The sequence below is a fragment of the Papio anubis genome, chromosome 2 (assembly GCF_008728515.1).
Source record: "Papio anubis isolate 15944 chromosome 2, Panubis1.0, whole genome shotgun sequence".
NCBI classification, from domain to species: Eukaryota; Metazoa; Chordata; class Mammalia; order Primates; family Cercopithecidae; genus Papio; species Papio anubis.
In genome coordinates, this window is record NC_044977.1 from 26409039 (window position 1) to 26481127 (window position 72089).

At 35.9% G+C, this 72089-nt stretch overlaps 1 long non-coding RNA gene across 1 annotated transcript; it reads right to left on the reverse strand.

Moving 5' to 3' along the window:
* Positions 1–20257: 20257 nt before the first annotated feature.
* Positions 20258–42944, reverse strand: LOC103881549. The gene is made up of 3 exons (XR_002520253.1): positions 41193–42944; positions 21454–21511; positions 20258–20519 (listed from the first exon to the last, which is right to left on the reverse strand). It is a non-coding gene; the product is annotated as an uncharacterized LOC103881549 (long non-coding RNA).
* Positions 42945–72089: the final 29145 nt, after the last annotated feature.

A 72089-nucleotide genomic window follows, 5' to 3' on the forward strand; every position in this document is an offset into this window, starting at 1 on the left:
GGCATACCTGAGGGTAGAAGATGGGAGGAGGGAGAGGAGCAGAAAAACTAACTCTCAGGTACTAAGCTTTGTACATGAACAACAAAATGATTTCTAGAACAAACCCACTGAGTTGACCTGTATAACCAACCTGCACATGTACTCTGAACCTAAAATAAAGTCAAAATAAAGAAAAAGAAAATGATAATTTCAAAAAAAAAAATTTCTTGACCATAGATTTCAAGAGAACACCTAGCACTACCTAGCCATTATTCTACATCTCACCATTAAATTTACTTCCTTACTATTCAAAATAATAATGTAACATTAAACCTCCAAAAAAACTTTTTCTTTCTCAGCCTGTGACCTAAATTTCTGTTTACTGAGAAAAACCAATCAGACCAATTTCACCTCATTTTTCAGGACCATATACATACATACATATATGTATGTATTTTGTATTTATATACGCTTTTTACTTCTGGTTTAAGAAATGACCGTGTTTAAAATTAACTCCCTATTTGGACACTAGATTTTACATCCTCTAATTTTCTTAAGAACTTCATTCCCTCTATTTTTGGATCATCAATGCAGTTTTTCTTAAGCGTATATCCTCCTCTATCACTCCACATGTTTATCTCTCTCTAAGAAGCCCTTTTTGAAAATATTTTCTACATAGTACTAGTATATCTCCCATTTACTCTTCAAATTACTACAACTTTGCTTTTCCCCTCACTTATCCACTGATGTTACCCCAATGATCAGTAAATACTTCTTTATTGCCAATCCAATGGAAACTTCTCTGTTCTCATTTTACCTTCTGTTAAAAGCAGCAGAGATGATGAAGTTCCCCCTGCTTAGGCTTTTAAAGCTTCTAACATTCCTTGTGGTAATTTGGTCTTTTACTGGATAACCTTCCTCCCCCTTACCCCAAATAATGGAATGCTTTAGGGTTTGATTTTGAACCTTGTTGTCTTATCTAGCAATATTTTCTTCCTGAGTGGTTATATTTTCATGAATTTAAACAGCACTATATACTGTAATTCTAAAATGTGTGTCTCTGTTTTTTTTTTTAATCCTCAACACCAGATTCATAATACTATCTGCCTACTTGACCTTTCCACTATGATATATAATAGGCATGGTTGGCTCTTGCTTATCTTTAAGATTCATTGTAAATGTTAACTTTTTAGAGAAGTCATTCTATGTAAAATTCTTTTTTCTTATCACTCTACTTTATTTATGAAAATGTGCTTATCTCAATTTGAAATAAGTTTATTTATGTGTTCTTTTCTTTATTTGCTTACTGTCCTATCCTCTTGAAAGAATATATTCTTCGTGAAAGCAAATGTTTTTGTCAACCATGTTTGCCACTGAACCTTCAGAATCTATGAGTATTTAACATATGGAAGGAACTCAGAAATACTTGTTGAAGGAACATTTTGGATAGCACATTCATGAGTTAAATTCTAGAATACATCAATTCATCAATTCTACTGAAAATTCTAGTGATTCAATCAGCTAAAACATCTCTAGTAGATTTTAAATATTAAAAAGGTACAACTTGCCCATTTATCAGTATATACCACTGGTTTCAAAGTCCTATCTTTCCACATCTGATGTAGTATCATGAACAATTTGTAGGCACAAGGATAGATGGTTATCACACTGCTTTCCGATATTTGTTTATTTGTTTAGGAATCATTGCTTTGATTTATTTGCCAAGATAAGTATATTCTGTAAATTTTAACCTCTATTTTTATAGTGAAAGTAAATTTTCTGGAAAATTTACTTCTATCTGAATATATGTTTTTGTATATATTAAGTTAATAAATGTTGCCAAATGTATTCCCCAAAATATACATTTGCAATATATAGAAATAGGCTTTTTCATTTAAAGTGCCTGGCTTTACAAATTAAAAAGACAATACAAGGTCATCAAAGGTCCTAAACCATAATATTCTCTCAAAATTTTAGGTATTATATTGCTCTATTTAATTCTACAAAGTGTATATTCCAGTTAAAATAGTTGACTTTGATATTATTGATGAGTCTAAATAAAATTAAGCAGATTCTAAGCAAATGTGCTAATTACTTAGAAAACAATAAATCTTCTGTGTTAATCCTAGAGCAGATTTTGTGGTGTTTTAGGTATCATTTTCTTTTGTTTTATTTCACTTACTGACAACTTATTTGGCATCTACAAACTAAACTACCTGGTGAGTAATCACAATCTAAAAGTCAAGCGGTCATTGCTTATTAGAGGAAAATAACAATATATTTAAAAGTATGAGATTCACAATATTGTGAAAATGATCATACTGCCCAAAGAAAATTGCAGATTCAAAGCAATTCCCATAAAAATACCATCATAATTCTTCACAGAACTAGAAAAAACAATCCTAAAATTCATATGGAACCAAAAAAGAGTCCACATAGCCAAAGCAAGACTAAGCCAAAAGAACAATCTGGAGGCACCACATTACCCTACTTCAAATTATACTACAAGGCTATAGTTACCAAAACAGCATGGTACTGATATAAAAATAGGCACATAGACTGATGGAGCAGAATAGAGAACCCAGAAGTAAAGCTAAATACTTACAGCCAACCAATCTTTGACAAAGCAAACAAAAACATAAATTGGGGAAAGGGCACTCTGTTCAATAAATGGTGCTGGGAAAAGTGGCAAGCCACAGAAGAATGAAACTGGATCTTCATCCCTCACCTTATACAAAAATTAACTCAAGATGGATCCAAGATTTAAATCTAAAACCTGAGATCATAAAAATTCTATAAGATAACATTGGAAAAACTCTTCTAGACATTGGCTTAAGCAAAGTCTTCACAACAAAGACTCCAAAAGCAAATCTAACAAAAACAAAAATAAGTAAATCGGACCTAATTAAACTAAAAAGCTTCTGCACAGCAAAAGAAATAATCAGCAGAGTAAACAAACAACCCATAGAGTGGGAGAAAATATTCAAAACTATGCTTCTGACAAAGGACCAATATCCAGAATCTACGAGGATCTCAAATAAATCAGAAAAAGTAATAATAATCCCATCAAAAAGCAGGCAGAGGACATAAATAGACAATTCTCAAAAGATGACATACAAACAGCCAACAAACTTATGAAAAAATGCTCAACATCACTAATATTCAGAGAAATACAAATTAAAACCACAATGTGATACCACTTTAATCCTGCAAGAATGGCAATAATTAAAAAGTAAAAAAAAAAAAAAAAAAAAAAGATTTTGGCATGGATATGGTGAAAAGAGAACACTTTTACTGCTGGAAGAAATGTAAAGTAGTTCAACCACTATAGAAAACAGTGTAGTAGTCTGTTCTCACACTGCTATAAAGATACTAACTGAGACTGGGTAATTTATAAACAAAAAAGGTTTAATTCACTCACAGTTCTGCATAGCTGCAGAGGCCTCAGGAAGCTTACAATTGTGCCGAAGGTGAAGGGGAAGCAGGCATCGTCTTCATAAGGCAGCAGGAGAGAGAGACTGAGCAAAGAGGAAGTGCTACACTTATAAACCATCAGATCTCATGAGAACTTTCTTACTATCATGAGAACAGCATGGAGGAAACTGCCCCCGTAATCTAATCATCTCCTACCAGGTCCCTCCCTGGACACATGGGGATTACAATTCAAGATGAGATTTGGGTAGGGACGTAGAATCAACCATATCAAGCAGTATGGAGATTCCTCAAAGAACTAAAAGCAGAACTACCATTTGATCCAGCAATCCCACTGCTAGGTATCTATCCAAAAGAAAATGAGTCATTATATGAAAAGACACATGCATACACCTTTTCATAGAAGCACAATTCACAACTGCAAAAATATTGAACCAATCTACGTGCCCATCAACCAATAAGTGGATAAACAAAATGTGATACACACACACACACGCACCATGGAATACTACTCAGCAATAAAAGGAATGAAATAGTGTCTTTTGCAGCAAATTGGATGGAGCTGGAGGCCATTATTCTAAGTGAAGTAACTCAGGAATGGAAAACCAAATATCATATGTTTTCAGTTATAAGTGGGAGCTAAGTTATGAGGATGCAAAGGCATAAGAATGATATTATGAACTTTGCAGACTCCAGGGGAAAGGTGGGAGGGGAGTGAGGGATAAAAGAGTACATATTGAGTACAGTGTACACTGCTCAGATGACAAGTGCACCAAAATCTCCAAAATCACTACTAAAGAACTTATCAACATAACCAAAACCACCTGCATCCCCAAAACTATTGAAATTAAAAAAGAATGAATAAAAGTATGAGATTCAGAAATTATCCATTCATTTTCTATTTAATTTTTTAATTTCCAAACATTATTATTTCACAGTCTTTAATAGCCTATATAACTAACTCCATATTTTCAAATTTCTATTAGCCATAAAAATCTGTGATACAATTAAATCATGTAAAAAGTCAAACTTGAAACATTAAAAAAATCACTGAACATATTAGGGAAGTGAGCATTGAGATTTGAAGGAAGTTTGGAGCATAAATAGAATGCAAGACAGCTTCAAAGTTTTTGCTCATGAGTATACTATAAACAATGAAATATTTATTTAATTAATGTCTTCATTCATATGGGTCAAAATGAGCAGAAATTGTAACACTTTGTAGCAAATTCCATTCTATGGAAAGAAGGGATGAGTGTGGCTTCTGTGTAACATAGTTACACAGTGTTTCTGAAATAGACATATAAAGTAAAATATTGAAGAAATAAAGATTTACCACAGAGCTAGCCTTAAATCTGACCTCTGCTCATCTTTCTAGATTTATTTTTACTGTTATATTCTTTCACTCTCAATGCCTTGGTCTTATTGACATAATTTTTGTACTTGAGCCACTTTATTCTTCTGTCAGTTTTCTAGCTATTACTTGTACAAACCTTCCTCCTAACCCAACTTTTCCTGGGTTAGTAAGAAGTAAGGGTTAGTTACCCTTACTTGTCAGCTCAAGTGTGATTTCCTTCTCTGTCCCATCCACTGTCCAGTCTGGATCAGGTGTCCCTCGAGATACTTTTATTTCAATCAGGACTTACCTTTCTCATGGCACTAAGAACGTTCTTTTAACCATCTAGTTACTGTTTCTCCGGATCAGAAGGCAGAGAATATTTCAGACATTGTCTTTATTCTGAGCTTCAAACTCTTATGTAGCTGCCTAATACATGATGATAGGTACACAACAAATGATTACTTTATGAATGTATTATGCATAGGTGCCAGCACTAGTGGCAAGAAGACAAAAAACAGGATAGCCAATTCATCCAAGAGGAAATAAAATTAGTTAAATATATATTGTTTACTACACAAACTGAAAAAGTGAAAATTAAGACAAATTTGTCCTTATTAGTTTATTCAAAGAGAAAATATATTAATAACCTTATTTGATAACAATTATGAGATGAAAATGTTATCATCATGTATTACTAGTAGGAATGTAAATGAAAATACATTTTTGTAAAAATTATTGTAAAGAATACCAAGAACCCCCAAAACCATAAAAATATTAATGACCATTTGACCCTTTTAGAGAATTTACTGTCCAGAAACAAACCAAAAGATGGAAAACCTTTTATTTCCAGCTTGGGCTCATTCCTGAGCTCCAGACACACCTACCTTGCTGACAATTAGACAGCTCTACTAATACATTTGGCAGGCATTCAAATTCAACATGTTTGAAATTAAACCTATTCCTCTCTGGAAACATGACTCCTGGTTATGTGCCAGAGTATATTCTTTCTTAGTTAACACAACCCCCATTCACTCAATTGTCTATATGAGAAACCTGGGAGCAATCTTCAAATCCCTCTTCTCTACTTCATTGGACTCATCATTTAAATACAAAGTTCCTTTCATTTTACCAATTCCAATTGTTTCTTTCCATCTCCTCTTACATTATCTTTGCCCAAGGGTCTAGCATCCCTCACTAGAATTGCTTCAATTGCCTCCACTTTGAGCCCATCAGTTGTATGTTGTACAAACCAAAAGATACTTCTACAAAACAAATTTATCATGTCATTCTCCTGAATAAGTCTTTCCTGCATTTTCTTATCACTGTTTCTTATTGTTTCTTAACTTGGCTTAAAAGACAAAGTGTTGTCCACTCTAGGACTCTTCCGTACTGTTTATTCTATGTGCTAGGCAGGTTCTCTAATTCTTCTGGGCCTTATCACTTGATTTACCCACTATTTAGAAGGGTATACTCATCCCATCTCTCCTTCTTCTGGCTGATTCCTACCCATCTATTAGGTTTCTGTTTAAGTATTACTTCCTCTGGAAAACCTTAGTAGACAATATTCCTTTGCACAATATATCTTTCCTCTTACATTATTTGTAATACTAAATGTTTTAATTAATAATAAACTAACTTTCTGACCTACTAGACTCTCGGAAAGCTAGCATTATTTCTATCATGCCTGTTAACGTATGCTTAATGCCTAGTACACTAAGAACATGGGAAATAATTGTAGGATGAAAAAACAATGCAGTCACTAAAATATAATATATACGTATATAATATATACATCAAGTATAAGATATGTATAAGATTAAGTATAAGATAGGTGCAGCACACCAACATGGCACGTGTATACATAAGTAACAAACCTGCACATTGTGCACATTCCCCTAAAAAAAAAAAAAAAAAAAAAAAAAAAAAAAAACAACCCAGGACCTGGTTACTTCAATGCTGAATTTATATTAAACATTAAAAAAACTAATACCAATTCTTCTCAAGCTACTCTGAAAAAAGTGAAGAGGATGGAATTATTCCAAACTTATTCTTTGAGGCTAGCACTATCCTGATACCAAAACCATACAAGAACACAACAAATAAAGAAAACTACAGACTAATATCCCTGATGAACACAGATGAAATAGTCTCAGAAAAATACTAGCAAACTGAATTCAACAACGCATTAAAATGATCATCCACCATGACCAAATGAGATTAATCCCAGGCTTGCAAGAATGGTTCAACATATGCAAATCAATAAACTTTACATCACATTAACAGAATCAAGGATAAAAACCATATAATCAATTCAATAGACATAGGAAAGCATTTGATAAGTTTAACACCCCTTTATGATTAAAATCCTCAACAAATTAGGTATACAAGAAATGCACCTCAACATAGTAAAGACCATATATGACAAATCCACAGCTAACATCATACTGAATGGGGAAAAGTTAAAAGCTTTTTCTCTAAGATCTGGAACTAGACAAGGATGCCCACTTTCACCACTTTTTTTCTCAGCATTGTACTGGTTGAATTATTTTTTGCACAAATTACATTATCATTATGCAGCTATCACAAACAAAAAGATGGATCAACATTTTAGACTTAAATGATGTTTTGAGAAATGAAGTGAATAAAGCAAGTTCATATGGAAAAGAAAGCATCAACAATATAAATAACCACATAGATAAACATACATATATAGGCATAAATAAATGATAGAATAATATTCAAATAGTCAGCATTAGTTATCATAAAGTGTTAGGATTAAGAGGCATAAGGAATGATTATTACATTTCCCATTATACATCTCTGTGTTATTTGACTTATTACAAAAATCTAATAAGGAGGTAAATATGCATGTGAAAATGAAGTGTATTAATAACATGAAAATCATGATTATTATTTTCTAAGTATCTTGAAATATGTTTTTACAATATGTATTTTAAAAGCAGAAAACATAAATACTGGTAGGTAATCAGTGAGTTTATTCTACTTTGAATATTTATTCTCCCTTTTTCTCAATTCTTATTACTATTTACATCATTTCTACATCTGAGAGCACTTAAAACTGACATTCTTTTTTTTAATCTTTTAGCTTCACTTTTTTTTGCTTAGATTTGCAATTAAATATATTCAATGCTTACTACTAGTTTTGTGTGTGTCTGTTTTTGTTTGTTTTGTTTTGTTTTTGCTAAAATATCCTTGATTCACTAGGGCACTCTAGAACTTTTCTCACAGAGAGCTTATGAAAACAATATTCTCAGAGTTTTGCATTAAAATTCTGTATTTGTAGACTTTACATTTGAAGAACAACTTGCTTGGACATAAAATCCCTGGCTCACATATCCTGTGAACACTGCTGTAGTGTTTATATTTATCATTCTGTTATAATTATAAATTATAATATATTTATAATTAAAGGAATTACTGAATCAAATATTAAAAATAAATTTGACAAGCATTTTTTAGTACCTATTATATGTCAAGTACTGAGTTAGGTGCTAAGATTATTTAAGATAAAAAACAAAACCAAAAAACACAAACAAACCTGGAGGAGACTGTTGCAGGCCAAAAGAGTGAGGGTCGTGATCAACTCAGTGTATCACTGGAGGCTGTATGAGTAAGCAGCAAACTGTTCTCATAAATTCAGAATGCTGACAAACTGCGTCTGCTGCCCAGAGGGGATGCTGAGGGCAGTCACGACCCAGGCACAAGTCTTTCTTGTGATTAGGCACATCTGAAGCCTGTTAGCAATAATACGAACCTGTGATCAATTAAGCAGCTGACCCATCGTTACTTCCTGCTCCCTGCTCTTTCTACCCAATAAAATAGGAAGAGATGTAGAAACTCAGGGCTGCTGCTTTTGCTCACTAGAAGCAGGGAGTCCGCTTCTCCTTCCCCAGACCCTTTCTTTACAACAATTTCTTTTGTCTTAAGGTTTCATTTCGGCGCTCGTCCCCCTTCGTTCAGTCTCCTAATGACGGTCTCAAGTAGTAACAGTAGTAACTGTCATAGCGACAGTGTCAAGTAGTAACCGTGGCAGTCTGCCACAGGAGACATGTCAACAAGTAATTACAGTAATATCCAAGAAATACTACTAATAAAGGAAAATACAAAACATTCAGGAAGTACAAATAAAGGAACAAATAGTACAAATAAAGTCAATATTTATTCTATTTAAGAGTAAAGGCAGGGCTGGACACTGGTTCATGCCTGTAATCCCAGCACTTTGGGATGCCGAGGTGGGTAGATCACGAGGTCAAGAGATCCAGACCATCCTGACGAACATGATGAAACCTGATTTCTACTAAAAATACAAAAATTAGCCGGGCGTGGTGGTGGGCGCCTGTAGTCCCAGCTACTCGGGAGGCTGAGGCAGGAGAATCGCTTGAACCCATGGGGCAGAGGTTGCAGTGAGCTGAGATCGCACCACTGCACTACAGTCTGATGACAGAGCGACACTCTAAAAAAAAAAAAAAAGAGTAAAGGCAAATACATGCATCTTAACTATCAAACTAATTGCAATGTGCAATATTCTGATTTTTAAATAACTATTTAATATATAGGTATCCATTAAGTTGAAAGAGCTAGAGTACAAAGAATATTGCAGAACAGAACTTCATTTTTTCCCACTTCTACTTAGTGCGCTTTCAAACCAGCTTTGTGGAGCCTGTTCTTCCTTTCCTCTTGGATGATCTCTCTGACAGATCCCATGATGTTCGAACTACTCTCATTAGTTCATTTATTTTAATATCTCTTGAGCACCTTTTATTTGCCAGGTATAGGTGATACATCAAGAAACAAAGCATGAAGTATAAACAAATAATAACAAACATGCTTTATAATATGTAAGGTGGTAACAGGTGCTCTACAGTAGTGAAGACAAAAAATGAGTTGTATATAGATCTATTTTTTTTTTTTTTTTTTTGAGACGGAGTCTTGCTTTGTTCCCCAGACTGGAGTGCAGTGGTGCCATCTCGGCTCACTGCAACTTTCACCTCCTGGGTTCATGCCATTCTCCTGCCTCAGCCTCCTGAGTAGCTGGGACTACAGGCGCCTGCCACCACACCTGGCTAACTTTTTGTATTTTCAGTGGAGACAGGGTTTCACCGTGTCAGCCAGGATGATCTTGATCTCCTGACCTCGTGATCCGCCTGCCTCGGCCTCCCAAAGTGCTGGGATTACAGGCGTGAGCCACCGCACCCGGCCATATATGGATCTATTTTAAATGGACTGGTCTAGGAAGATGTCCTTGAAAAGTGATGTCTGAGACTGGAAAGAGTGAGTTAGTGAGGAACCCTGAGAATATGTGAGTGGATGAAAAACGTTCAGGACAGAGGGATCTGCAAGAGCAAGTCTCCTGGAACAGGTGTGGTGTGTTACAGAGGAGGTCAGGGAAGCAGGAGCTGCTTGAGTAGAGAAAAGTGATGTCGAAACGGCATCGGGATCATGGAGGGCTTTACAGGTTATGTTAAAAATGTTGGACATTTACTATGAAAGAAGAGGGAAGCATTTGTAGGACTTTGAGTAAAGGGCTGACATGATCTGATGTATTTTGAAAGGATCATCCTGGCTACTGTGTTGAAAAGTAGACAGTAGGAGATAAGAATTTAAGGAGGCCGGGAGCCGTGGCTCAAGCCTGTAATCCCAGCACTTTGGGAGGCCGAGACGGGCGGATCACGAGGTCAGGAGATCGAGACCATCCTGGCTAACACGGTGAAACCCCGTCTCTATTAAGAAATACAAAAAACTAGCCGGGCGAGGTGGCGGGCGCCTGTAGTCCCAGCTACTTGGGAGGCTGAGGCAGGAGAATGGCGTGAACCCGGGAGGCGGAGCTTGCAGTGAGCTGAGATCCGGCCACTGCACTCCAGCCTGGGCGACAGAGCGAGACTCCGTCTCAAAAAAAAAAAAAAAAAAAAAAAAAAAAAAGAATTTAAGGAGAGGACAATTAGGGGTCTTTTAAATTAATGTAGGGGAGAAACAATGGTGACTTAGATGAGCACATCAGTGGTGTCTCTTCTGAGATATAGATTCGTGCTATTACTTGCAGGTAAAGCCTGCATGATTTCCTAATAAACTGGATGTCAGATGTCAGAGAAAAACATCAAGAAGGACCTTAGGCTATCCTGACCTGAACTCCTGAAGAATTGCAGTTACTATATACTGAGATGGAAGAAGACCAAGAAAGAAACAGGTTTAGTGAGTAGATCACAATTAGGAGTTCAGTTCTGGCTGTGTGAGTTTAAGAAGCAATGAACATCCAAGTGAATAAGCTGAATATAGAGTATAAATATCCACGTGGAGTCCAGAGGAGTGGTCTAGGAGAGTCTAGGTGTCAATAGTAGTTATAAATTAGATTTAAAGTCACGGGACTGGATAAACTCTTAAGAAGTGAGTACAGTTAGAGAAGATAAGTGTAACACTCAAACCCTGAAGCACTTCAGAATTTAGAGATAAGGAATTTGGGAAAGCTACAGAGATTAGGAAGAAATAGCTAATGCTGTAGGAGAAAACCAAAAGGGATTGTGTTCCGAAAGTCCAATGAAGAAAGAATTCAGGGAGGAATGTGGTGTATCATATGCCAGCTTTGGATAAAATAAGATACCAAGATGAGACTACTGGATCTATGAATGTTCGGAGTTACTTGTGACCTTGGTAAGAGCAGTTTTGTAGTATGATGTGGATAAAAGTTTAGCTGCTGGCCAGGCACAGTGGTGCATGCCTGTAATCCCAGCACTTTGGGAGGCCAAGGTGGGCAGATCACAAGGTCTAGAAATCAAGACCATCCTGGCCAACATGGTGAAAACCCGTCTCTACTAAAAATACAAAAATTAGCCAGGCATGGTGGTGCGCACCTGTAGTCCTAGCTACTCGGGAGGCTGAGGCAGGAGAATTGCTTGAACCCAGGAGGTGGAGGTTGCAGTGAGCTGAGATTGCACCACTGCACTCCAGCCTGACAACAGAGCAAGATGCCATCTTAAAAAAAAAAAAAAATGCTTGGCTGATCTAGAACACTAAAAAGAGTAAGTGAACAGATACTGAAAATTCTTGGTTTTGCTGTAAAAGGAAGTGAAGTGCTCCAATCGCTTTAGTTGTAAAAAAAAAAAAAAAAAAAAAAAAAAAAAAGTGCCATTTCAATCAGTAAAATGGCATTCTACATATGATGAAAAACTTCCAGTTCTGACCTCCTTTAGCCTTGAAAATGCTTCCATGGCACAACAGGGATGTGTGTGGCTTCTCTGTTTCCTTGACTCTCTCTTCTACTACGCCACTCCACTAATTAAGCTGCTGCTTGGTGCTTGGGGGTGGGGGTAAGAAAAGAAGAGAGGAGAGGGAAGGAGCTGTAAAGGTCAGGAGAGGTGACACTTGACCATCATTAATGTACTCTGACTCTTGTCTTTCAGCTTGGCAGGTATTTATGGCTAGCTTTAGAAAATATTCAAAATTGATTATTTTTTAAACTGCCTTGAAATGAGGTCCATTTTTCTTTATTCAGGCAATGCACCCTCCAGCTAGTCTTGTAAATATTCTCTCAGCACTCTGTTTTTGAGCAGTCTACTCCAGACAAACTGTTGAACCCCCTTCCCACTAAGTCACTGTCTTTGGGTTAGGTTCCTTTAAGACCACATGACGGGCATGTTCATGTGGCCACTGCCATTAAAAATCTTTGGGAAAGCAGACTTTTATTAATGCAAGCACTTCTTCTCTTCAATACATCAGCAGAGCAGACAGGCAGCCAGGCAGACTTATGTATCTAGACTTTACCAGGCGTGGGTCTGGGTGCCAAAGTTGTCTCTGTGACCCTGGCCATTTTCTTTGCTATATTCATTTGCCAAGGAGTAAATTATAAAGTTCTATGTTTTAGGATAAACTGAATACTGATAACTTTTTTAAATGTATACTATATCAAGCACTGTTGTGTTAATATGAGAATTTTTACTCATATTAAATACTATATTTCTCATGACATCTCTATGAGGGAGGAATTCATTTTATACACAGAGAAAGAGAAGAACAAAAAAGTTACGTTTCCAAAGTCACGGAACTACCAAGTGACAAGCCCAGGTTTTAAACTTAGTCTGCTAATGAAGTCTATGCTCTTAGCCAAAATTTGTCCCTGTAACAAAGAAACTGAGACTAAAATCTACAACTCCTAACTGACATTAAGGATAGGAAAACTAACGTTCTGAATTTAGATTCTGTATTTGTTACGTTATGCGATGGCATTAAACAAGGCTTTGATCCTTAGTATTACAGTGGTGCAAAAGTAGTCATGGTTTTCACCATTATTTTTAATGGCAAAAATTGTAATTGCTTTTGCACCAACCTAATAATACCGATGTTACCATTTGATAGATATCTTCAGTGCTATCTGTTGTTCTTTCATAGCAATAGAACATGGGAGTAACATCAGGAAGCGGAAATTATTCTTGAAATTTTCCATAGTGGGCCATATGATGGGAACATCATGAAGGTAATGACCTTTCCTCACATCTACATATTTTGAAGATTCGGAATCTCCCTATGGAAGAACTAGCTACAAAGTCAATATTCTGGAAGGCAGTGAGTTTCATGATACAAAGTACAGGGGGAAAAAAATGAGTGGTATCAGGGAGAGCTTTCAAGGGAAGCATTTTCTTTATTTTCTTCTCACAACAAAGGAGAAAGGAAATGCTAGAGGGAAAAAAAGCACGTAAGAATATGGATTCTATATACCTATATTCTCTTAAAATCAGAAGAAGTTCTCAAGGTTTGTTTGGTTGATTTCCTAGATTTTTAACTTTTTCATATTTTAGGTAAACTCCTATTAATATTGAGAGTGCAAGTATAATAAGCAAGATGTTTATCCCTTAGCTCCATTTTTATCTTGTAATTCTGTGATATACCGTATATTTTATAAAATTAAGAAAAATATACATTAAAATAGAGAAATATTGAAATATAGCACTTTTATATGGAATCTAAATTCAAAAACTCAAAATGTCCCATGAGTCATCTCAAAGGCCAGCATTATACTGAAATCTTACATGCTTTAGCAAAAACACAGCTTGGCATTAAGCCATTTACTGGAGGGGTGTGAGACAGTCCTTCTGTAGGAAATGCTGCCAATGTTACTAATGACCTATCCCAAAAAGTAAGCAAGCAGAGAGAAACAAAGTCAATTCAGTTATCTTCATTCCAACCTTAGAAGCTTATGTTAAAAATCCATAACCTGAAATGATTTTCAAAGAGGAAAAATGTGGAAATGTCTTTTCTTGTAGAAAATCTCTCTGGATCAACATCACTGTCAGAGTCACCCGGACAGCTAATTCAAAATGCAAAAGGTCATTACCCATTCCTAGAGAATCTGATTCTTGAGGTCTGTGGTGGAATCAAGCTGCTTCCTGGTTGATTCTAATTCTGATTCCTACTGAAGCCATCTAGTAACTAGAACAGATACTCCCTAACCTCAGTCTTTGCACTGTACACGTCGATACCATGCAAGGATTTGATAACATCATTTACTGTATAGTTAAATAATTTTAGATATATGGAACAGACAGAGAGGAGACACAATCTTACATACCCAGCTTATGACAGATGGAAATATTTAGTTAGCGATTTCATAGTTTTACATGTATGTATTCACAATTTTGGATTGCAAACTAAAACACCATTAAAATTCAGCATATGCATTTCCCAAAAATTATTGCTGTATAAATGATTTATGTTTAACAATTCAAAAAATAATGTTTCAGACCATAAATATTTACAATGAGATATTATCAAAGAACACGCTGTTAATTACAAGAATACAGCATAGTAGGCCAGGCGCGGTGGCTCACGCCTGTAATCCCAGCACTTTGGCAGGCCGAGGCGGGCAGATCACTAGCTCCCATCCTGGCTAACACGGTGAAACCCTGTCTCTCCTAAACATACAAAAAATTAGACGAGCGTGCTAAGGGATTAGAATCCCAGCTACTCGGGAGGCTGAGGCAGGAGAATGGCGTGAACCCGGGAGGTGGAGCTTGCAGTGAGCCGAGATCGCGCCACTGCACTCCAGCCTGGACGACAGAGTGAGACTCTGTCTCAAAAAAAAAAATAAATAAATAAATAAAATAACTTAATAAAGAATCTCAATATTAATATGCATAGTAAATAACATTTTTTTTCTGTAAAGCCATAAGCAGACATGGAGAACCTGGAGACTAAGAAATCGACCCGGTATTTGAAATTTACAATGAGTCTTGAGTAATGAACACTGATTTCAAAATTTGGAGATCTGGTCAGGATGCTGTAGAGAGAGGGGAATATTTTAGCAGATGACAAGTATAAATTGAAATGTAATCTCAGCACCTGAACATTTGTGGAATCACGTATTAGCTAAAACTCAACTATAAAATCTAATTACATTTCTTTTGAAACCTTCTTTTAAAATGACAGTTATTAGTAATTTAATATGTGTAACTACTAGGAATAGTAGGTAAAGACGCAATGCAGTAAAACTAACTACGAAGTGTGTGGGGCTCATCTGTTCAGCCATCGCGCTCAAGAAAATGTGCTCAAGTTCATTTGTGACTAACTGGCAAAGTTCTCGTTACAAAACAAAAGCTCCAAACTGAAAAATGTTGGTAACTGTCTCTTAACTGGACTCAATTGCTTCTCTGCCATGAAATCTTTTTTTGTTTTTTTTAAGTAAAACGTTGCTTGATCATTTTCTTTTACTGTTATGCTTAAGAATAAAAACACACAAAACTGATCAATACGGCAATCAAGTTAATTCAATAAAACACTTTTTTATTATAACTGCCACAGAGACTACCACTACAGGAAAAGACAATAGAGGAGGAAGCTCTAAGGTAAGGTTTGAGTTAATTTGATATTTTTAAAATTTCTCTAGAAAAACATCCTTTGGTTTGTAGACACAGTTCATAGTACCATCAGTTGAAGCTGTGCAAAGTTATACAAGGAGAAAAGGTCTCTTTTAAGGTTAACGTAGTTTTAAACTTACAATGTGACTTCTTTATTTGAAATGTGGCTAGTTTCATCCAGTGTAAATTGGAGATACGTATCATTGTCTCTTTTTGCCTCAGGACAGTACTGGAAATGAGATGTTTCATTTCAATGCATTTTTCCCGGTTGAAACTGTGTAAATAAATAGATTGGGAAAGATTTAATGAAATCATCAACAGCCTGGAGCCAGCTAGTGGCCCTGTGCTAAACATTTGGCATAATCAACTGTCTAAGAGATTGAAAGTCCTAGGTACTGGGATTTAAGGTTATCCTGAGCTCAGACAGGTGGGCATCTACAAAGGGGTTGGCACAGGATCTTCATCTACACAAGCTAGGTCAAATGAAGTAATAAGTGATCTAGGGCATTTCAATAATACAAATAAGCCATTTGGATAATTCAGATATATAAATTTATATTTTAACACTGGAAAAAACAGATCAGAATTCAAGACAGCCTAGTTTTCCTTCTGATTCTGTTATAACTCACTGGCTGCCCTTACATAAACCAAATAATTTCTCTATGCCTCAGTTTCCTTGCAGGGAAAATATGTCCTTGGAAAAGAATAGCAGTTCCCATGCCCTTTTACTCATAATGTTAAGATTTCTCAGAACACAAAAGAGAAGTCACAAAACATGAATTTGGGAAGTTTAACCCTGCATCAACTGGTGTGGTAGTGCATTTTCTAAATCGTATCTTACATTTCTGTTTGAAGGAGTTGTGCTGCTATAAAATATTTAAAACGATAGTAGTCTGGATGAGGATTTCTAAAATAACTTCCAAATCTGATGATAGCTTGGGTGTCATGTAAATATATATGATGTAAAATATAAAATTCACATTAAATACATATTTATGTAAATTCATTTAATATGAATTATATATTGTATATCAATACATACTTACATATATTTGTATATATGAATTCACTTAATATGAATTATATATTTTATATGAATTATATTTTTAAAAATAAATATATATTGATACAAAAGATGTAATCCTCAACTCTACCATGAATAACCTTTATAGACACCACTTCTGTAACACAAGGATTTTCATCAACACCAAATAACACTGAAGAATAAGCATCACTAAAAGAGGAACAAAAGGAGGCAATACAGTGGAGATAAACTATGAAGGACCTCCATTTTGTTTGGAGAAAATCAATATGAATATTTGTATGCATTCAAGAACAAGTAGGAAACAATGTTACTATCTGTACCTTTTGCATTGGATGGGATACAAATGGAAATGTATATATGAAAGTGAGAAAACATTATTTTTGTAGGGTCTATTAATGCCCCAAATTATTTCTAAAGCAGTATTTCAGATTTAGGTGACCATGACTGTTTACAATGATCTTAAGAAATGCTAGACCTAAATGTTTTGATCTGATGGAATATTGTTTTATTGAATGGTGTTTGAAATGAATGAGCTTTTGTCAGAAATATTTTGTTGTACAAAGACTTTCATTGCATAAAATTTTTATATATTCAAAGAGAATCTAAAATCCATAAGTATAATTCATTTTCTAAATGTGAATAAGAAATTGAAATGACATTCTATTGAAAGACATTTTATGACAATTCAACTAGGTTCAGAAAACTGGAATGACACTGTACTTGCATGTAGTCAAATTCCAACTGCTGTGTAGTAGGAAATTATTTTTTAAAACCCCACAATCTAATCCTTAGCTGGAATCTTGAAAATAGGATTCTCCCAAAGAATTTTGTTTTTATTGGAGGATATTTTATAAAATAAACAAAGTACATTTTAGGCATTAAGAAATTATGCCCCAGCCTGTAATCCCAGCACTTTGAGAGGCTGAGGCAGGTGAATCACGAGGTCAGGAGTTCAAGGCCAGCCTGGCCAAGATGGTGAAATCCGTCTCTACTAAAAGTACAAAAATTAGCTGGGTGTGGTGGCAGGTACCTGTAATCCCAGCTACTTGGGAGGCTGAGGCAGAGAATTGCTTGAACCCGGGAAGTGGAGGCTGCAGTGAGCTGAGATGGCGCCACTGCACTTCAGCCTGGGCAACAGAGTGAGACTATGTCTCCAAAAAAACAAAAATAACAACAAAAAGAAGAAAGACATTATGCCCAAATGTGTATTCATTCTCACATATTTTCAGTACCTAAAATGACGCAGAGAGGAGTCCTTCCCACTTGGCTAGTTTATTGTTACCAGTGATGACATCAGTTCACGTGGTTTTAACAAGGCAACCATATAGGCACAAATAATTCTGTTTTGCTAAAAAATAATTAAGTAGGGCAAAAATATTGATATAACTGACTCAACTGAACTTCAGGGTATTTCACAAAACCAACTGGATGGGAAATTGTGTTTCTGAGTGCCTGCCCTTTGAAAGGTTCCACTCCACTCTGTGAGAAAAAATAATTTTCATTTTGCCAATTCTTTAAGATAAATGTGGGCGGACAGAGACGCTTTTGAAAAAGCTCTAATAAGAACACATTACAGGATTCTGTGAATCATACAGGTGACTTTTACTACAGGTGAGAATATATTGCTTAGAATATGAAAACATGTTAAGTCAACTGGAACTCTTAAATATTTAAGGTTCATTAAAAGTTTGGCTTCATAAACTAAACAACATATAAAATGTAGATTCAGTTAGGTATGGGAGAGAAAAATGAAGTGTTGGCCTAAAGACAAACAAATATATTCAGACTAAATTAACCTAACATCATTTTACACCTGGTCATCCAAGCCAGATTGCATCTCCTAGTTAACAAGAGCTTCATTTTAGCCTCTTGGAGTCAGGAGATTGCAACAATCCAGAAAAAAAAAAAATGGCTTTTGCTCATTTAGGAATGTTTTGACTAACCACAGTTGAGCAATCAGAAAGTCACTTGGTTAAGTAGTAGCTTTGGGCTGGTCCTCGTGCAGTGGTGTTTACAACTAATTGATCACAACCAGTTACAGATTTATTTGTTCCTTTTCCACTCCCACTGCTTCATTTGACTAGCCTTTAATATGAAAAAAGGAGGATTGATTTTCAGTATTGTGACACATTAAGAGATTAATGTCATAATTCTTCAGAAAAATTTTAAAATTAGATTTAAATCCGGAAAGAAAAGCTAGAAAACCTGAACCTAAACCAAGACTGCATCAAATGCGCTGGTGTAAACCTGCCTGTGGGGTTTCCATGCTCTCTTTTAGGTATCTTCCCATTTTTTTTTACTTTGAAATGTTTGTCTAATTTAAAAGATAGATTATTGATAAAAATTAATAAACCAGAGTCTTAATCAGAACTCTATAATATTCTTCTGATTAACCACTGAATGAAATTGCTTCTCCTTTTGCTCACCTCACTCTACCCACCACAGGACAGACAAATTCCAAGTCAGAATCACATCTCACTAGAATCTAGTATTGATGAGCTCCCAAAGTGACAGAAAGGAAAGGGATTTTCCTTCCCTCTTAGTTTAGTCGATCTCTAAGGCAGATGGTTAATTCATTGCACCTGTAACCAATTAGCCATTCAAAACAACTGATTCTTCACAGTAAATTGTTGCTTTGCCAATCTGAGAAGCAGGTGCATATTCAATGGCTAAATTGCCAAGTGGTTGGATACACAAGATGAAATCATCCAAATACAAAATTCTGTTAGATAAATGTGTGGAAAAATATGATCAGTTATAATAATTCCATTCTAAATTAAGAATTTAATTATTTCAAGTTTTGAATCACAGCTCTGAGAATTTTATTTTTTTTGATTCTGATATTTGGCTACTGAATGAAGCAGATGTTTTTTCAATGAAAATTAACTTTTTTAAAAAACGAGACTTAGAATTTTATTTTTCTTCTTTCTAGAAACAATGGGTTTTGATTATAATACACATATTAACACATATTTCATTATATGGTAATCCATTTAATGCATCTGCTTTAAAACGGATACCTTTATGTGGAAGATTTAACTTCCAGCCAAGGTACCTAATTAATTTTATTGAACTCAGTACAGTACAGCAACTCTCATTTTGTAGAATGAAAATATATTTGGTTTATTTTATTACTATAGTGCTAATATTATAACTTCATAGACCTGAACCATTTTATCCTAGAAAATTATTCAATAAAAAATTTCCACCTTTCTCACGTATGTTTTTTGGAATACATGGAAAGGGTCCATTGACACTTTTTCTGGGCAGCCACTTGTCTACACAATCCAATCTAAATTTCCCAAATTCTGTCTTCATTTTCCATCAGAATTGCTTGATGGTAAGTGTATTAGTCCATTTTCACACTACCTGAAGCTGGGTAATTTATAAACAAAGAGGTTTAATTGACTCACAGTTCGTCATGGCTGGGAAGGCCTCCGGAAACGTACAATCATGGTGGAAGGCAAAGGGGAAGCAGGTACCTTCTTCAGAAGACAGCAGGAGAGGAAGAGAGCACAGGGAAACTGCCACTTATAAAACCATCAGATCTTGTGAGAACTCACTCACTATCATGATAACAGCATGGGAAAAACAACCCTTATGATCCAGTCACCTCCCACCAGGACCCTCCCTCAACATGTGGGGATTACAATTCAATATGAGATTTGGGTAGGAACACAGAGCCAAAACGTATCAGTAAGGAATCACTTTCAAGAAGAGTTATCAGACCCTGTTTAGCTGGCACCAGGATCTTATTCATACCTTCCCATCTCAGGAATTGGCCTGGAGGGTATTTATATGGGTAGACCATGGTCACATTCCTGTAACGAATAAGGAATCTTCAAACAGTTCAACCAAAACCCTGTTTGTAGAGGGAGGAGATACCGTATGAAAGGTACCAAACTCTAACTGGATAATTCAGGTAGTATCACTATCCTACTATCCTATCTCAAAACCCAGGATAGACACATGGGAGGCATCTTTAAATTAATCCCTCCCTTTCCACATCTCATATATCTCCAATCATTTGCATACTATTTTCCACGTTTCTGATGTTTTCATTCTTATAGCCATTTCTCTTATGCCTTTTTTTCCCAACTGATTTATTCAAAATATTCACACATCGGCCGGGCGCGGTGGCTCAAGCCTGTAATCCCAGCACTTTGGGAGGCCGAGACGGGCGGATCACGAGGTCAGGAGATCGAGACCATCCTGGCTAACACAGTGAAACCCCGTCTCTTCTAAAAAAAAAAAAAAAAAAAAAAAGTACAAAAAAACTAGCCGGGCGAGGTGGCGGGCGCCTGTAGTCCCAGCTACTCGGGAGGCTGAGACAGGAGAACGGCGTGGACCCGGGAGGCGGAGCTTGCAGTGAGCCGAGATCCAGCCACTGCACTCCAGCCTGGGCAACAGAGCGAGACCATGTCTCAAAAAAAAAAAAAAAAAAAAAAATTCACACATCTCTTTACTTATTTACCCAATACATATGCACCAAGTATCCAGCAGGGCCCAGGAATAAGAAAGAAAATAGTGAATAAGGCAGACATGTTAAAGGTTTTAATGCAGTGGATAGTCTAAGGCAGATATGGACAAACACCTCGATAATAATAATTTTGTCCTAATCCACACCTGAGAATTAGGAAGGTTTCCCGGGATAAGTGAAGGTCAAAACCAAGACTTGGTGCTGAGCCCCTTCTCTAATTAAGCACAGAGATGGGAAATAATTTTCCAGGCAGTGGGAATTCTGTTTCTTGTCTCTTCACTCTCAATACCAACCTCCACAGTGCTTACAAACTTACGTCTTTAAGAATACTTCAGGTCACCGTCATCCTCTCTCTAAAGCTTCCCCATTGTCTGCTGAAGAAATTACAAACCTGAGATTAAATTTCCAGTCTCATTTTTCTTTCAACAAAGAAACTATAGTTCTATTTCACTGTAGTATCAACTCTTTGCTGAACAACAGGAACAGTTAGCCTATTTTCTTTTGTTCTTATTCTAGCAACTTATACTGGAAAATTCCTACTTATCTAAATTTCTGTTAAAATATTATCTTCTCTGAAAGCTTTCCCTTACCCCTCTATTCAGGCTTAATTGCTTATTTTTCTGCTATTCCACATCCTTTGCTCTCTATTATATAGCACCTATTTTATTCTGCTCCATATATTAGTTTTTCTTTATAGGAGAAACTTAGGCTGTACTAGCTATGTAAATACCCCCATCCCACTCCTCTAGGCTTCCTAGTTTCACATCCCATCCTACCAAGACTTCTTCCCTGTGACTTTGCCGCCACAGTGAAAATGAAATTGCCCACAATTTCCTGTCTCCCACCAAGTGGCAGGGAAAACTTGAAACCAGACACCTGCAATGATATTCCTCACTAAGCTACCCTTCAGCATCTAGAGTTTGACCTTGCAGATATGTTCTCTTCTCTTCCCCAGTGCTCTGAGTCTCCTAGCATCTCCTTTTGTTCCCACTCTCTAGTATTTCTGATGAACTCCCACCAAGAATCGCAGCTCCTCTGCCAGAAATGGAAGAAAACATTCCTCCAAATATAATAGTTTTCACAGAGATGGACTTGTCTATAAGAGATTATAGAGTTTTGAAAAAATCCCCCAAAATGCATTTGCTTTTTGAGGTTTAAAGCTCCCTTAGATAAGAAACTCATACCAGGCTAAGGGAAGCTAGGCTTTTTCTAACATTCTTCCGCTGTTAGAAGAATGGTCCCTTAGAAATTCCTTGACATTTAGGATTGTTACTGAGAACCCTCCCCAGGGGTTGCATGGATGCCCTGCATCTCAACCTTGGATAAGGGTGTTAATATTTGAAAATAGCATTTGAGACCAGCCTGAAAAACATAGTGAAACCCTGTCTCTACTAAAAATACAAAAAATTAGCCTGGCGGCGGGCGCCTGTAATCCCAGCTACTCGGGAGGCTGAGGCAGGAGAATCAATTGAACCCGGGAGGCAGAGTTTGCAGTGAGCCGAGATTGCGCCATTGCACTCCAACCTGGTCAAGAAGAGCGAAACTCCATCTCAAAAAAAAAAAATAAAAATAAAATAATAAAATAAAAAGAAAGAAAAGAAAAGAAAATAGCTAACTCCTAGTCATAATATCCCTTTTACAGTTGCCCTGAGGAATATGACATGCCTTTTTGTAACTCAAACCCCTGGGAATTTTGTGACTCTTGATACCCCAAAACCATATGCTCTGGTTACACACATCTTCCTCTGCAACTAGATTATGCCAGATTCTATTTTGCAAGTGCCTTTACCCTATGGAGATCTGCCTATGATGGTGCTTTGTGCACATTAGACACCTAATAAATGCACACTCAATCGAATTGCCCAGGAAAAAGCCATATGGCACAGATGACTAAAAAGTGAACATCCTCTACAACATACAATATTGCCATTTAAGGGGGGAAATCTTGTTAATGTACACGGTGACAAGTTTATGTCCTGAAACATGAGATCTGATTAGCTTTTTATATTTTAGCTCTCATAACTACCAGTTTTATTGCTGGTCATAAAATTATCCAGCTCATTTTGAAATTCAGCTGCAAAACAGGACCCTTCGATCTCCTGTGATTACACCAGTTTATAGGAACATATGACTCCATGTTAAGGGGCTAACTCAAATTAGGGTTTGGGAACCTTAGGAGGTATATTGAAGAAGTCTCATTGGAGATCTTAGGGCCGGGAACTTACTGGGCATATCTGGCAGTGGTAACAGCAAAAAGTGGAGTGTTTTGCTCAGGTAGCATCATGTTGGCTGAGATTTTTTAGTCATGAGAGCAAATCATGGATTCAGTTTTTACTTCTCAGTCTTTGTATCTTAGTATCAGTTTTGTATCTCAGTCTTCGTAATATTGGGCTGTAGCCCTGAACAGTTGTTCACAAATACCTGTCATTCACTAAGAACACGGGGGAACAACTCGAAACAATTTTTTTGATAAATACATGTTGAGCACTTACTAGGGGTTCCAGGGTTATTCTGTAGACAAGAAACTAGCAGCAACACTCTAGTATTGAAATAAAAGGAAAACACAAAGACTTTTAACAGACTGTGGAAGGGCTAACATATCTCAGATCCTCTTCTTGCCTACTTTGCTGCTGTGAGATCTGTGATCCATTTGAGAGAAAATTAAGCACTGGGAGATATTCACAGCCGGGAAACTTCTGGGCAAATGACTGTAGTCCTGATACTCCTACCCTGCACAATATGATTTTATTTGCTTCCTTGCTTATCTATATTTTCAGCATCGCTTCTGCTCAGGATAACAACACTCCAGCTATGTGAAAAATAATATGGACGTTAAGCATTTTTTTCCTCATATAAAGGTAATTACTTTAGGTGTGATTTTATTTTGTTTAATTTAATTTAGACATCCTTCATTCATGTCTTGTATTTTTAGGTATATGATCTATCTCACGGGTAAATCACCAGCAACTCAGGATTACAGAGCAGACACACATGCACACTTGTATGTGCACATATGCGAACATCTGTTGTTTTATCATTGCAAATAGCTCTTGGTTATGCACAACCTGTCCTCTTCCTCATTTTCCCAATTATGCAGGCTTCCCTGCCACATACTTATTAGAAACATTTAGAAATACAAGGGTTTTCATTGGATCTCTCTATGAGATATTCCCTATCATTGATCTGATCAATGACTGTAAGAGAATGCGAAGAGTGTCAGGGGGTCAGGATCATGGACACGTCTTGTAGTTGTAGGAAGGTTGGGAATTGTGGTTAAGGCTAATGTGGATTCTGGGACCTCTAGGCATTGGTCCAGAGGACAGAATCTTCATTGGATTAGTCTACCCACTGACACATAAAGTCATGTGGTAGAAATTTTTCACATTAGCTTAGGTTAAAAAAACAACAACAACAACAAAACAAAACTGCAGCCTTCTTACAGACATAACAGGAAAAGAAATCTCCAATATGTGACTTTTCAAAATTCTGCCCACCCTGCCTTCCTTATTGCACAATCTCTTAAATAAGAGGAAGAGCCTAGTTTTATGCCTTAGTCTAGTTGCTGTAAAATGATAGCTAATTGGAGGAAATGATATTTATTTAACATTTGCTAAATCTGTTAAACAGACCTGTCTGCCATCTTTATGGTGAAATGGTACAAAAACAATGTCATACATTGGTCATGTATCATTGCATCTGGGTTCTTGTCTCCTGTAAATCCTTCCACCCTCTAGTATTCTGTCTTTCTGAGCTTCAAAAAATTACACAAATTTTTATAATTAGAGAACTTCTGGTAGGCCAGGGTCTTCATAAATATACTGAAGTGGACTTATCTTAGGTTTCCTTGCGGAGTTTATTTTCAGACTTCTTGGGCATGAAACAAAAAGAGACAGGAAGTCTCACAGAGAGATTCTGTATCAGACAAAATAGTTTTGAAATATGAACTAGATCACCTCTGTTTTCAAAGGTGGGGAATGTCTATCTCTCTTTTACTTGTTGATTTTCTAGCTTGCAGTAATTGGGAGACCTCCTTATATTTCAAGTCCCTCAGGACTTTTCCTGCTGGGTGAAGAAACTCATGTCAAAATGGACATTTCCTAATAGGAGAGCACTGAACTGTCTATGAAAACACAGATTATAGCTCTATATTTACTGTTATAAAAGCATAAAAGCATGCTTCATGGAGAACCTTGAATTTATATGGAAGGAGAAGAATATATACTTTTCATAAATTTAGTTTTTGCAGTTATCTCCCTTTACCTTTGTAAAGTGGAAAACTAAGCTCCTTTTATATCAACTTGGTATTTATTGACATATTAATACTTAAATTAAACACTAAGAATAGTAACCGAGATGGAGAGAGAGAATGAGAGGGAGACAGACACAGTGAATCAAAATCTTTTCTACCCATGTATATTAATCAAAATATGCTAGGTGTGGTAACAAAAAGTAATCTTGTGGTTTTCCACAGCAATGATTATTGTACAGATAGATTCTGCTATATGTCCAGCATAATCCCTCCCTACTTGCAGTTAGGAGCTTCACCATCCTGTAGCTGCACCATCTGCAACACTGAACTTCCTTGATCAATAAACAAGAACAGACTGTTGGAGGCCTCATCCTACCAGTTCAACGCTATGGCCTGTAAGGGACAAAAACCACTTCTACTGACAGTCTTTGGCTGTCAGAAATTGGCCGCATGGACAAGATTAGATGCAAGAATAAATTTTGTTTATCCTCTCATTTGCCCAGAAAGATAAGTAAAAGAAATATGGGTAAGCACTCCCACTGCCACATTATCTACCTCTGTGTTTCTCAAATTCCATTTTCTTGTCCAGAGCCAGTTTTGTTTTTTTCTTTTAGCTAGTAAGGAGATCAGGGTAGGGAAGTGGAGACATTATCAGGGGAGGGAGCTAGTGGTCTCAAGCAGTTTTTTTATGTGTCAGAAATGGTGGTAGAATTAAAGTCACCAAAAAATCCAAGCCCTTATCTCCACTGCTGTTCAATTTCAGTTCCCTGTGCACATACGCCTCATCATCTGAAACTACAAGGCAAACTCCTTATTATGCTTTATAGGACTACCGGATTCATAGATTTGCATATACAAATATTGTTTAATATTTGCATTTTAATATGTAATCCTCAATTGTTTCTTGAGTAATTACTCTAATATTATCTCTACTATTTTTATTACTATTTCTACTGTTATAATTACTTACTATTAGTCAATATTTATTGATGGTCTACTGAGCTAATCAATTTCAATATGCATAATTTTCAAAACAAATGTACAATGTACATGTAATTATCCCCATTTACTGTAAATAAATTGGACAACAAATTTATAATTTGTTAAATAATGAATCCAGATCTATCTGACTCCAAACTCCGTAATGTTCAACACTACAGGGAACATACAGAGTAATAGGGATTTATTCTCATGCCATCATGTGTAATCAGCTATCTTAACACCTAAGATTCTAGGGTAGCAGGGTAGCTGTGCTAGTTGCTGAAAAAGTTTCACACAGAACTTAACATGTTTTGGGCATTTGATTGTTTAATAACACCAACATATAACACTATTTTTTTAAGTAAGATGAAAATGCACCTTGACTATTTAAATTTAGATCTGTTTTCTAAGTGTCAAAGCAACTTACTGGAAATACATAATTTGCAAATACTGCATCATCACTACATGTTGCCATGAACATCAAGTTGCTTCACTAATTCAAGTGCTGAAATCAATAATTGATTAAAACTCAAAGAGGCTAAGCTTTATCCGTTTATGCCAAATTGGCTGATGATAGCCTGCACATGTAATTACAGGTGTGCGTGTGAGACAAGGTAGATATATATTTTCTCACATTGAAAAATCATGGCTAACTCATAAAATAGATGGAATAGTGCTCATGACTTCCGACACTTTAATGTTTCAGAAAATTCAGTAATTTATCAATTACTTTTTTTTTTTTTTTGAGACAGAGTTTTGCTCTGTCACCCAGGCTAGAGTGCAGTGGCTCAATTTTGGCTCACTGCAGCCTCCACCTCCCAGGTTCAAGCAATTCTCCCACCTCAGCCTCCCAAGTAGCTGGGATTACAGGCACCTGCTAACATGACCAGCTTTTTTTTTTTTTTTTTTTTTAATGTATTTTTAGTAGAGACAGAGTTTCGCCGTGTTGGCCAGGCTGGTCTTGAACTCCTGACCTCAGGTGTCAATTACTTTTAATTGCAAAAACTGCAATTACATTTGCACCAACCTAATATCTCTTGTTTATTCACTGATAATCCCTAGAATCTAGCAAACCAATGTTTGCTGTTGTTTAATATTATGTGAGATTTTGAGTCAATCTGTTATAAAGTGAAAACAAATTTTAGAGTCTATTTACTATAAAGTTAAATTTCATGAAATGTATAACCATCCTTACTTTTTCACTGATCTTTCACTGAACAATCTCTCAATTATCCTTTCTTCTCTGTTGTTTGCATAAAATAAAAATATACAACTCTAAATAAATTATTCATTATTATGATATGTGTCTATAGAGAAAAAATTGAAGTTTAGAAAAGTACGTGTATTTATACCCAGCTCCTTTTCCTAACACATTTGAAATAATATATGAAATATATACACTGCAATAGTATAGAAACATAATAAGGACAAATGAAAGGGAAAAATAAGGTAAATAGAAAATCAGACTCAGGGCAAAGTTACCACAAAATGTACTGGGATTTTTAAAAATGTAAGTTTTGAATTTGACTGTGAGCTTCCTAATAGCCAAAACAAAGTAAAAGATACTATCATTTTATAATTTACTAAGTTTATAAGGAGATGAAATATAATTGGCCAGAAAAAGCCAGATAGACACAGGAATAGAAGTGTTCGCTCATTGGAGATCACGTACTTATTTAAAACATGTTGCCAATAATATTTTTATTATTCTTTTTCATAGAAGAGATTGCTTTCCAGGACATAGAAGAAAATTCTATAGCATCTCATTACTTTAGAATCACATCTCAGTTTTGAAATAAAATCATATTCAAAAATTACCCATAATATACACCAGACTCATTTTTAAATGACATTTGATGGTTTCTGACTCCCAAATCCAACTTCAAAGTCTCTATATATGATAAAGCATATTCAAAAATTGAGTGACAGACTTTGAAGGCCATTTCAAGAAAGTGTTTAGAACTATTGTAAGTGATGTTGATATCATAGGAAGACACATATAGTCTCTTAAGGTGAATATTTGAGGGAGATAATGCTTATTGTTATTATTCATGTGACCAAACAATTATATTCTATTATGATTGTACAATATATGTCAGACCAGGCTAAGCACTCTTTGCATAGTTTCTTCAATAGTGTGGGTTACAAATAATCAGTCCTTGCCTTTGATAAATAGTGTTAGGTTTTTGCATGCTTCTGTGTGCAGATATTTATTCTCCTTTAAATGAAGTAAAAATTCCTTTAGCAAAGAAAACATAATCCTTATTTCTTTTTACCCTTCGCTACTAGCAAGGTTCCTATTAGGTGCCAACAAATACTAATTAGATAAATGAACTCTGCTCTGATTGCCTGAAGTACCAGCAAACAGCCTGGCTCTCCTGTCACATGGCACATGTAGAAGTGGCCTCACAACATATTTCCACATAGTTTTTCTTGAAAAGGCAGCAAGTTAATAAAAAAGAGATGTGAAATATATGAAATATTTTATAATGCCCTTCTTCTATGACTTGGGTAAATGCTAATCTGAGATTCTGTAATCTGCACGACTGGTATAAGTGACGGAACACATAATTTTCTGCTATTATTTTCTCAGGCTATTAAGCTCTGCCCAACCTTTTAAGTATATTGAATTGGAAGATCATGTTCCCACTATTTCAGGAAATTGGTAGTGTCACAGCCTGATAACTTGAGAAAATAGTGTTATTTTAGACCAGAGGTAAAAAGAAGAAATGGCAACAAAGAAACTATGTAACGCCTCAGACTGGAAATAGTAAATACTTGCCCCCGTGATGTAAAATTTTGTCAATGTGAGAAAAGCAGCACAAATAATATCCTTGTGACTTATTTAACTATTGAGCTTTCTTTATAGGTCTCTTATTTATATGAGCAACTGTAAATGTTAACCCTTTGGTTTTTTTCATAAATGAACAGTTTCCTCTGGTGGCAGGGGTTGGGGACTGGAACGGCTCTGTTGACAATGGAAGTCTGCATTGAGATCATTTAGAAAATAAGTGCAATGGGATAGGTGAAGGCCTAGTTAATGAAGACAATTTAATAAAAACCCAAAGGAATGTATTACATAAACAGGTTTTATTATAGAAAAATGGAATGTGCTGGAAGAGTGATTTTTAGACTGGTGATCTTTCAGAGGAAAAAGAGTGAGTACAAACTTTGCAACCTGTTGGCTCTTCCTAATTAGAGGTGTGACTAGAAGGGAGATGGTAAAGCAGTCTCCAAAGAAGTGCTGATTTCCTAGCAACCATGGCTCCAGTGGCTTAACTAGATTTTAAATGCAAACAATCAACCTCAGTACTAAGTCTGAAAGGGATGTTAAGTAAATATCATGGGGAAACTGCAATTCTTCCAAAGAAATGCTCTTCTGAGGCTGTGGGCTGCACTACCAGTCTTTAAAGCCCTTCACTGTGCTCAGGTGCCTGCAATGGGCTCTAAGTCAGCATTAAGTTACATTATGCCTAGACCGTCCCTAATACACCAATGACCCTACTTACTTCCTGCCTGAACACAAGGCTACATGTGGCACAAACAGACTACAGAATCGAGGTGGCTTAAACCTGATGTGGGTCTACAAGAATTTTTTTCTGCTTTGTATTTTGCAGCTTATTTTATTTGATTGTGAGTATATTCTTTATAAGCTATTTTTTCATAAATTTTCCGTTTTGTTCTGTAATATCTTTTCCATTTTCCAAAACACTACCTCAAAAGAGTCACTCAATCTAAAATTCCATATGATGTTCTTAAAATATCATAACACTTAAACACAGCATATGTTTTCAAAACACATGTCATTCATACAAATTGTTAAATAGAAAATTGATTTGAGCAGAAATTAAAAATGGGTCAATAAGAGCACCTCTAGAACCTCTTACTTACTTGCATAATATGCCCCAATACTTTATGGGCACATATGACATTTCCAGAAACATGGCTAGAAAGCAATTGATTATCTGAGCTAGTTCTCTTGCAGAAGAGGTCTCTGACTGTCCTCAAGGTAAAACTGGAAGACAATCAAAGCCATGGAATAGACCCAGGAGTCTTCAATCTGAATGCACGATGGATACTAACCATTCAACACAGAAGACAGGTCACAGAAGAAGTAGTACATTATCCTGTTGCAGGGTGGGTAAGAAGGCTCTTTTAGTAAACTTTTCTTATTAAACTTTTTATTTTGAGATGATTGTAGATTCACTTACAGGTTTAAAAAATATAATAAGAGAGATCCTATATATCCCTTGTCCAGTTTCTTCATTTGAAGGGACTTTTAAACTTTGGTGTACTCAGTACAACCAGGAGCCATCAGTAGAGTTATAATCAAGTAAGTCAGCCTCCAGAAGAGCTCTCCATTTTAACAGTTCCACATATGAGCTTTGTTTGCACGAAATGGTAACTAGCACTCTTGGGAGAGTACTGTTAACAGGTAATTCACCAGAGCGCTCTACTGAAAAGGTCTGACCAGTAGATTCAGGAGGGCAGGTCTCCGACAGTCAAGAGGGGACTCTTGTCCTTTCTTTTTTCAGATGTGAATTAAATGATTTTGGGGGCTTAGTGGGCATTAATAAACTATAATCTTTGGTGATGTTGGATAAAGTGGTTTGGCTAAACCACTTTAATTCTTAAATTCTTCTACTGCGGGTAGGATTCCCTTTGAATACATGATTGTAAAATTAGAGATCATTAGGCAGGATATTTATTAAGAAGAGCTCGGGATCAAAACATATGGAAGGGAAGGGAAGTGAGGGAGGAAGGAAAAGAAGCGTCATTAGACAATGAAGAAAATTGGGCTGCATGCAGATCTAACAAAGTCCACACCCAACATGGAGGGCCCCTTCAAAGTTGTTTTGCCTGCACTGAGGATGCCAGACCTTTATGTTTTGCATTGCCCAGTCATTGGATGCGAGCTGTTTGTTAGAAGGCAATGTGATCTTGGACAAAAGAGCTCTTTCCAGCCCAAGGCAATTTACAGAAAGAATCAAAAGCTGAAGTCTGTCAGATAGTATTGCTCCCAGAAGCTATAGAAAATAACGCCTCATTTCTAATGGAGAAGCCAGGCAATACATAACAGCATCCACTATATTTCATCCATTGTACTGCTCAGTTCTATTCCTTTACATATGTTCTGACTTGGAATGACAAGAGTTATAGTTATGATGAGCTTTTTTGTTTTAACTGGCTTTGACTTATAGGAAGAAGATTTATGGGATGAATTAAGCCCATGCAACTGTAGATGATCTTAGGGCTATAATTAGTCCTCAGCATCTCTCTCCTTTATCCAGAGGGGAAAAAATCAAACCAGTGTATTTTTCTAAATTTTTCTTATCTTCAACTAGCACCTCACCTGGTCTTTGGGTCTGTGGTCACCATGTGCCTCCAAGACTGCAGCTGCTGTACTTGTCCATGCAAGTGGATCGCTTGGGAGCCAAACACAGAATGCTGTTTCGTAACTGGAAAACATCAGCCTTACTTCCCCCTGATGATCAGAGTCCATTCCCTGCTGGGATTGTGACTCTTTGTGTGTCCTGCTTATCCCTTGTCCAAAGGACTTCAAGGTGACCAGGAGAAAACCACAGCTTATATGCAATAGGACTCTTGCTATGTCCATGGTGAAAGTGTTCTCCCTTTGGGTATCAGGAGTTTTAAATCTGCAAAACAGGGCCAGGTGTGGTGGCTCACGCCTGTAATCCCAGCACTTTGGGAGGCCGAGGGAGGTGAATCATGAGGTCAAGAGACGGAGACCATCCTGGCCAACATGGTGAAGCCCCATCTCTACTAAAAATACAAAAATTATCTGGGCATGGTGTTGTGTACCTGTAGTCCCAGCTACTCAGGAGGCTGAGACAGGAGAATCGCTTGAACCCAGAAGGTGGAGGTTGCAGTGAGCCGAAATTGTACCACTGCACTTCAGCCTGGTGACAGAGCGAGACTCTGTCTCAAAAAAAAAAAAAAAAAAAAAAAAAAATCTGCAAAACAGAGTTGTGTGCAAAGAAAGCACAAAATTTCCATAAAGCAAAATTAGAAGTGATTAAAAAAAAAATGTGTGCAGACAGAAACACAAACAGAAGTGATATTAAAGATGGCCACCCTTGCTTCAATCCCTTGATTCTCAAACTCATGTATTCCACCTATTAGGGACAAGAAACTATGTAAATGACATCTATCTACTCACGTAGAGATTGGCAAACTATGGCAAATAGGACAAATCCATCCTGTTGCCTGTTTATATAAACAGAGTTTTACTGGAACACAGTTATAACCATTCATTTATATATTATTTAAAGCTGTTTTCACACTAAAATTGCAGAGTTGAGTAGCTTCCACAGAGATCATACGGCCTGAAAACCGAAAACAATGTTTATCTCACTCTTTACAGAAAGTTTGCCAACTTTTGATGTTATGTGTATATTGCATCCCGGAAAGTAGTGCCCCGTCTTTGAAAGGAATCATCTCCAAGCTAGCACCTCAGTTTACCTGCACCAGTCCGTTCTGTTGCTCTATCACTCTGATAGCTTCTGGGTGGTGTAGTGTGGAGTGTGGCTAGAGGATTGCATGGTCATGTGCTCACTCCTACACTCTATTTCTGCAAAGTGGGTGTCTTGATCTGACATATTGAGTGACATCCTATTTCAGTGAATCACTTTGTAAACCCTTGGTTAGTGGTGCAAGTTGACATCCTGCAGTCAGAAAAGGCAAACTCATACACAGAAAATATACTAATTATTGGGAAAATGAATTGTTGACATTGGAGGGTAAAAGGGGTCAAATGTAGTCAACTTGCCACAAAGTGTCTGGTTGGTTTTCTTGAGGATGCTGCTGCATTAGGGATAGATTATTTGTCTCTGTTGCTGACAGATTGAAGGTTCAGTAGCGCCAGTAGATAGATAAGTCTTGATGAGTTTGAGCCCATGTTCTTCAGTCCATGCAGAGCTCCCATCCCTCTCACATGGCTATTTCCTTTTTGTGTCCTTTGTGCAAGCACTGGAGTGGCCAATGACAGAGGCCGACTGACATTAATTGGCTAGATCATTTTATCTATTTGGATGTTTAGTGTCTCTTTCATAATGACAGCTTTTTGGTAATATTAGCATGTAATATAAAAATGCTGACGTTTTATGTCCACTATGCAAGGTACATCTGTGTGCCTCTATTCCATTACTCATTGTCCCCTAGCTTCCATTTTTTTCTTCTTTTAGACCCTGGCCATCTAGCCAAGCCATTTATTCCTGCTCATGAATCTCTATGTATTCTTGCTTTGGGCTGCTTCTCTTTCCTCATAAAATGGATGAATAGGTATATCAAATGCAGCCTGCCCATTAACTTTCCCTCACCATTGGATCTTTGATGCCTCACCCTCCCACCACCCCCGACCCCTTGAGTGAGACAGTAGCATAATCATGGTCTATTTTTGGCTTGACTAACAAGACAACATATTTGTAAATAAAGCATTGCTTTATTCCTCCTCCAAATTCCTGTGTGGCCATAATGAAAGCAGAATCAAAGGCTCTGGTACAAAAGCGAATGACATAGTGGTGGGGGGTGGAGGTGGAGTGAATGGTTTGGGGAGAGATAGAGGGGGTATCTAAGTCATCTGCTTAAGATACAAGCTTAAATCATGTTTTTGGGCAATACTTATGCATTATGATAGATATTCTACTTCCATATTACAGTAGATTTCTGATGGGCCTACTTATCTTAATTCTGGATCTAGCTTCTGAGGAAAACTCTTGACCACATGATTATTTGATGAACCACAGTGAACCATTCTATCTTTACCAGTGTCCAGTAACAAAAAGGAGAAACTGTTCAAAAGGCATATAATTATCTGTAAAGCTCCAGAATAAACTAGATTATGTTTCTTCTACTGAGAGGTACCAAATGCTTCTTATGTGTTTTCCTACCACAGATATCTCCAAGACAGTATAAGGCCCAAGAGGCAGAGAGGCTTGTACTGCAGTATGGCCCCGCTACAGACCTTTCCTTCTCTGAAACTACCTACATCATACTTTAAATGGGCAGAGCAGTTTGTTTGTGTGTGTCTTTTATAACTGCCTCAGTGTTATTGTGAAAATTGAAATGTTTGATATGTAAAAGTGATTTACTGGCCGGGCACGGTGGCTTACGCCTGTAATCCCAGCACTTTGGGAGACTGAGGCAGGTGGATCATGAGGTAAGAAGTTCGAGGCCAGCCTGACCAACATGGTGAAACCTTGTCTCTACTAAATATACAAAAAAATTAGCCAGGCTTGGTGGCGGGCACCTGTAATCCCAGCTACTCAGGAAGCCGAGGCAGGAGAATTGCTTGAACCCGGGAGGCAGAGGTTGCAGTGAGCTGAGATCATGCCACTGCACTCCAGCCTGGGCAACAGAGCAAGACTCCATCTCAAAAAAAACGGGATTTAATGTAGTAATATGTTTTAATTCAAACATATTTAATTCAAAAAATACCTAACTTATTACTATATATTTTTCTGACTTTGATGTGATATGTGAAGTTTTATCCTTCATTATAATTGTGATATGATGCTAAGTTACATGAACATATGTTCTTCATTCAACAACTTCCCATAGCTCAGAGACTAGAGTTTAGTAAGTACTCATTAAATATTTGTTGATTAATGAATAAAATTCCCACCCATAATAATCAATAATCAATATCAACAATAACAATAATCAATTCACAGATAGAGTTGAGTCTTACTACATGTAAGAACTACATGAGTTGCTGTGACAATATACTAACCATCATATTGACTCCAGAGGGAACTTGGTATTAGAGACATAGTATCTTAGGGCTGGAAGGGGCTTTCTCATTCAATTTAGTCACCTTTTACAAATGAAATAGAGGCTCAGAAATGGATAGGAACATGTCTGAAATCATGTCCAACTGGTTTCATAGCTACATCATAATCTAAACTTCTCAACAACCCTCATAAACATTGTTTCCATTATACCATTCTATATGTCATTATTTCATTCTTCTGTTTTCTACAGAAGTAAAATGTTTTCCAGGACAATATAAGATCTTAAAATTTTTTCCATTAAAAACACACATTAAAGCTTATTAACCTAATTTTCAAATTTGGAATATGGTGGAAGGAAGACTATTAACAGTCATTTTGATATAAAGGAGTAAGGGGAAAAAAGTTTTAAAAACTAACATCATGTTCTTGCAGTATTGAATACAATTTCATGTTACTTCTGTTTTCAGATACCATTCTTATTTCCAAACCAGTACACAGCAAAAGACACATAATTTGTTAATTCATTTTTCTTTCTCCTCCCCTAATTCCACCAATTTCAGCTTTCTCATATGAAATAAGTATACACTGTATCTCATATGAAATATGATTTATCTTTTCCAATTTCCAAATAATGATTAACAAAAGCATGTATCTAAGGCCTGATCTGAACTTAACAGAAAAAATCACCATAATCAGTTTTACATGTTATAAAAAATGTTTCAAATGCTATTAAGAATATTTGATCTTTAAACACTTAGGTAATTTCTAAAAAGATTTTTCCCACTGATTATTTAGACAGAATGTTAGAAGACCTTAGAGGAGATATCAAAATCAGATGAATAGTGATATGAGGTCATATCTACTTAATGCACTAATAAAGGAAATGAGAAATGAGAAAACCTGAAATATACACATATAAGGCTGTCACAACAACACAAAAGTAATAATCAAAGTATTTTCTGTGGCATTTGAAAGCCAACAAAAAGTGCAAGGTATTGAGAATGAGCAAAAAGGTGGTTTTCTTGAAAAATTTTGACCAAAGATTTGAAGAAAATTAAGTTAACAAAGATCTTAAAATAATAATACAGTGGGAGAGCTTTTATAGATGACTCTTCCCAAAAATGATTTTTTTTTTCACCATTTCAAGCAGTAAAAAAATATTTTTGGATGGAAAAAATAGAACCGAGCAATAGAATTCTCCACATAATCATGTCACAGAACTGCCCCCAAATAGGTCAAATATACCTTGGCTTATGTTCTAGAATTTTTGAGATCATTAACTTAATGTGCTTAAGTGCCTTAAAAAAGAAATTGATTATTTTCTACATTTCCATTTAAGGTTATATTCTGATTTCAGTCTTTTTAGATTGATGAACCCCTATTTGCTATATACTATGGATATCTTTTAATATTATAAAGTAATATATCCAGCATGAATAAGGAATGTTTACAAATGGAATAGGGTCATACAGTTTTATTAAAATGAAGTGATTTTGCTTCTAAATGCTAACCATTAGGAGCATAACCAATATGTTGGGCAGAATATGTTTTAATGTATACTCAAATAGATTTGGTATTCTTACTTTTTAATAAATTGCCTTTGTAACACAGAGAACTCTTCTCTTACTCAGAGAAACTGGAAGTTTGTGATCTTGATGTTCTGCTCAAGCATTCTAAGAGAATTGACAATTTTCATCAGTATCCAAGCTACTTTAACAAAATTCACCATCCTTTATATCTCCACATCTAATTATTAAGCGTCAATCATAACTGACAGTAGGACAACAAAGCCACACAATTACACAGAAGGCTATACTTTCAAATGTCATTCTAAATTTATAAAATTGGAGTTTTACAGTCCTCTTATGAAAATGTCAAAAAGCACCGATCATAATTTTTTCTCTAAGTGGTAAATACAACAAATTCACATCCTTAATGCATTCATCTTTCATTCTTACAAACAATGATAAAAATCCTAGAGTTGAATTCCTGTCTTTTTATTTATTGAGGTGAAGATGCTTATTTCATATCTATCGAACATCTCAACACCTACAAAAAGTGACAAGTGTTAAATCATGTTGTGTTGTTGACTTATACAATTAATTTATTATCGTAACAAAATATTAAAATGTTATAGAAGAAATTAAAGATAAAAATCTAGCCCACTCCCAAGCTTAGGCTGCCTAATTCCTATCCTCAAAAGTGATTTGGTTAAACGAAAAGATAAATTTATTATTAATCATTTTGGCTGATCCTTTCAGACATAGTCTATGAAATTATATATATGTATATATATAATTTATGGTTGTGTTTATATATAAATACATACAAACATATATATGAACACACTAGATCAAAAAATAAATCCTGCTCTGCAATGTTTTCTGATTTTAATATTTACATATAATCTTACTGTATTTTATTTGTACATATCATACTGACTCATTCCTCTAAGTAACTGCATAATAGTCTAATGTATGTTAGTTTTGATATTAGAAAACAATACTCCATATTGTTTGAGCTATACCTTTGATCATGTATCTTTTAATACCTCTGTGAATGCATCTGTAGGATAAGTTCTTAGTTGGGAAATTTCTGTGGCTAAGCATTTATTTGTTTATAATTTAAATTAGTCAATTCAACATTATATTAACATTATATTAGCTAATTATGGTATATTTTTAATATAGTCTACATATTATGCTTTTTGTTGTTGTTGTTGTTGTTGAGACAGAGTCTCACTCTGTAACCCAGGCTGGAGTGCAGTGGCACGATCTTGGCTCACTGCACCCCCTGCCTCCCAGGTTCATGCCATTCTCCTGCCTCAGCCTCCCAAGTAGCCAGGATTACAGATGCTCACCACTATGCCTGACTAATTTTTGTATTTTTAGTAGAGATGGGGTTTTACCATGTTGGCCAGGCTGGTCTCGAACTCCTGATCTCAGGTGATCCGCCCGCCTCAGCCTCCCAAAGTGCTAGGATTACAGACGTGAGCCACTGCACCTGGCCATATTATATATTTTAAAAGTTTAAAGTTAATCAACAATGGAACACAAGATAAATAATCATTTTATAAAACAAAAATCTCAAACCCTAAACAGAGAAAATGATTTGGGAAAATAGTTGATAGCCAACATTGAAATTAAATTTTTAAAGAGCACAACCTAATGAGAATAGCAATCACTATTTTGTAAAATTTAAAATGAAAATAAAACTAGAACTTGAGTTATATCAAGATATATCAAGATAATTGTTAGAAAAACATCTATAATGGATGTGGTAATTTTCAGTATTTGGAAAGCTATGAAAATTATTTTATGCCAAATGAAATAACATATATGTCATCAATGCAGACAGTAATTCGCCAAACATTTGAATGATTCATGTTTAAAACTATTGAAATGGAAAAATTTCTTGAAAATGTGAAAAACTTTTCAATTTCAATGATTTTAACATGATAATGTGAAGTAAATCTAGAACAAAGCTGATAGATACCTCCTAATTTCTAACCATTTTTGCTGATATAGAACAAACATATATTTCAGTAACATATTCTGTTTTCACCTTCACTCTTTTACTGGCTAATGTAGGCAAGGGAGACTTACTTCGGATGTTTGAAAATTATCATCACTATAATTAATTATTTTTCCATATATATAAGGAAATGGAATAGTATGTCAATTGGAAGAATTTAAGATCTAGAGTACACGGCACTAGGCTAGTTGCTGTGTAGTAGTCAACATTTTTATAAACAGGGTCAACATTTATTAGATCTCCAATTTCCCAAATGGGGAGACTCAGGTGTATATAGAACTTGGACTTCAATATATATAGAAAGTACAGCTATGTTCAACTCTTCTAAAAAAAGAAAGAAAAAATGTATAATACATAATCTTCCAGAAAGGTTTTCAATATTTTTTCCTTTAACAGATAGATCTAAAAATATTCTTTGAGATCTCCTTATCTAATTTCTTTGAGAATGTAGGTTTTATTTCAAAATGCCCTTCCAATAATCAAATATTAACTTTAGCGTATGTTGTTTTATATGTATTTATTATCACAAGAACATAACGAAGGAAGAACCACTTAAATCTCTCTCCTCCGTGTACATATATTCAGCAAGTTTCTAACATTTATAAGGATTGCATTTAGCGTGAAGATTATGATCATCTTAGATTATCAGCATCTGCCTGGTTCCAAAAAAAGTCGCAGCAATAATACCTAAAACAGTATTCATAAAAAAGATTACTATCTCTTAATAAAACATAAAACATTTTTTCCAGGGCTTTCATTATCAGTTCTTGAATGATTTAGTGCCCCTGCTTTTTATTCTGACACATATCTGCACTGCTTTCACTCATCACTTCACCAAGATTAAATTGAATGCATACACTACATGGATCATTGTACATTAGGAACAATACGTTGGTCAACATTTGAGTCTGTGCCTAGTATTGTGCCAGGTTCTACAGTGCATACAGAGAAATATGGTCCATCATTTCTAGGAGCTTCCAAACTATCTTGGGATTAATGACCAACAAAGAAAAGCCCAGACAGCAATAATAAATGACATATGACAAATGAAGACAAAGGCAATAGAAGTACTATAGATTTCTTTTTTTTTTTTTTTTTGAGACGGCGTCTCGCTCTGTCACCCAGGCTGGAGTGCAGTGCTGCGATCTCCGCTCACTGCAGCCTCTGCCTCCTGGGTTCAAGCAATTATCCTGCCTCAGCCTCCCGAGTAGCTGGGACTACAGGCGCCCGCCGCCCCACCGGCTAATTTTCTTGTATTTTTAGTAGAGACGGGGTTTCACCATATTGGCCAGGATAGTCTTGATCTCCTGACCTCGTGATCCGCCCACCTCGGCCTCCCAAAGTGCTGGGATTACAGGTGTGAGCCACCGCGCCGGGACAGAAGCGCTATAGAATTTAAGGAGAAGGGGTAGTCATTGTTTCACAGAACAATTTATCTAGAACCGACCCTTGAAAATCAATGGGATTCAGACTTAGAGAGAAAAAAAATTTTTTTTAGGTGTGGGTAATTGTGTGAATAAAGGAAGGTAGACTCTGTAAGGCACATTGTAGGGGACAGGTTTAGGAACATTGAACAGATCCATCTGGCTAAAATAGACCTTAAGAGAAAAAGATTGTATGATATATCCGTGGAAAACTGTTGGACTCTAGGTCATTTTAGACTATAGGGACATTCTAGCCCATAGGGACTTGTAATACAAGTCTAAAGAAAAAGTACCTTATGTTATGGGAAGAGATAAAATCTTGAAAGGTTTTTATTTTAGGTGTTAATGTGTTGAATGGGCTTTATAAACATTAATCTAGGTATGGGAAGTAATAAGGGATTGTGAGATGCACAATACTAATAACTAAAATTTAATCAGCACTTACTGCATAATAGGCACTATGCTAGAAGACCAACATGGATAGTTTCATGTTTACATATCCTTAAAGATTTATACTATAATTATTCCCTCTTACAGGGGAGAACATAAAGCTAAGATAGATTCAAATTTTTTCCAAGGATCCCCAAGGTAGCCCATTTCTGAGCTAGAATTTAAATATAGGCAGTAAGTCTTTAAATGAGTTCTGGAGTCAAAGAAGCGAGTTAATAAGTTATTAGAAGTAGTCTTTTGTGACAAATTGCTCCACAATTTGGAGCAATTTGTATAAATAAAGAGGAATGAAAGGGTGTTAAAGACAATGTGAAGGAAAGATTAGTTCAAATTGTGTTGTGAAAGGGCAATGCATTAAAGGGATAGAATTTTTAAAGTTGAGGATGCATTAGCATCACATGCATTTTCTGTCAAACTTGCTTCCCCCTTTTCCTGAATTACATGGTCATGCTAACAATAACCAGTTATCCTAGATTGGTTTGAAAGAAAATTCAAAATGAAAACAATTTCCAGATATCTAAGAATAAGCTCATTTTCTCAGATTGCTCTGTTGGTAATGGTTTGGTTTTGTGTGAATAATTTATCTCCAATAGGTATTCGGTAGAAATAATACAAACCAGTTTTACAAATAGGCCCCTTAAGAAAATGTTAGCATCGTTCTTACCTATTTTTCCTAAAGTCATCTTTCCATCTGATTATTTTTCTTCAGTTTCTTTTGTAGTAAACACAAAGGTAGTAAGGAAAAACTGCTCAGGTAAATTTTTGTAAATTCTTCTGAAACAGATTCCTATGGAAAAGTAACAGTAACAATGAGCTCATTATCTAATTTTTGTCAGAGCTCATCTGTTTTCTTTAGAGATATACTTATTGAATAGCTTCTCTTAAATAAGACCTAACTAAAAATATGAATATGTAAACTTGAAGTAGACATGTGAAAATCATTAAACATGGCAAACATTTTTCTGCCTTGAAGTCAATTGTGAGGGCATATAGTGTGTTTGATAAATATTTATTGTTGAATGAGCAATTTGACATTAACTTGGAGGTAAGTTCCAACTCTTTTCCATACATATTTTAAGTGAATTTATGTAAGATTTATTTTAGATAATCAGATAAACATAATTTTCTCCAACAACATTTAATTAGAAAGTCAGGAGCATGTACTCATCTGCTTCAGACCTTGAAATAGCTCTGCATTTCACTATAAGATCAAAGCTTCCAGAATAGTCTTATATGACCTGGCACCTGTTACCGCTATGATCTCACCTCTCTCCCTCTCACTCACTCTGCCCCAGTCCCACTGGCCTCTTTGCTATTCCTCAAACAAAGTGCCATCTTATGTTCAGACAGTAATACTGTCCAGAATTTTAATCAAAACTTCCACATTAATTCTCTCTTCTTCAAGCATTCTCCAGAAGACATCGATAAGGCCAACTCTGACCATCCTTTTTACCATATGATTCCCCAAACTATTTCCAATACTTCTCATATTGCTCCACTTGTTTATGGTTTGATAAGTATTGTCTTCTAACGTAGTAGAAAACTTACATACCATATCTTAATAAAATTGTATGGTGCTACTAAAATGGCAAGCAAGAATGCTTGTTTGCTTTGTTCAATGTTGAATCCCAAGCATCTAGTAGGCTTTGAATTAATATTTGTTGAATGAAAACATGAACGAATGAGAGCATTTTTACATTCTCCAATCACAATTAATCTCTAACTAGCCACCTTGTGTGTCAGACCTGCAGAGTAAAGAACAATAATTTCTTCTAATTTGACAGTCTTTTACCAGAGAAACATCAATAAATATAATTCTGCCAAGTAATATTTTTGCTAAGTGGTTAAAGCAATTTTGAAGGAAATACTGTGTGTTATTGTTGAAGTCTGATGAGTGTTACTTTATAAAGTGTCAATTAAGTAAGATGAAGTAGTCACCCTTTTGAGATCCACAATCCTATTATCTTTGGTAAGAGTAGATGCCAAAGAGTGTGTCTCTGAGACAGAGAGGACCAACATAATTATCTGAACTTAAATGTCCTTTGAAACTATGTCTGTCTCTACTTTGAATAAAACTCCTCAATGGCTGGACACTAATAAATATTTGTTGATACAAGAAAGCATTTCAAAAGTACCTTTTCTCTAGCATCCATGTAAGTAACAAGCATTCAAACTTGAGCTGCTGAGATTTAGGAATATCTCTGGTGGCTTTATTTTTCTCTTCTAACCAATGACAAATTTTGGCTACATGACTTCAGAGCCTCTTTTCTATCAATTGTCTATGATTTTAACATTTCTACTAGATTAGCTATTTCCTTAGATAAAATAACACTGAGAGAAAGATTAATGGTTGTTGTTTTCTTGTACCCCGATGAAAACCCCATCGTCTCAGCCCAAAATCTCCTTAAGCTGATAAGCAACTTCAGCAAAGTCTCAGGATACAAAATCAATGTGCAGAAATCACAAGTATTCCTATACACCAATAACAGACAGAGAGCCAAATCATGACTGAACTCCCATTCACAATTGCTTCAAAGAGAATAAAATACCTAGGAATCCAACTTACAAGGGATGTGAAGGACCTCTTCAAGGAGAACTACAAACCACTGCTCAACGAAATAAAAGAGGACACAAACAAACGGAAGAACATGCCATGCTCATAGATAGGAAGAATCAATATCATGAAAATGGCCATACTGCCCAAGGTAATTTATAGATTCAGTGCCAGCCCCATCAAGATACCAATGACTTTCTTCATAGAATTGGCAAAAACTAAAGTTCATATGGATCCAAAAAAGAGCGCTCATTGCCAAGACAAAAGAACAAAGCTGGAGGCATCACACTACCTGACTTCAAACTATACTACAAGGCTACAGTAACCAAAACAACATGGTACTGGTACCAAAACAGAGATAGTGACCAATGGAACAGAACAGAGCCCTCAGAAATAATACCACACATCTACAACCATATCTGATCTTTGACAAACCTGACAAAAACAAGAAATGCAGAAACGATTCCCTATTTAATAAATGGTGCTGGGAGAACTGGCTAGCCATATGTAGAAAGCTGAAACTAGATCCTTTCCTTACACCTTATACAAAATTTAATTCCAGATGGATTAAAGACTTAAATATTAGTCCTAAAACCATAAAAATCCTAGAAGAAAACCTACACAATACCATTCAGGCCATAGGCATGGGCAAGGACTTCATGACTAAAACACCAAAAGCAATGGCAACAAAAGCCAAAATTGATAAATGGGATCTAATTAAACTAAAGAGCTTCTGCACAGCAAAAGAAACTACCATCAGAGTGAACAGGCTACCTACAGAATGGGAAAAAATTTTTACAATGTACCCATCTGACAAAGGGCTAATATCCGGAATCTACAAAAAACTTAAATTTAGAAGAAAAAATCAAACAACCCCAGCAAAAAAGTGGGCAAAGGATATCAACAGACACTTCTCAAAAGATGACATTTATGCAGCCAACAGATACATGAAAAAATGCTCATCATCACTAGCCATCAGGGAAATGCAATTCAAAACCACAATGAGATACTATCTCACACCAGTTAGAATGGCAATCATAAAAAGTCGGGAAACAGCAGGTGCTGGAGAGGATGTGGAGAAATAGGAAAGCTTTTACACTGTTGGTGGGACTGTAAACTAGTTCAACCATTGTGGAAGATGGTGTGATGATTCCTCATGGATCTAGAACTAGAAATACCATGTGACCCAGTCATCCCATTACTGGGCATATACCCAAAGGATTATAAATCATGCTGCTATAAAGACACATGCACACGTATGTTTATTACAGTGCTATTCACAACAGCAAAGAGTTGGAACCAACCCAAATGTCCATCAATAATACACTGGATTAAGAAAATGTGGCACATATACACCATGGAATATGATGCAGCCATAAAAATGGATGAGTTCATGTCCTTTGTAGGGACATGGATGAAACTGGAAACCATCATTCTGAGCAAACTATTACAAGGACAGAAAACCAAACACCACATGTTCTCACTCATAGGTGGGAATTGAACAATGAGAACACTTGGATACAGGGTGGGGAACATCACACACTGGGGCCTGTCATGGGATGGGGACAGGGGGGAGGGACAGCATTAGGAGATATACCTAATGTAAATGATGAGTTAATGGGTGCAGCACGCCAACATGGCACATGTATACATATGTACCAAACCTGCAGGTTGTGCACATGTGCCCTAGAACTTAAAGTATAATAATAAAACTTTTTTAAAAAAAGAACCATGACTATTTGATCTCCTCTGGTCAATGAATTCATCTCACAAATTACCATGAATTAAACTTAGTTTACTTTTTCAACTGATGTTAATGATACCACATTACATGGTTGTTATAGATTAAATGAAGTACTAACACTTCATTTGAAAATGAAAACTGAAACTATTAAACTAAAGCTAAGTGGAAAGCCCTTTGTCCTTCACTGTAATTTTTTCCATCGTGTAATAAGACAAACTCACTAAATAAATTGATTTTTGAAAATAAAAGTGATAATAGGTTATTTTTATTTTTATATCCCTTCACACTTTACCTACTTGTAGCCTCCAGCTATGCATAATCTTCATGGCTGTTTGTATTGTTATTGTTGTTCAGGAGAAGTTCTTATTCCAGAGAGGAGGACAGAGGGAAGGAAGGAAGGAAGGAAGGAAGGAAGGAAGGAAGGAAGGAAGGAAAAATTTTTAATGGTATAAAATTTTAATGGTATAAAGGCAAAATTTTAATGGTATAAAGGCAAAATTTTTAAACCAAAGTAACTGATCATATTTGTAGGATTTCTGAAACCTTACAACAAATAGAAAGCCACATTTTGTGTGTAGATCATTGTATTTGTGTCACCTCATTTTACCTTATATCATTTTATTTCTCACTTAAGGGTATTTGCAGTGTACTGTATTTCAAAGTGGAAAATCAGTTTTATCACATGGAAGAAGTAACTGAGCTTATCCAAGATACTTATTTGGTTGCAATAGGCTTTATTTTAGAGCTATCTGAGGGAGAAGATGGTGTGATTGTATAAGGATGGTCTGGCTTTTCAGGAAATGAAAATTTATAAAGAAAGAGAAGTTTGATTATTTAATTAGGAAAAAAAGGAGCAAGCCAAGAAGTAAAATCAGGAACCTGGGTAGCAATAAATAAGGAATCATCTAAGTAAAATGGTCTAATATTAGATATTTCAAATGCATTAAGGCAAAACATTGAAGGAAGAGAGTAAATTTAGTTTATTTGGATGGTACTGAAATTCAAAGGCATGCAGGGACACGGTGACAAATATGTCAAGAGTTAAACAACAGTCTTAACTTCAAGGAAATTTACCTATACTTCTTCAATTGAACTTAAATGTGAATAACTGTTTTCTTGCTTTTGCATTATTTTCTTTGAGAGAGGATCAGGAATAATTGCCTAACTAAATTTAACAGAATTTGGTTAGTATTACTTTCTCCTTCAATTAATAAAAAAAGCAGTTCTGGATATTCAAGAAAATTAAAGAAAATATTTGGTTTATTTTAAATATTTTGGGGTAGTTTTCAAACAAATTGAAATAATGCTGATGTATTTAAATAGTTCTTTTATTTCATACTATCAGTATTCCATGAGGTAAACAGGGTAAATACCACTGTCACTATTTCATTTTAAAAAGAATTAAGGCACAATTGTGATAAATAAATGAGGTAATGATAAATATTCATAATTACATATCAAATCAGTAACAAAAACATTCCTTTTATTATTTTAAAAAGGAGAAAAATATAGTTTTCTTAACCATTTTACCTATACCTTCAAATCCTACTTTCTAACATTGTCTAAGAAATGTTCACTTCCTGCCAAATAACTCAGATATCATTTGACACAAATATTTATTAATATTTACAAAATTCAAACAAGCAAACAAAGAAATATAGAGGGAGGGAAATTATTTTATTTTTTCACTTCCCAATATTCTCCACTTTCTTTCTTTCTTTCTTCGGTTTTTTTGTTTTATTGTTTTTCCCCTGCTAAGGGAAATTGTGAGGAAAGGGTGAATGTATGTGTGTGTGTGTGCCTGTGTGTGTGTGTGTATGTATGTTTGTGTGTGTATCCTCCTTAGGTTAATAAAACCAAACCAAATAGATAAATAGATTTCTGTTATTCACAATACTGCTAAGTCAAAATTCACATTTTCATCATGTTACAGGAAATTTAATAGACCATGACCTGTAATAAATAACAAAATAAGACGAAGAGGCTTTAATAATTATATGTTCATTTTTAGAGAGACTGCCAAGGCTGTTTTCACGGTAAGGCATTACCAAATGTCACTATTCGTCTTTCTGTCCTAATTCTCTGTAAATTTATATTTGAAAAGCCTCAATTATCTAATGAAATTATTTGGAAATTATTCATTGAAATAAGTAGTTTTCCAAAAAGCACTCTGGTTTTCCCTTTCATACTGTCAGTGAAAATCTGTTCTTCACCAAGGTTTAATGTACATCAATGAATAGCCCTGGAGACAATTCTTCACCCTTTGGGCAATTTTTCATAGCAGAGGACAGTACTGTTTGAATTTAAATGATGTTGCACTCGAGGCCAATGGTAATGAGCTAGCTCTCGACTAGACATTTATTAGATATTTTTATCATCTGAATATAACCATCAGTACTTGATGCAGAGCTACCACAGCCTTCCTATGAATTATAAATATAACATTAAAGTTTCTTTTTAGAGGAGAAACTATATTTCTGCAGTGAATGCAGAAGAAGATAGAGTTAAATAATATGATCTGTTTACCAAAAGTGCCTGCCATCAGAAGAAAGCAAAATGTTTGCAAAATGAGAATTGGCATGACAACTTGCCGTTTAAAAAAAAAAATCATTGTCTACACTATGAGATACATTTCTGAATACAGAATTAACCTATTAGCCCAATGTCAAATAAAGCTTCCAACTAAATGCCCAATTACTCACTCAAGAGACCACCTCTAAAATCATCTGGGCAAAGGTTTCTTTAAACAGACCAGCCCGAAGGTCAGCAGTGGAGGTCTATGATGCAATAAGGGAAAAATGAAATGCACAGAGAATTCAAAGCACTCTCATTATTGTCCTAACTTCAAACAACAACAAAGAAACTTTTTAGTCTGCAATTAACCACACATCTACCCCAGTAGATTTTAACTCCACCAATGGGATTGTATGGAGACCACGTTTACTACCAGTAGAATGTACTCACCCTAAGACAGTACAATAAGTCAAGGGTAAATAAATCTCTCATGCTAAGGTATCCTCCCCTTGAATTTAGGTGATTGTCCAGGTGTTGATATCACTAATTGCTTTACGCACATGACCTATTGTTCTCTGTGCTAGCTAAATTTTTAGTAGAGGAAAAAGCTGGTGATACATCTAATTTTAGTAATGAAAGCCTTGACTATGCCCTCTGCTCACCTGCTGCATATATGCATAAATGTGTCATTGCAAAAAATGTATTTAAGTAAAGGTTATCAGCCTTTAAGAACTGTAATGAGACCACCAGGTAAAGAAAAAGGTCACAACTTATATGCTATGCAAAGTTCCCCTTTTTGGAGGCACCATCCTAAATCATTTCTGCTCTGTAAAATCTTTCACATACTGCTGTTTTCTCTAGTTTGAAAATATTCCTCAGATTCTCCAAGCTTCCATTTTCTCCTATTAAACTTCATCCCACCTGGCTTCATGTTATTTCATAGTAAGTCAAATGCCGAGGGAAATATGAGAATTAATATTAAAAGAGGTGTAAACCTCAGTGACAATAATAATTGACAAGAGCTCCATTCTGTCACAAATTGACATTCAGGCCAGAAGACTGGGACACAGGATTTTTTGGTGACACTTTGCCAGCCAGAGATTGCCATGGCCTGACACCACCACCCGGGCCTCTCTCAGCCCTGGGATCACTGCAGGAGGTACCCCTCCCACACGGCCTGACAGTGGGAGCTCCTAGCTTGCACTTTGGCCTGGATCTCACGCTCACTGTGGGATCCGTGCTCAGCCTGCAGCTGGGCCAAGCGTGCTGCAATCTGCCTCCACCTTGGGTGCTGGCATCTGGATGAGAGGAATATGGTGGCACTGAACGGGGATGCCAGCCACAAAAGTGTTGTTACAGCATGCTAAGAGCTCCTTTAATCTCACTGTCCGTAGCCTAACAAACAGGGGTGTGTTACCAGCTTTTTCAGTCCTGTTGCCCCACTCCAGCTGTGGCTCTGGGGCTGGCCTGGCCCCACCACTGGGGTCATGTGGGCTGGCCACTGGGTGGAAGCCAGCAGAGGGAGGAAGGCCACAGTGTTACAGCATTTTCTGTACCTGCATTCGGCAGGTCCCAAGTTCTTGTCCCACGTCTAAGAAGAATGAGGTTATGCTGACAACCAAAGGGTGAGCAGGACAGAGAGTTTTATTGAGCAACAGCTCTCAGTGGAGAGGGGACCCAGAGAGGGCAGCCCCCCTACCCAAAGTCATGTAGCTCCGGTCCAAAGGTGGGGCAGACCCCAAAGTGTGCCTGAGTTCTGGGCTTTTATGGGCTTAGAATGGGGGAGTGCATGCTGATTGGTTTGAGTATGCAACAAAAGGCTAAAACAAAAGATCTACTCAAAGGTGGGCATGACAGTCTAAAAAACCAATTAGGGTCTGGGCGTGGTGGCTCATGCCTGTAATCCCAGCACTTTGGGAGGCTGAGGCAGGTGGATCACAAGGTCAGGAGATCGAGACCATCCTGACTAACATGGTAAAACCCCATCTCTACTAAAAATACAAACAAAAAAATTAGCCAGGTATGGTGGTGGTTGCCTGTAGTCCCAGTTACTCGGGAGGCTGAGGCAGGAGAATGGCATGAACCTGGGAGGCGGAGCTTGCCCTGAGCTGAGATCACACCACCGCACTCCAGCCTGCGCGACAGAGTGAGACTCCCTCTCAAAAAATAAACAAATAAAATTAAAATAAAAAATAAAAAGCCAATTAGAGAAGAGTAGATATATGTAAAATAGGTGAAAGGTGAGAATCAGTGAGAGTAAATCACACCAAATAGGAAGAGAGTTTCTCAATCCTCTCTCAAACAAGTCTACGGATTTATCTAAGACTTGTAGCTTGGTTTTCAGGCTTCAGACTCTCTTTGGTTTGAAGGTTGGATTTCACCAGGGACCTGCCCCATCTGCCTAGGCATTTGACTGCCTCCTGCTGCTATCAAGACCACAGGATCATGAGAAAATGGACAGTTCCCCACATACAGATTACCTAATGATCTATACATTGAAAATATCAGAAAATTGATACTATCCTTGCAAGTTCTTGATGAGTTCTACTATATAGTTAAAATTTTGATCTCAAGGATCAAATTGTTCAAATTTTGACTTTGCTATGTGTGGGTTAGATGACACTGGGCAGATTATTTAACCTACATCTCAACTACTTGTATCCAAAATGAAGATAACAATAGTGTCCATTTCAAATGGTAATTGAGGGTCATGAAATGATTCCAGTTGACTAGTTGTAACAGGGATCATAAGGCCCACAAAGCACTTAGCACTCTTAGCATGCATTAAGTGTTGATTTTTATAAAAATTGTTGTTATATTGTGAATTAAACACGATGCAGATATTCTAATCAATTTCTTTGATATTTCCTCCAGATACCACTTCCTTGGTGTTCAATCATCTTAACTGCTTTAACTAATTAATCAATGTTAGGTGTAATCCAGTTTTAGTGAAGTCCATAGATATAAATCATGGGACACTTACGTTCTAGCCTAGGGTTTGCTAATGTTTTTTCTGTCACTAGACGGACAGTAAATATTTTAGGCTTTGAGAGTAAAATAGTCTCTGTTGTAACTAATCAGTTATGCCATTGTAGGGCAAAATAGCCATAGATGATACAGATGACACAAAAATGAATAAGTGTGTCTACAGTCTAATAAAACTTAATTTATGGAGTCTAAAATTCTAATTTTATATTATTTTCATGTAAAAAACATTATTCATCTTTTGATTTTTTTTCTGCAAAAATTTAAAGTAAGAAACATACTTAGCTTGCTGGCTACACACACAAAGCAGGTGAGATGTATTTGACTCTCAGGCTATAGTTTATCTAATTCATTTTTAACCCATTATTTGTATTAACACTTTACCTGACATATCTTGTATTTCAAGAAAAATTATATATAAATCCTTTCAAAATTATTGACTATTTATTAGTCAAATTAATAAACATACCATAGTAATTGCCTAATATTGTGTGGTGATATTAACATTCCTAAGAGTTAACAATGTTAAATATTCAAAACACAATTTGGCGCATTCCTTAATTTTATTTTCCCTGAAAAGCAGAAATAAAGTAAAAAGCACTTTACACATCGGTACTGTGACTGCTCAATCAGTATAGAGAACATGAACCTACCTGACTGATTTAATGAAATATCAACTCTGGATTTATCAAGTGAATTCCAGAACTGAGGATAGATAATTGGAAAAATAAAAACATCTGTCCAGAAGTGGGGACTTGATCTTGACCCAGATAGGGAAAATATTTCCAGCTTTGATTTCTAACATTATCTGCTTGATTAATTATGTGGCTTCATTTGAGAATGTGGAATATTTGATGTTGAAAAATTAATAAGGGAGAGATTGCCCAATGAACAAAGGAACTCCATTACTCTACAGCTCCACTCTTTGAGGAGTATTCTGAGGGTTTCATGAATATATTTTATCTGATGTTTATATTACCTGGAAGCTCTTTAACTTGGAGAATGAGGAAAGGAAATGAAGACACCAGGGAGAAAAGGAAGGAAGTATGATAAATGTAAATTGGGCCTATATAAATTTATATTTAGAAAGTCCAGAGGCTGACAGTCATTGATCATTCAAGAATTTAATCTCTGTCATATTAATTTTGAGGAGATGCAAGTTTTGAGTATAGATTAGTTGATTAGAAGAACACCCATAGTTCCCTAAAGTAGGTGTTAGCAAATTACAGCTCAGGAGCCAAATTCACTTTCATCTGGTTTTTGTAAATATAGTTTGACCAGAGTACAGTCATATTTATTTATGTATTAACTATGACTGTTTTTGTGCTACAATGACAAAAGTGACTAGATCTGACAAAAATCCTATGACCCACAAAGCTTAGAATATCTGGATCTTTACAGAAGACGTTTGCATACCCTTGCCCTAAGAGCTTACTACTGTAAGTGTGGTCTGGAGGGAATAGCATCTGCACCACAAGAAAGATTATTAGAAATGCAAAATCTTGGGCTCCACTTCAAGCCTCTTCAATCAGAATCCATACTTTAACCAGCTCTTCAAATGACGTAATGACACACGCACAATTGAGTAGTATCATCTTTAAATAATTTCTTTTTGTTTACAAATAATAGAACATGAATTCATAAGCAGACGTAATGTTTGCCATTTCCTGGCATATATTTGTGAGGGGATATGGTTTGGTTGTGTCCCCACCTGAATCTCATCCTGAATTGTAATTCCCATAATCTCCCTTATTGAGCAAGGGACCCAGTGGGCACTGATTGAATCATGGATGTGGTTTCCCCCATGATGTTCTTGTGGTAGTGAGTGAGTTCTCACCAGATCTGATAATTTTATATGTGTTTGACAATTTCTCCTTCACACACACTCTCTACTGCTACCTTGCAATGAAGGTCCTTGCTTCCCCTTTGCCTTCTGCCATGATTGTAAGTTTCCTGAAGTCTTCCCAGCCATGTGGAACTATGAGTCAATTAAACCTCTTTCCTTTATAAATTACCCAATTTTGGGCAGTTCTTTATAGCAGTATGAAAATGGACTAATACATGAAGATTAGATCCTAATTGTTTTCCATGAGTTTTGAATCTTGATCTTCATAAAGATTACTTTTGATAGTCCACAACCCAAACTTCTTTTTATTGTTTTGAAATAGAGTCTCACTCCGTCACCCAGGCTGGAGTTCAGTGGCACGATCCTAGCTCACTGCAACCTCTGTCTCCCAGGCTCAAGTGATTCTCCTGCCTCAGCCTCCTGAGTAGCTGGGATTATAGATGTGCACCACCATGCCCAGCTAATTTTTGTATTTTTAGTAGAGACAAGGTTTCACCATGTTGGCCAGGCTGGTCTTGAACTCCTGACTTCAGGTTATCTGCCCACCTCAGCCTTCCGAAGTGCTGGGATTACAGGTGTGAGCCACCGTGCCAGCCCACAACCCAAACTTCTTATGTGGAAATTGTGTTGAGAGGTCAAAATGAAGGTTGAAATATCTATAGGAACAGAATATTCTGAAAATACATAAATAAGAATCGCTGTGAGTCTTGGAAGAAGGTGGTCTTTAAATCGCCAACAGGCAATGAATGTACTAAAACTAGTGTGCGGTTCACATTCAGAAACTGTCTAATTGAAATGCTATAAAGCTACAATAATAATATTTTTAAAAACTGTTTATAGTTTCATAGTTTAATCAGTCTGAAGAGTTTCTTTATTCTCTTAATCAGATAATAAAGAGAGAACTTGCATCTCATTAGCATAGGTACATGTTTAAGATGGAAAATACAGAACTATGCTTATTGGATGATGGAAGTATAGCTCTATTTAACAGATATTTCATATTTAGTATTTTATTATTAAGCTCAGTTCAGTATAAGTGCACATTTTCAATGTCATGAATACATGGCATGAATGATGTGAGAAGCAATTTGCATTTATATAGCACCTTTCAAAGGCTTAGGATAGCAAAGCAAAGCATAAATGCTTGTGTAACTCTGCAATTAAGAATTCACTTCTAATTACTCCTACTTAAATGTGCAGTCTCTTTTTAATCACAACATTTTTACACCTGTGGTTAAGTGCTCTGACAGAGACTTAACCTTATCTCTAAAGCATGCAAATTGCATGACTGGATTTTGTAATGAAGGCTTAGTTTGCCAGTGGGGAAATGATCACAGACATGTAACACCAATAACAATATTAAAGACATAGCTAAATTTAAAAGCATCATTCTCTTGGATTATCTACTCATCCAGATCAAAACACACACATGCTAATGATTGTCCAGCTCCGGAGCTGCTTAAGAGTCAGGCTCAGATGTACTTCTGCAGGAAGTTAAGAGATGAGATCTGTAAACCACCTTGTAAATGTATGCTTGCCTGTAGTAAATCTTTAGCTACTGGAGCTACAATTGCTAACATGTGTGAGATTCCTAGTTCTCTTGTATAACCAAGGGACTAGTAAATAACATAGTGTTAAAAAAAAATTGATATCCTAATACTAGGGGAAAGCACAATTCAGCTGCAACATATGGTTCTGGAAAGCTGCAGCCTTGTAAATGGAGCTAAGGAAAGAAAAGCAATTCTGGAAAGGCAGTTGTGCCTAAAGAGAAGGCCCTGGTGACAGCCATCTACATAACTGACTGCAGTAAAGCTTGGAGCCCCATTTTCAAAAGCTGATTAGAAAGAAGATTTATTAGGAACCTATGGTGATCTGGGGACCAGCGTAACACAAATAGACAAGGTTTTGTTCCCGAACCTTGAAAGGCTGCCAGTATACAGCAGAATTGGGTATACATAGAAGCAAACAAATTTCAAAAGTCCATAGTCAGTTGTGAAGAATTAGAAGTCAGAAGTTCTTGGATTTTTGTAAAGTATTTAATTGTGTGAAAAATAACTTTGAAATAGATCATCCATTTCAAACTCAGATATTGAGCCAGTCCAAAATCGCAGGTATTGTGTGCATCTCCACTGATTAAAATAATAACAATAACAGCAATAATAATAATCAAGTACGTGTGTACTTTCTGTACTCAGGAAAGTCACAGGATAGAGAAAAAGGAAGAAATAAGTAAACAAAATGACATGTGCTTCTATAAAGCTTTTGCAGTGTGCTATGAGAGTAAACAGGAGATATTTAATTCTGTTCGTCTTCGGAAAAAACTTCAGAGAGGCAAGGCAATTTCAAATACCAGTAGGAATCTGCCAGCCATAATATTGGCGGAGAAGGAGTGAATATCAAAGAGTCAGAACATTCTAATATGAGTATTCACACAAATTCTTTATGTGACCCTTGACTTTGACCCTTGACATTGCAGTTACAGCATATTAATTAGGAGTACAACCTCAAAAGTCAAACTGTCTCTATTTACTTCTAACTGTGTTACTCTGAACAAGTTACTTAACCTGCCCGAGTCTCAGTTTCTTTATCTACAATGGGGAAAGACATAATATGCTTTAGAGAAATGTTGTGAGGACTTAACAATATTTAATGTAGAATAACGAGCATTTTGATGCATGACTAATATTCAGTAAATGTTAGCTGTTGTTTTTCTTTTCTTTTCTTTTCTTTTTAACTTTTGTTTCCTTTTAAGTAATGTTCCTTTTAAGTAATATCCAATATATGGTGAAAGAAGCAGCAAAATAAAGCCTCCTTTGCTTTAGGAAGTCTGCCTGTATCTAGCATTAGGAGCAAAAGGTAGTGGTGCTGGCCGTTTGAGATAAATAAAATATAATATCAACCACCATCTTTAAACCCGCTTTATTTCCCACTCACATTTTTCATTATACAGATCTAGTCTTTACAATAATCGTATGAATCAGGCAATATTATTATTATTATTATTCCCATTTTACAAATGAGGAAACTAAAGCTTAAAGAAAACAATTCTCAAGTTCAAAGAGCCATTTTGTGAAGTCATTATTAAAATTTGGGTGTTTTAGCCAACACTTAAATGTTCATTAAGAACACCTAAATTTTAAGGGTGCCAGTTCTTAATCACTTTATTGAAATGTTCTTAGATAGACTTTGGTCCAAAATAATCATTCTTCATGAACTGAAGCATGAGGGGAACCTGGCTTCCATGTCCAGCAGGGTGGGTGGTCTACAAATTATGAAAGACTCCCCTAACTAAAACTCTAAAATACTAAGAAAAAAACATATTTTTAATGACATGGGAGAGTTTACAAAAAGTCAAGAATTATGTGAAAGCAGAAATTCTGGGAGATAAATGATCAACACTACCAATTTTTAACAAGGAAATCTCTATTGGATCTTGGAGACTTGGAGATACCACAGTAATGGCCAAATGGTGTAGGAGACAAATGCTAAAGCCTAAAGTTAACCAAATCTGGGTGACTTAATAGATAACTTCCACACACAACTAAGACCTTCAAAGGTAATCAGAAAAGAAGAGAGGAGCCCACGTGCCATGGCTCTGATATCGCTCCATAATCCACAGCACAAAGAGCCAGAATGGATGGAAAAAACCATCATATTCAGATGGTAGTGAAAGGCTATTTTGCTAGTTTACATCACGCTGCCAACCAATGGAGCTGTAGATTTATACAGTAGTGTTCCTTTATTTGCCTTCATCTAAAATTTTACTACATGAATACTAGACTGCAATTGTATGGAAAGTAACTTGGACTTCCAATGTAGGCTTGTTGACTAAACGATAGTAATTTGGTAACAACAACAACAACAACAAAGTACCAGAAAGAAGAATCAGTCTCCAGTCTCACCTGTCATTTCTCTGACCTATGCTTGGAAATGCTCGTTTGGACCCAATAATTTTGTTTCAGAACTGACATTCTTAATTTAAAGAAATTCCAGGAGTTAATATAAACCCTGAGTCAAATTTGGGCCTTGTGTTTCTTGAGTAGACAGCACCTTACCCTCACTGTAATGTTGTCTCTCCGTTTCATTTTTGTTAATTAGATTGTACTTGAGTTTATGGCAGTTCCATTCTTTAAATCCTTGTTCACAGCCCAGGTAGTCCAAATGTGTTGACTGAAGAATATCAGAGACATAAGTCAGAAAAATGTCTAAGGACAAAACAATTTGGAGGTAGACATGAATATTTCCACTAATGGAGATCAGTCAGGATGTCCACACAGAGTGACCAAGTACATGAAGGGAGATAGAGAAAGTAGGTAAGAGTCAGTCAGAAAACCCATGTTCTTCTTACAGACTAACAAGGCACAGATGTATCACTCAGGGAGTTAGAAACAATTACACATGACTCATGCCAAGCATTTTAAAGCCACAAAATTTTCACAATAGTATTCTACTGTTTCTCTTTCCTTCTATTCACACTCAAATATTCCCCCTGTGTGTCTACTCTCAAGCTGGCTGTTTATGGTAGGTTAGATTATTAAAGACTTTGAAAGCTAAGAAAAAGTGTTTATATATGAGACATTAGGCGAAAGACAGCCTTTGTAGATTTCTGAACAAAAGAATAGCATGAGGAATGTGGAACTAAGGGAACTTCAGAGTGGAAAGAATCTGTTAGATGAACTGGAATTCAGAATGCAAGTAAAAATTGTAATTCAGATCACATAGGGATTCTTAAATATTTTCTTACATCAAATAGATTGACTACTGGTTGTTGTGAGGTAGAGATTTTGTGTTTAGTTCAATTTAACTAACACTAATACTGTGCCTTCTGTGGGTTTGAGTATCTTGCTAGCAGTTTAAACATGGAGACAGTCATTATTGAGCTTTGCTTTGGGTTTTATCAGTTTAAAAAACAAAATCAATAGCCATATATGTAGTTTTCTATGTATAACACTATAGCCAAGAAATTCTGTAGAAATGTTTCATAATACTTCTTTTCATCAGAAGTTGCTCAGATTCTCAGAACGGCAACTAGAAGGCGGAAGAGAAAGTAAATTGAGGAAGAGTCAGATTATGAAGCCACAGAAATTTCCACATGGCTAATAATTTTAAATTTTGAAGTCAGAAAGACATACATTGGATTCCCAGTTCTGTCATATTTTAGCTACAGAATTTTGCATTTCTCTTAGGTAAAATGGGGATAGTAAGATGATTCACAAAAGATTTTCTGGGTGCAGCAAACTAGAAACTTTTGTCAAAAATATCTAGAATAACATCTGGCCCAGAAAACTCTCAGTATATATTCATTTACTTCCTTCCTCAATATTCAAAGAAAAACTAGAAGCATAAATTGGAATGTCCAGTCCTAATGGTCTTCCTTACAATTTCACACATCAACAACTGATCTAGCCACTATTTTATTTTCACCCACAGCCACCAGCTTCCTCCATGCATAGACAATTCTCTTACTGTTTTAGCATATTGCACAGCCCTTTGCTATTTTACAAATCACTTCGCTTCACCTAGAACCACATTTTTAATCACCTAAAGGATAAAAATCACTTTAAACAAAAAAACATAAAACCGTATCTCCAGGGACAGAGAGCCCAGACTGGTTGTCCACATTAATGCAAAGAGAAATCATTAAAGCTCACTACACGATAACATTGTAAGGAAGCACTGCATATGTTCTTTTGCTTTATTCTGTTCTTGAAAATGGAATAAAATGAGACTTGCATTTAAAAAATCTCTCCCAATTTTAAAGTACCTTTCTACATTGCTATGTAGGTTTTTATAACATTAAATATCCTACGTTTTTCCTTCCTTTTTTCTTATCTTTTCACCATGCATGCTGGTGCATGGGTTTCAGTGTTTAGTAGACCTGATTCAAATCCTGTCTACCCTGAGAGAGTCACCTCAGTTCTGTGAGGCTCAGTGTATTTATATGAAAATGGACAAAAATACGCTATGGCATAGTTGTGAAGATTAAGTGAGATAAAATATTAAAACATTTGCATATTTGTCTGACATAGGTAAAAATGCTCAATAAATATTAGCAGCGATTCATAACTATTATTACCAGGCATAGGGAATGAATGTAGTAACACCTATGTAAATTCACACAAAGTTTGAACTCCCTGCAGTTCTTTAAGGCATTATATTGATAGAACTCTGAGAATCTCAAGGTTCAAGTCCACTCCGAGTCCCTGAATTTGTACCTAAAACTGAATATTTTACCTAAAATTGAATGAATATTTAGACAAAAACTGAAAACCCAGAGACATTAGGATATATACATGGGAAAATACTGGTCAAGATAGTGTAAAGAAAAGAGATATGAAGGCATAATCTTTAGTGGAATAAACTGATGTGTTTCATGCACTGTTTAAAATATGTTATTCTGATCTGAATATAAGCAGTGTGATATCTGCTGTAAAATGTTCACAGATATTTACAATCACACTTTCTAACTTATTGCAGAGTCAGCCAGCCTCAGGAAGGTGATAGGCCTGACACATACTGAGGTATGTCCTAAAAACCCCTCACAAAGAAAGATTTTTAAAATTGATACAGTTAAGGCTTTTTTATTAACAATTAAATATAACTTTCAGTGGAAGAGAGGGGCTTATCACCAAAATGAAAACTCCAGACTGACGAGTTGGTGCAATTCAGAAGACTTGGGTTTTTGATTTTGTCTTTTTTGTTTATCTGGGCAACCTTAGACAAGTCACCCAACCTCTCTGAGCTTCAGTTGCTTTCCTGTCTTGACAGGTTACTGTGAGAAGCAGAATGAGATGATGAGGGTGAAAAGACTCTGTTAATGTTTCTAACATCACTACTCCTTTGCATGCAATAGATAAATCCACCCAGTTGCCATAGACATACATAAAGTGGCTTCTGCCCTATTCTAAGATTCCTTTTGATCCTCTTATTTTTAAATTTCTAGTATCTGCCTTTATATATGGTCTTGCTTGACTTTGTACCTCTAATTTCCTATTGTTTACCATGCCCCCCTCTCATTCAATAGCAGACATCAAACGGCACACTACCAGGATCAGACCCACAATCCCCGAAGAGATTGTGTTTAGAGGCTGACCTTTGGCTCCCTCAACACTCTGCTAGCCAACACTTTGGCTGCATGTTCACTCTGCTAGCCCCAGCTCTGGGGCACTTCTCTGGCTGTCGGTCAGTAACCACTAACCTAACTCAACCTCATTGGCCAGGGAAAATCTATGGAAAATAAACTGAAAATTGCTCTCTCTATATGTCCATGAGGTTTAATGCAGGAAAGCTGGTAGTCAAAAGTCACGTTCAAATGCATTGGTCTCCACAGTGAAGAATGTCTTTAGCTGAATACATGACTGGAGTCAACACCAACTGTCTCAGAGTCTTATCTCCCTTCCCTGACTCAGTCTAAATCATTCCAGTTCACAGAACTCTCCACAGCACAGGGAATAGCATTTGGAATATATTGCTCGTGGGACTTAAGTGCTGACCTAACGATATGTGCTCAAAAGGCACAGGTAGGAGGAGCGAGCAGCTTCCAGGTGGATTACTGATTCTTGAGAAGGAGCTCACATACCAGAAATGGTACAGATCATTCTGAGGACAGAACACTTGGCTGGATAACAGTGATACTGTCTATGCCACTGCCTGTGGCTCATAAATTCCAGTAACATCAGGTTGGAAGGTAATGAAGAAAGCTCAGTTTAGCAAGAATATTCCTTCCAAAAGTATGTTAAAAGTCTCCATTAAAAAAGAGGAAATTAAAGATACAACTACAAAAGAGCACTCTGCATGCCTCCGGGCTCTTTTTCAGGCTTGGATTGGGCATCTTCTTCAGGCAAAAGCAATCTTTCTCACCTCTCCAGGAAGTCCTGGGAACCACTAGAGTTACATCATGGACCCCAGCTAACCATTAACTTGTGAGGTATTGATCAAGTCATTTTATCCTCTTGACTTCAGTTTGCCCTTTTGTAAAATGAAGTTTTCTTCGATGTAAACATGTGTGATGATATTCAGCCTTAACATAGCAATAAGAATTAAATTATTCTTTTCTTTCAAATTAATGATTTTATGTTTGGAGTGAATGAATCTATTCTGCCGAAGAGAACTGAGCATCTCAGACTTTGAGTGCTCTGCAAAAGCATTTTATGGATCAGTGACTCCCAAACTTTTCCCAAATCAGCATACTAAGAAATGAAAACTATTCACGTTAGTAGCAGTGGCTCACCACAGTGTGCATGCATATGGGTTAGGTTGGTTAGGTATCAAATGTATGTGTGTGCTGAAATTCCCCTGGTAATTCCTACATGTTCTTCTCATGCCATATTGAGAATCACTCTTACAGACTGGCTGAGGCAGGAGAAAGGCGTAAACCCGGGAAGTGGAGCTTGCAGTGAGCTGAGATCCGGCCACTGCACTCCAGCCTGGGCGACAGAGCGAGACTCCGTCTCAAAAAAAAAAAAAATGGTTTCAAAAGAAAAGAACTTCCAAGTGGCCAGTCTTTGACTGAAAGAATTACAGATGAATCTATTCCAGGATGCTGACTGACAAAGTCATTAGACAGCATCTATGCAGCAGACTAAGGTACAAATATAAATCCAAAGAAAGGAAAACGTGAATGTAGAAGGCTTTAATTGTTAACCTTTGTTAGTTTTTAAAATTAATTAGTAAGTTAATCATACTTGATTTAACAAATTCATTAATACAGAAATGTGGGAGCAAAAATGTAGCAGCCTCCACCTATACTTCTCTTCAGTCTGCTCTACCGAAGCTAATATTTACAGTGTAGGATGTAAATGTCTACGTCATTCTCTATGTTCGCACAGGCATATGGATTTGGTTTCAACAAAAATTGGGTAATACCATTATATATTTACTACTACTTGTTTTTGTGCTTTTAAATATCATGGCTTCCCTTTCTGGTTATTATATAGATAGTGATAAAGGTAAAGATGTAGGTTCAGATAGAGAGGTAGAGAGAGATGAGAGAAACAGAGAGAGTATAGAATACATTCATTAGTGAACCATTTCCTACTGATGGATATTCAGGCGTTTTCAGCTTTATTTGTTAACATCAAAAATTACTGGCCAGGCATGGTAGCTCAGCTCTGTAATCCCAGCACTTTGGGAGGGTGAGGAAGGATAATCGCTCAAGCCCTGGAAATAGAGGTTGCAGTGAGCCATGAATGCACCACTGCACTCCAGCCTGGGTGACAAAGACACACTCTGTCTCAAAAAGAAATTACTTAAGTATCTTTATACATCTCCCTCATATCCTTATAAAAAGAAATTACTTAAATAAATATCTTTATATAGCTTTCATATCCTTATATATCTCTCTTTTATTTCTTTAGGTTAGAGTCCCAAAAGTGGTATTGTTCGGTGAGGGGATATGATAGTATAAATTTTAAATAACTTAAATTAATTTATTTAAGATATTAAAGAAAGCCAAATTTTTTCCCAAAAACCTTTGTGCTTACTCATAGCCTCACAAATAACATATGAGAGGAAATATTCTCCTACATGCCCTAGCAATGGATACAATAATTTCTATAATTTTTGCTTAACAGTGAAAATGGCAACAGCATTGTTGCCTACTTTTGATTTTTGACTAGTTTATTTGCAATTATTTTTCTCTAAATTACCAGTTTGTGCTTATTTTTACATTTAGTAGTTTATTCTTTCCTTTACAATTTGTGGGAAATTTTTGTATACCGAACACATTTCCCTTTGGTCTAAATTAGTAACAAAAATTTATTTTGAGAACAAATTTTTTAAAACTTAAAGTAACAAAGTAACAAAGTAACTTTCTATGTCTAATTGTAATTCAAAATCTTCATATATTAATTAAGGATCATCTTCATATGTAAATGAGCATTCACATAATTTGACTATTCACCACCCATAAATAAAGACCTTGTTAATTATTACGTACTTGTAGAAATTAACAACACCAGTTAGAAAGAATATAATTTTTTCTTCTCAACCTGCAAATGTAACATACTGAAAATAGTTTCAAAGAGCTAATAGGACTCTCAATAAAAAAAAGTTAATGAATGATTCATCCTTGGGTAATCTTTCATACCTACTCAATCAGGATATTTAAAAAATGGTACTTTCCTTTTCTTTCCCATTAATATTGTATTTTAATGCTCTATTTCAATGAAGTTTTATTTCTCCTTCTCCCATTCTTCTTTCTTTCTCTCATCACTTTCTTCTTTCCTTAATTTAACAATGTTACTCTTTCGATGGAATATTTCAATTTCAGTTACTTTCTTCCCTCTATTTTTTCTTTCTTTTATTTTTTAAATCAAATAATAAACAGTCCTTCAAAAGGATGAGCAGCTAAGAATATATATTCTATACTATTAGAAAAAAGTATTCATATTGTCCACATTCAAAAGACGGGTAAGCGACAAAGACATTCAAGTATCTTAAACACATTTGAGACACATAGATCAACTTGAGAGGATATCACTTCACTGCTTTCTAAATGTATGAATTAAAGCAGTAAGTATATTTTAGAGAAAAGAAAAGAGATTAACGAGGACAACAGCAATGATGAATTGCATGTGCCTGTGATAAAGTCTGTTTGCAAAGAAGTCTAGATCCTATCAATCTAATGAAGATGCATTAAAACAGAATTCAAGGACTTGCTTTAAAAACATACATTTTTCAAAGTTTTATTCCATTAGATTTATTTTATTTTAGATTCCTATCATTTTTAATATACCATAAGTTGAATTATGAAATATTGGATAATCGTTCTCATCACATTTTGATGACCTTGATATAAAAATGATATTTATTATTATTATATTATCCAAAGAAGGATAGATTTTTCACAGAGAGACATCCACAAGATTCTTAGGTATTTATCATCATAGCAGATTGACCCTAAAAATGACATTATTCTGGAACAAGGCACTTAAGATGGGAGACCAAAATAAATAAAATGATACCTCAATTAAAGGTCAGAACATGAATCTACAGAAAAGTTGGTCCTTCATAAAATTGGCCATCATAGAAAGTACAACCAAAATATCAAGATACATCTCTTCTGAGAAAGTAAATTGTCAAATTCTGCACAGCCATATTTGCCATTCAACACATTTAAAGGAATTTAGTATCACTCATAAAATTTTGCAGACATATAGACAAGGATTGTGATCCTCTATTAACTGTAATGATACCTATTATTATTGCTGACAGTGACTGAGCACTTCCTATGTGCCTAGCACCTAAGGAATATATGAGATTTTCCAACCAGTACCCTAACAAGGCCACTTAAATGAATCTGACTCAGTTCATTTTACAGGGAGGAGAGGCATAGAGGAACTGACAGACCTTCATACAGCAACACTACCTTGGTCTCATAGGAGAACAACATCTACATCTTTGGGCTAGTCTGATGACAGAAAGCTATAATGCCTGATTAATTGTGCTTCAAAAATGTATGGTGACTGGTACCATATAAAGGTAACGGAACCTCTCCATTCTAATAAAGATAGTAGTGATCTTCACGCTTTCTCCTCAGTAGCATCAGTGTTATATAACTTGGGCATCATGAAATGAGAATGAATAAAAAGAGAGAAGAGAGAAAGATAGGGAAGAAAAAAAAGAAACCTATTTGAATTTTTCTGAAATTTTACCTGCTGTTATACTCAGTGTAAGTACAAATGTGTCCCAAGCAATAGATACAGTCAAGTCTGAAATAGTCAATGCTTGATGGTAAAACCTATTGAAAGACTGGGGCAGTAGTTTCAAGGGCTTCCTGATCAATGATCAATAGCTAACAGCATTGTTAGGAAGGCCAGGCAAGGTGATAATTAATTTCTTGAAAACCTGAAGGAAAAATTAGAAGAATTAATTGAGGGTCACAGACACATTTACTAATGAAGGATTAGAGGACTGTATTGTATATAAACAATACAATACAATATATATACATTTACACATACAATACCACACACACACACACACACAGGTAAAAAGTACATCCAGCTCTCTACTCTGGCCTCATATAGAAAGTGACAACATTGTGTATTTCTTCAATTAAGTCCAAATTCACTATCTTCATGAGGCTGGTAAGTTGCAACTTCTGAGTATCATGAAGACAGATGACAAAGCTCCACCATAGGCTGTTTTGGAAAAAAATATAACCCAAAAGGCAATGCTATAGACATAGAATTATTATACTGTTCTCTCCAAGAGATAGTCAGATTTCTTTCTATAATTCTAAAGTATATTTGAATTTATCACAGCTCAAGGGTCCATTTTCAGAATTAAAGCTACTTCTTTCTTTTTCATTTCAGATTGGCTTTTATCCTAGCTTCAGGGAGAATTATCACATAATTTTGATGAAATATTATTCACACAGTTGTAACTTATATAAATAACGTGTACAACTGCCTGTGCAAAATCTTTCCTATATTTGTGACAAGCTTAATGGCAAGAGTTATTTAGCTAAAGCTAAGCTCAATTTTCTATATATGGAAATATTTATGGTATGATAAGATGCAAACACCATTACAGAGTTGAAAATAAAACTTTTTTTTTTTCTTTTTATTTTGAAACACTTTGAGCTTACAAGTTTCAAATGTAGTATAGAGTAAAGCTGTATAGGTTTAACTCCACATCTCCTAATGCTAACATCTTATATAGCCATAGTATAATCATCAAAAGCTGGAAACTAACATTGATGAAATAATATTAACTAATTACAGACTTTATTCAAATATCATCAATTTTTTACTAATGTCCTTTTTGTCTGTTGCAGTATCCAACCTGGGAACTCCACATTGTATTTAGTTGTTGTGACACTTCAGTCTCCCCCAGTGCAACAGTCTTTCCTGTCATTCATGAAGAGTACCAGTCAGTTATTTTATTTAATTTGTATTTGTTTTTCCTGTGATTAGATTGAGGTCATGTATGTTGACAAAAAATAGCACAGAAGTGATATGATGTGCCCTTCTCCTTAATTTATAGCAAGAGGTACATTATGTTGATATATCTCATGATCTCGTGATTTTAGTCTTTGTCATGGATTAAGGTCATATCTGCCATATATGTCTACTGTAAAAGTCACATCACATATTATAAGTATGTTATAAATACTATCATCCTGGTTTTTTGTTGCACAAATTGTCACAGCCTTGACATTTGGTATTTCTTTACCACTTGCCCCATCTTTTATCTTTTCAACACTTCTTTATTTTCTGGCACCAAAAGATATTCCAGGATCCTCTTATTTTTTGCCAATCACATCCTTGCATGGGAACCAGGGGTTTCTATGTAAGTTTGTTCATTTTACCTTTGAAAAATTTTTATGGATTGTTTTCAAAGTTTCTTATTTTTGTAAAGCAATTTTTTATGGCTTGTTTTTAAAGTTTCTTATTTTAGTGAAGTCCAGATATTTTAGTAAGTTTTTATCTTTGTTTGATTTGTTATGTAGAAAGGCTGCTAAGTCTTCTTTTTCTCATAGAACCCTATATTTTCTTTCCCCCCTTTACCACCCAATTGCTAAAAAGTACTTCTGTCTGGCTTTCCTATTCTCCCCTAGAAGCTATGTCTGTTGAAGATACCCCTTTATTCATGCATATGTTGCCCATATCCTTTAGCTCACACTCTTTTTTAAAAAAAAAAAGGATTCTCACTCTGTCACCCAGGCTGGAGTGCAGTGGCCCAACCTCAGCTCACTGCAACCTCCACCTCATGGGCTCAAGTGATTCTCCTGCCTCAGCCTCCTGAGTAGCTGGCATTACAGGCACCCACCACCATGCCCAGCTAATTGTATTTTTAGTAGAGCCAGGGTTTCATCATGTTGGCCAGACTGCTTTCCCACTCCCGACCTCAAGTGATCCTCCCACCTTGGCCTCCTAAAGTACTGGGATTACAGGCATGAGCCAACACGCCCAGCCTGTAGCTCTTGATCTTAACTACACGGAAGCTTTTGTAGTATTTTTCAGACCTATGGTGGGAGTAGTTTTCATAAAACAATTTTAGGTTAACATTAAGTCCCTCCATTCTCTACTTTCCCATTTGTCTTCCTCACAGATTTTTATGGTTTATCTTGGCACCCTAAGAACCCTGGAGATACAGAAGGAATGGGGGCAGAAGTATGAAAGCTTATGCATGAGAATGTGGGAATTTTTCTCTTTTCATTCATAATTATTTGAACGTTCCAGCATTCTCTCTCTTCAAGTTATTGTGAGGTGAAGATATCTGTGCAGCTTCATTTTTCCCTGCTTGTATTTTTTGTGTCATTAGTAAAAGACAGCAAGCTATAGGTGGCTGCCATTGCCTTCAGTCCTCAGTCACACTTAACAAGATCTCTAAAGTTATACAGTTTTCTATAATTAATGTTTGTGTGCTGACTATTTAATATCCCCACCTCTGTCTAAGTCATTAGGTAGGAGAGAATTCCTGCTACTAACGATTTTCCAGAAAAGCGGAACCAGAAACAGCTTAGTGTAGACACGCCGAAGAAAAAAAATAGTAGTGATATATTGAAGAGTTAATCTAACCAGTTCTCTCTGCAAAAGTTAAATATTAATCCTGCCTGACAGCATTTGGAGAAGAGAAAAAGGCTAAACAAGTAATGACTAAAAAGAATGTCTTCTCATGCATCCATTACTTCTACTTGTGTGCTTCTGAATATTCTGTTTCATGAAGCACACGGAAATGAATATTGAAGTAAGGATCCATTACAGCCACTGACGTGCAACAGAAGATGACTTGTTAACCCAAGTGAGCTTGCAATAGGATTGTTTCAGGGCAGTAATTGTTCATTTCCTGAAATCAAAGAGTCTGATGATTTTGACAGATTTCCCATTTGTAGATATATTCAGCTCCCAGCTTGCAGTAGTGCTAGTGAATAGCTATATCTTCTTAAATTCAGGTTTGTCAGTAACCAGGGCTGATAAGGCCTTTCTTCTCTTTGACCTTTGGCTATTGAAGGCAGCTGTAATGTCAGATTGCCCTGCACTCAGTGCACCAGTTAAACCAGGGTACAAATTTTAAAATAGGTGTTTCATCTTTCATCCATCAACCTTTGTGGAAATTCATTATGTATTCTCTACTGAAAATGATTTACAAAAATGATTTATGTGCTTCACGTGTTTGTAAGTCTGACATCATGCAGGGCAGAACATTTTACAGATATACAAACTGTTACACAGGCAGCCTAAAATGCTATTAGCAATCTGGTCGAATAGGAGCAAAGATGGGAGAAATTTATTACAACTCAAAATTGACAATAGAATCTAAGGATCAAGAACTCTCCATATTCTGTTATCAGCTTCTACTCACAAACAGCTAATGGGAAAGGGTAAAGGTGAATATCAGAAACATTTGGGTGTTGATATTAGGTGACCAAGAGAAAATGGAGTCTTTACTGTATATCTTAATTATTTTATCAAAATTATGTCTAATTTCTAGACTCCAACTAAATTAATGACATATTTGGAAAATTATTTCTGCAATATTTTAAGTAATACAGCTGTTCCTAGGTGTCACACTTGAAGACACTAAAATGAAACTTGCAGACAGTTTAGTCAAAGACATCAGCCAGCCATTGTGAAATAGCAAAAAGAAAAGGTTGTTCATGGATCAATTAAAAGATTTGACTTACAACCCACAGCATCCCAATGACCAGTGTACCTGTAACTTGAGACACTAAAGCCCCAAAAAGTGACATAACGAAAAATTTGTCATCTTAAGAATATTTTATGAGACAGTTGGATTATGGAGGAATTGCAAGAAGTTATAACACAGGCTAAGGAAATTGTCTTTTCTATTCATACATTAAGCTTTAGAGGCTAAATTGACATTACCTACTTGGGATAATGCTAAAATTTACAGTATATCCACACCCTTCAAGAAAAGTCCAGTAATACAAAAATTATCAGTTCACAGGAAAGAAGCTCGTGAATTGTTTTGCCAGTTTCCCTTGGTATTTCAATAGATTGTTTGGTTCTGTTTGGCTTTCTTTTTTCCTGGAACAATTTCTTTTCAGGGTAAGATGCCAGCTACTTACATGTAAAGAGGATGCATTTTAACTTTTTTGTTACCAGTCAAACTTACGGGAAAACAGATGACTAAAGTGAACACTTCTGTTTGCAAATTTCTTAGAAAGAAGTATATATTTCACCTGTCTCACAGCTTCCTCTATCACACTCTTACTGTTTTAAGCGTGTTCTTATCCAAATAAAATCTCATTTCACTATTTTATATACCATAATTTTAAGCAATAATCTTCTTTAGCTCACCTGTGAATACCCAGTTGCTTACAAACTTCTGATGTCCAGAACTATGAGAGAATAAGTTTCTGTTGTTTTTAGCCACCAAGTTAATTAGTAACATGTTACAGCAGCCTTAAAAAACTAATACAGTGTGAAACCATTTTGTCTTTCACTGTTAAGTGTGATATGAGCTATAGATTTTTTATAAATATAGGGTCTGAATTTTAAAAGGAAATATGCTGGGGAAAAGGAAAGAAGTCTCAGGCCCAGTGGAGAGAGAGATACCCCCACATACAGTGGGTCTACCGAAGGCTGCTTTCAATTAGATTAACTAGGACAAAAACACAACCTGTAGAAAGCTAGTGAGAATATTTTTCAGTCTTAGCCTCAGATCCAGAAGGAGCAGAAAACTTTTTAGAAACATATGTCGCCAAAAACACAGTAGCCAAAACGTCCTTAAAAAAGAAAAAGTTGGAAGATTCACACTCTCAATTTCATAACTTACCACAACGTTATAGTGATCAAGACAGTGGTACTTGCCATGTAGAACAATGAAATAAAAATGAGAAATCAGAAATGAGCTTGTACAATATGTTCTATTAATTTTGAATGAGGGTAAAACCCTCACTGAAAACTATTCAATGGGTAAATAATCTTTTCAACAAATGGTGCTGGAACAATTGGTATAGACATGACAAAGAATGAAGCTGGACCCCAAACTCAAACCACATATAAAAGATAACTCAAAATGGATCAAAGATGTATATAGAGCTAACACTATAAAACTCTTAGCATAAAAAATAGGTGAAAATCTTTGACTCTGGGTTGGGCAACAGTTTTTTAGATATGACACAAAAACCACAAACAACAACAACAAAAAGAGGTAAATTGGACTTTATCAAAATTAAAATCTTTCATGTATCAAAAGACACTATCAAGGAAGTGAAAAGACATAGACTGAGACAAAATATTTGTAAACCATATCTGATAAAAGTCTAATATCCAAAATATATAAATAGCTATCATAATGTAAAAACAAAAAGACACATAACCCAATTAAAAATAAGCAAAGTACTTGAATAAACATTTCTCCAAACACATTACAAATGACCAAGAAGCACATAAAAAGAGTCTCACTGAAAACAGACAGAATTTATAAAATTCACCATGAACTAAGCCATAATCATGAACCAGAAACTAAGCAAATCCCACTGACTTCTTTTAAAAGTTAGTTTCATGCAGACCATTCTCTAACCAACATGCAATAAGAAATTGATAACAAAATGATAATTGGAATAAATGCATAGTTGGGAAAATGAGATACTTCTAAATAGCTAACAAATCAAAGAATAAGTCATTGTAAAAGAGAAAATAGTATTAAAAAATTAAATATTACAGGTCATATCTTGTAGACAGCAGCTAAACCTAAAACGCTCATGTTATGAAAGAAAAGAGACTGAATATAAATGACTTAAACAGTCAACTTAAGAAACTGGAAAAGGAACAGAATACGTTCAGATATAACAAGAGGAAGAAAAACTAGGAGCAAATATCAGTGAAATAAAGCACAACTGGGTCCATTAATAATAAGAGGTGTTAGAATTGGTTGCTCTGGATTGACAGTAAGGCTGGGACACAGTAACCCAAGGAAGTGCAAGCAGATCATGCTGAACACCATCTCTAGTCTCTCACCACATCCCCTGTACAGGTCATTGCTTTCTCATATCTGGAGCTGGTGGGGAATAAGTGTCCACAGAGTGAATAAGAAAGAAGGTGGTGAGAGAACAGACAGAACCTAGAGTTGAGCTCAAGATGCTTCATTGTGCCTCTGTGACCAAAAATAAAGGAGCACTAGCTGCCACCTGGGACTGTGCTTTTCTACCTGCCTAGGAAAACAAACAAACTACTCCACAGACTTTGCACCAGCTCTGACTACAGCATTGTGCACTGCCCATCTTTACCCAGGCTTTCAGCTGTGTGCTCTCAGCCATTGCTAACTGCTTGAATTATTTATAGCTTAACAGTGGTGTTTTATGATGTATATGCTCCTACAGGCCTGGTGAGTAGCATGGCTTATACATTTATTGAATTTCAAAATAGATTTATATATTTTCTTTTGGCTATGCTTTATTGGGTGCTTACTCCTAAACCGACACACAGAGGATGGTGCCCTGTCTGGAGGGTAACTTGCCAATCACTGCAGGCTAACGAGCTAAGTGAGAAACAGCAAAGCATTTCAAGCTGAATAGAAATTCATTTTCAGATAAGTACTTCTTTACAACTGAGAACAGAAATGTTGAATGCTTGCTTATGAGCAAAGTGTGCTTGTAAATGAGACACTTGCTTAATGTTACCTAGTAAATAGAGATGGTGATTCATAACTTATGACCAACATGTAGAAAAAGAACTCAAGCTGTGGAATATTACGCAAAATGTAAGTCTGATGATAGGTAGCAAACTATTATATTGTGTTATATCCTAGAATATTGAAACAACACAGAAATTCGTAAAAGAGCTTTCAGGAACACTTGTCTGCACCCGTTAAACCACCAAAAATCTTGCATGCTTATGCATGTATGTGTATATGAATATACATATGTGTATGTATGTATATATTCATAGATATATTCATACATATTATTTTCAAAGTAACAAGGAATAAAACAATCTTTGCCATTGTTATTAATAAAAACTCTTATGGTTGATGTCTATCTTTCATAATAGAAGTATTTCTATATCACTTGGAGTTTGAAAGTTATACTGTCTTCTAAATCTTAAATTATTGGAACAGGCAAATAGGGATTTTGTTGCTTGAGTCTTCTTTCAGTCAGGCATTTGGTTATTACTTCTTTCTAAGAAAGAATGTTTCAGAGAATAGAAAATAGTTACACATATGGAGTCCAAGGTCTTTGAAAGCATATCTGCCTTAGTCTCCTCTATAGTTACAAATGGAGGCTGAATTCACTGCAATGGCAACCACAGAGCAGAAGGGATACCCATAAAGAAGGAATCTCAGAAATAGTGTGTTTCAAAAATCCTTCTGTTTTCTTTCTGATATCTCTTTTTTGAAAAAAATCAGCATCAATATTTTTAGTAGTTTTAAATTTGACCAAAAAAAATTTTTAATGAATGAATCAAGTCATATTCAAAGGCCAATTATATATTCACAACAAGAAGACCTTAATAACTCAAATTCATTTCTGGGAATTATGACATATTTTCTAAACTTGAGATAAATAATAGCTCAAGGGCAAATTTTCATATGGATTTAAAGTTTTATAAATATACCTTTTTTTATCCTACGAAAGTACTGTAAGACTGTCTGTTTCAGAATTTCTTTACTGTCATAGAATCATAAAACTAATTTGAAAAGTCATTAACTGGCCAGGTTCGGTGGCTTATGCCTGTAATCCCAGCACTTTGGGAGTCCGAGGTGGGCGAATCACAAGGTCAGGAGTTCGAGACCAGCCTGACCAATATGGTCAAACCCCATCTCTACTAAAAATACAAAAATTAGCCTAGCATGGTGGCATGCACCTGTAATCCCAGCTACTCAGGAGGCTGAGGCAGAAGAATTGCTTGACCCCGGGAGGCAGAGGTTGCAGTGAGCCAAGATCACGCCACTGCACTCCAGCCTGGGTGACAGAGCGAGACTCCATCTCAAAAAACAAAAA